The sequence below is a fragment of the Manduca sexta genome, chromosome 17 (assembly GCF_014839805.1).
Source record: "Manduca sexta isolate Smith_Timp_Sample1 chromosome 17, JHU_Msex_v1.0, whole genome shotgun sequence".
Lineage (NCBI taxonomy): Eukaryota > Metazoa > Arthropoda > Insecta > Lepidoptera > Sphingidae > Manduca > Manduca sexta.
Window position 1 is genome coordinate 2,812,100 of NC_051131.1, and position 72,089 is coordinate 2,884,188.

At 35.2% G+C, this 72,089-nt stretch overlaps 2 protein-coding genes across 2 annotated transcripts; both read left to right on the forward strand.

The window, feature by feature from the left end:
* The first annotated feature begins 3,880 nt into the window (after positions 1-3,880).
* On the forward strand, positions 3,881-4,399 carry LOC115454516. Its single transcript, XM_030183245.2, has one exon. It carries the CDS (start codon positions 3,881-3,883, stop codon positions 4,397-4,399), a length of 519 nt encoding a protein of 172 aa, XP_030039105.1.
* A 10,961-nt stretch (positions 4,400-15,360) lies between these two features.
* Positions 15,361-29,327, forward strand: LOC115443069. The gene is made up of 9 exons (XM_037439573.1): positions 15,361-15,432; positions 18,251-18,782; positions 22,451-22,559; positions 23,493-23,575; positions 25,045-25,181; positions 26,898-27,078; positions 27,451-27,602; positions 28,587-28,660; positions 29,172-29,327. Exons 1-9 carry the CDS (start codon positions 15,372-15,374, stop codon positions 29,325-29,327), a joined length of 1,485 nt encoding a protein of 494 aa, XP_037295470.1. The 5' UTR covers positions 15,361-15,371.
* Positions 29,328-72,089: the final 42,762 nt, after the last annotated feature.

The following is a 72,089-nucleotide window of genomic DNA, read 5'->3' on the forward strand; positions in this document are numbered from 1 at the left end:
CACAAGTTATTACATAATAATACCGGCTTAGTTACTAAAGAAAACAAGGGTAGACGATGGGTTTTATGTTTTAAGTTTAAAACTTAAGATCGAGTTTTGCGTGCACGTTATGAAGCCTAATAGAACGGAGTGTGTGAAGCTGAGCGTAACTCACGCTCTTATTCACTTCCGTTGCGAGATATAAGACTAAAGGAGGTTTGTTAGCGTCATCCTGTTCAAAGATCCTGTTCAAACATACTCAATACGTTCCTGATTGATTCTTTGCAAAAACCGGCGGACTCTCGTGTTTTGTGACGCAAAATGTTTGAACACAATTTATTCTCATTATTGTGTTTGTCTCAGCGAAACTGTGGGTGGTTAAGTAACCATCGTAGTCTTGATACGCGATTTCTCTCAATACGCTGTTTTAACCGACTTTAAAAAAATGAGGTTATCAAATTGGCGTGTTTTTTTTTTATGTTTGTTACCTCAGAACTCGCTGATTTATGGACGGATTTGTTCATGTATTTATTTAGCTTAACTAGCAATTTTAATTAGGCACCGACTCCAAAATTGGTATCCAGTATACACGTTATGTGAAATTATTTTTTGGTTTTGAGTGTTTTTTTTTATTATCAGCTGCTTTTGATCGGGCCTTTGCCAGCGTGAAAGTTTTCCCGAGATAAAGTCCCGCTGTATGTATTCCCGGGATAAAAATTAGCCTATGTTTTTCCCAATCTCAAGTATCTTTGTACCAATTTTCATTGAAATCTAGTAGTTTTTGAGTTTATCGTGCTCAGACGGACATATACAGGACTTCGTTCTATATGTAAGGATTTTTTGTATGGATTTAAATTCTTATATTATTATTTACACATCACGCTTTTATCCCTGACGGTGTATGCAAAGCTCCATGGCAACCACTTTCCGCCTGTGTATTCCGTTTCGTGGTATAATAGTGGCTTCTGCCTACCCCTTCAGGAATATGTAGCGTGAGTGTGTGTGTATAAAAAAAATGTTTAAAAAGATGTCCTGACGGTTATAATAAAGGCTCATAAAGATAAATAGCTTAGAAAGGTCATTATGAGCGTATTATGAAAACATTGGCTTAGTTACGAAAGAATATATTTTAACAAATTAAAATGCTTTTAAAATTCAAATAATTCTTGTGAACATGTCTTTCAAAATCTGTTGAAAAGCCGGAGTGGTTTTTCCATCTCGTTTTATTTTATTTGAAATAGCTTTTGTACGCGACTTCGTCCCACTTTTCTTATAAAAGAAATTGGAAAATTAAGGGAGCTCCACAATAGTGTACAAGTTGTAGGAAGACAAACCACAGAGAATTCTTAAGCGTCTTTATTAAGGCGTAAGCGGTTTATATTTAGAATATAATAATAAAGTGAGTAACAAAATAGATAAGTTTGTTATAAAAGCGCTTAAATAGTTATTAAATTATTAATAAACTGGACTCGTACAATATAGTTTTTATATTATAAATTTAATTATCCTTTTCATTTTTTCTAAGTACTATGGGTACTTATAAAATAGATATTGAAGCAGATTCCTGATAGGATTGTGCACTCGCATGGGCATTTAAAATTTATTAATTAACTGTTTTGCGAGCTTATAAATGAACTGCTGTAAACGACAAAAAAAAAATAGGTTACTTAGTCTGTAGTTAAAGTAATAAGGTAATATTGACGCAATCTAAATAACGTATAACATTTTACAGATTCAAATAAATTATTTAATTTAATATTACAAAGAGTTAGATCTCTTGTATGCCAAAATTAGTTTAGATGGGTACACCTAATGTTCATACTGTGTTGCAGTGTGCAATCTCTGGTGTATCATTTAAAGTTCTGATAAGACTAATTATTTCAAATGCTGACTAGCGTTGGACAAGCCAAACGAAACAAAAAAAAATCCTACCATTTATTGCAGTTTTTCAAAAAACAATATATTTTTAACACACCAATTAATTATAACTAGGTAACATGAAACTTATTTTTTGATACCACCGTTTATCCAAAACACAGTTAACACGATCAGTTCGATAACTACCCGACTAATACCGCTCAATTTACCTCAAATGATTCTCAAACAACAGCGCTAAGTGGCGAACTTTGCTCTACAATGCCTTTCGGCTTACGATCGTAATCTGCTTCGGGTTGAACAAAACAAATTTTAAATTCGGAACAACATTACAAACTTCCCGCCAATTTCAAAACAAATCGATTACTTGGCGTTTGTTTTTGCGGTTAATTTATTATGGCAACCCTACTGGGAATATAGGAGTGCTTTCCTTTTCAGTTAATAAAGTAAATTAGCTCGTTCTAGGTACGATTTATTATTTCCGTTAATTAATTCAGTAACTTGGTATTTTATATTCTCTTGATAGTAAAGGTTCGTGCAGAGCAATGGAACAGTATTTTTTTTGCGGGCACGTAAAATGAACCCACTGCACCTGATGGTTAGAAGAGTGTGGTCCAATAGAATGTCGACAGAAGAGAGATGATTACCCCTCGACAGTCGACATAATTATGCCGGCCTCAGAACCGGATATACACACGCTGATCCTAGAACGCGACACTTACGTGGGCCACTGGCGGGTTTTAAAGTTTTGTATAGGATGGTCGCTATCCGGGCGGAGGTAAAATATCCTACCACCAGCAATATGGCGATAGGCTCGCCCCCTATTACATCATGGGACAGAATACACACGGCGAAAAGTGGGTGCACCGGTAACGCCTCTACCTACCCTTTCGGCAATAAAAGCCGTGAGTGTTTATGTCTGTTGAGGTACAATTATTTCTCGTCAGTCGACACTCAATGTACCATCAGGTCCAGTAAAGTAACTTTGTCATGCCCGCATAAATAATAGCATATTCAAATAAACCTTTCTAAGGTAAAAATACGCTCACTTAAACTCCTAAGCCAGATTTACACAAGAAAAGTTTCTCGGAAGAGGGAATATAACAGAATATTTACGATTTCCAGTCCATGCTTTGGTCTTGATATGTTATTCAGCTGCAAATGTGGAAAGTTGATGTTGAATCGCATGGTACGGCGTAAACGAATTATTTTGGGTACATTATCTCTTTTGTCGTGTTTGAATATTGTTTGGATTAAATACTAGCTTTTTCCTGGGACTCTGCTCGCATTAAAAAAAATCGAAATAAATATCTTCGCGGGATAAAAAGTAGTATTATAGCTTATTATTAGTGTAATATTTAATAGTTGCTGAGATTGGTGCGTTCAAACAAAGTCTTCAGCTTGTAACGGCCATATTGCTTTGTAAGCGTAATGTATACGGAGTGTAGTCGGTCGGAAGAGAGTAGTGTAACGTGGAGTCAGGTACTGTGTACACGCGTATAAATAATTATGTAAAATGTGTTTCCTGTAATAAACTTTTATTCACATATAATTATATTATTGTGGGACACTCACATACTCCCTATAAAAGGTTACCCCTTACAATGGTGACCCCTGTGCAGTGCCGAAAATAATATAACAATAAAAAGTGTTGCGCAAATAAAATAACAGTATCCAGTCGGAGTGTGTGCATTATACGTGCTATATAGAAAAATGGCGGAAAATGAACAAAAGACGTAAAGGGTGAGGTAGATCAAATTACCATTACTTCAAGAATTGCAGAATTTTGGGAGGATCAACCTCGAACATGGTTTATCCATGTGGAATCGGTCCTTTTCAGCCGTAAGTTATCCGACGAGGCGAAATATCACCTAGTAATCGCAAAATTAGGTAAAATGTGGTTCAGGCAGCAACAGACATTTTACTCAATCCGCCGGAAGAAAATAAGTATAATGCCCTTAAGGCTAGACTTTTAGCCGTATACGAAGAGTCGGAAAGTCGCCAGCTGCAAAAGTTAATAGGAGAAATGGAACTCGGCGATCAGAAACCGTCACAACTTCTTCGACGGATGAAAGACCTAGCCAGAGACAAAATCAAGGATGACACGTTACTTCTTTTATGGCAAAATCATTTGCCGACAGCGGTTCGAGCTGTGCTTATAGTTACGGACAGCAAGGATTTGAATACGTTGGCCTCAGTAGCCGACAAAGTGATGGAGACCGTCAAACCCATCAACGTCGGAGAGGTCAGCACATCGGATACGACCTCATTAGCAGCGCAAATAGCCAGAATCAATGTCCGGCTCGATGAGATGCAGTCAAGGCCACCGAGACAAAGCAGCAGGTTTTCAGCACGCAAGACTCGAGAGCGCTACGGTAGAGAGGCGCGATCCATTTCCCGCGGGCGTCGAAATCCTACACCTCGTGGTACACCAGCTCGTGCCGACTGGATGTGTTTTTATCACTACCGGTTCAAGGAACAAGCGCGTAAGTGCGTGCCGCCGTGTGCTTGGGCCAACAAGCAGCAGAAGCATACGGAAAACTGAGCGCCGTGCAGTCAGCGGCGGACGACAGCTGCATCGGAACGCGTAATTACCGCCTTAGTATAAGAGATAGATGTAGCAACCTAAATTTTTTAGTGGATACTGGCGCGAACATTTCTGTTTTACCACGCAATGTAGTTAGTAAGAGTAACCTAAGTAAAAATAAATCAGACTATACGTTGTATGCCGCTAACGGCACGACTATAGAAACCTACGGCACTAAAACTTTAAATCTAGATTTAGGTTTAAGAAGATCCTTACGTTGGACTTTTGTTATAGCTGAGGTAAGCCAACCCATTTTAGGTGCCGATTTTTTAAAATATTACCAATTATTAGTTGATTTAAATTCCCGTAAGCTTATTGACCAATTAACGCAATTAAACGTGCTAGCTTCAATTGTAAGTTCGCCCATTAGCCAGACCATTAAAACCGTAGATATAAGTCATCCATTTTACGATTTGCTGGCGAAATATCCGGATATTACCCAACCCGCATCATTTAAAGAATCACCTAAACATTCAGTGTACCATCATATTGAGACAGTCGGATCACCCGTACATTGCCGAGCGAGACCGTTGCCACCGCATCGATACGCTAAAGTTAAAGAAGAATTTAAAATCATGCAGGAGATGGGGATTTGTAGACCGTCGAAAAGCGCGTGGGCAAGCCCATTACATGTCGTGGAAAAAAAAGATGGTAATTTACGTCTTTGTGGTGATTATAGAGCGCTTAACGCAATCACCAAACCGGATAGATACCCTATTCCGAGATTGTACGATTTTACCTACATACTTGCAGATAAAAAAGTTTTTTCTCGTATAGACATTAATAGAGCATATCATTGTATAATGGTTGCTCCAGAGGACGTAGAAAAGACCGCAATAATCACACCTTTTGGACTTTTCGAATTCCCACGCATGAGTTTTGGTTTGTGCAACGCAGCGCAATCTTTTCAACGCTTTATGAATCACTCTGTTTTGCATGGTTTAGATTTTTTGTATACGTTTATAGATGACATAGTAATAGCTAGTGAGAGTTTGGAACAACACAAAATACATTTAACAGAAGTTTTTGAACGACTTAGCAAATTCGGTATTACTATTAATTTAAAGAAATGCTCATTTGGTAAAACTAAAATTGATTTTCTTGGATACGAAGTTTGCACTGATGGTATTCGGCCACTTAAAGAAAAAGTAGATGCAATTAACTCTTTTCCCAAACCTGAAACCGTAGACCAATTAAGGCGATTTTTAGGAATGGTTAACTTTTATCGGTTACATTTACCTCACGCAGTAGAGTATCAATTAGAATTAAACAAATATTTAAAAGATTCCAAAAGAAGGATAAAAGTAAGATTATTTGGGACGATAAATCAAATGAAGCATTTATACAATGTAAGTTAAGAGTTTGCAAAGTGCGCCTGGTTTATCGTATCCGAAACCCGATATGCCACTTGCACTAATGACGGATGCATCGAGTAGTTGTGTGGGTGCAGTTTTGCAGCATCGCGAAGGCAATGTATGGAAGCCGTTAGGATATTTTTCTAAGAAAATGACACCTGCACAAGAAAAATATAGTACCTATGATAGAGAGCTTTTAGCTATATATCTCTCTATTAAGTATTTCCGGAATATGATTGAAGGACAAAAATTAGTAATTTATACCGACCATAAACCTTTGACTTTTGCCTTTATAAAAATAGGTAGTAGCAACGAGTTACCGCGTAGAGTTAGGCAATTATTATTTATCAGTGAGTTTTCTACTGACATTAAACACATTCAAGGTGACAATAATGTAGTAGCGGATGCATTATCACGGGTCGAATCCATTTCTGTTCCCATTGCATTGGATTACGCTGACATTGCTCGTGTTCAAAGAAACGACGAGCAACTGGCCAACCTGCGTAAGCAGACCGGTAAGTGGAATTTGCTAGAGATAGTATTACCGGGACATGACACTAGCATTGTTTGTGATATGACTACACTAAAGCCTAGACCATACTTACCAGAACAGTTTAGGAGATTAGCTTTTCAGTCTGTACATAACCTTAGCCATCCAGGCATTCGTACTACAGGTAAATTAATTAAACAAAGATTTTTCTGGGTCAACATGAATAAGGACATAAGTATATGGGCACGTTCTTGTAATGCATGTCAGCGTGCAAAAATACATAGACATGTTAAATCGGAATACCGCCAATTTCCATTGGCAGAACGTTTCACACACATACATGTTGACATAGTAGGGCCATTGCCGATTTCTTTGCACGATTACAGGTTTTTAGTTACAATCGTAGACCGAGCTACAGGATGGCCGGAGGCTTTTCCCGTAAAAGATATTAGCGCGGAAACCGTATCGAAAGCTATTTATGAAGGTTGGATTTCACGTTTTGGCTGTCCTTTTCAACTTACTAGCGACCAGGGCAGACAATTTGAAAGTTCGCTTTTCAAGGAACTCATGAAATATTTAGGTATATGCAAAAAACGTACCACACCTTACCATCCTCAAAGCAATGGTATGATAGAGAGGTGGCATAGATCGCTTAAAGCAGCTTTGATGGCCAGATTAGACTCGAAGACTTGGGTTGAAGAATTACCTACAGTGTTATTAGGACTCCGAGCAGCACCGCGCACCGATACTAGTGTAAGTGCTGCCGAGTTGACTTATGGACAAACCCTAAGGCTACCTGGCGATTTCTATGACAACAACACAGAGATATCTAATTATTGCGAATATGTAAACAACTTACGTTCGTTAATCCGTAATTTAAAACCAAAACCGAATACACATAAGGCTTGTCACACAGTTTTTGTGTACCCAGAATTAAGCAATTGTAGTCATGTATACATTCGTAATGATGGTGTTAAAAAATCATTACAACCACCTTACGATGGACCATTTAGAGTGCTAGAGAGAAACGATAAAGTTTTCGTAGTTCAACTTCCGAATCGCGTAATTAACGTATCAATAGATAGGTTAAAACCAGCTTTTGAGGTTGAAGTTAAAAAAAATTGCCTAGATACTAATAATAAAAATTATGTGAACAAAGAGAAGGATAATATTACTAGTAGTAGCGATAGTCAACAGCATAACGCGACTAGAGTAGCGAAGAGCGATAAAAAAACGCTCAGCTACACTACGCGTAGCGGCCGAATAAGTAAAAAGCCCGTACGTTTCAATTTGTGAGCTTGGGTAAGTATAAAGTTTCCACATCGGCAAGTCGTACATATATTTTGTATTATAATTACGATTAAACACCCGTGCAATTATATTACGCATTGAACAATTATATAATAATGGGTAAAGCTGTATCAAAGGAAGAAATTGTTATCGCCCAAAACGGGGCAACTGCTAACTTACAAGACACAACTTGGAACAATTATTTCAGTTGGTCTATCGTCGGATTTTTAGTTTTGAGCATAATCATGTATTTCGTGATCAAACGCTGTATGTCGAAGGCTAGGACCTGGTTGAATGATCATGTACGAAGTATACAAGTACAAGTATTGGAATCGGTAGAGGCAACAAGAGCTAGTTTTCGAAAAGGGAGAGACCCCAATTCAAGCAAGGTTTCTACTAAACTTGATATTGTGTAAAAGTGTCAGTGTTTTCTCTCACAGTGGTGATACTGAGATGATTCGTTAGCAATCGTACAAGTAAAATTTTAAGTTTATGAATGGGTTATACAACCCTTATATTTTTTTTTTATATACAACCAATATTTTGATTTTTTTTGATTTATGTTTTGCAACTATATTAACATTTATTGCTGTATTCAGTATGCTATTGTTATTGTAGGTATAATATTGTACTATTGTATTATGTTTAACTATCGGTATTAAAATTTGTCCTATTTTTACCCCCAAAATATTTTTTAAAAGGGGGGGGAGTGGTGTAACGGCCATATTGCTTTGTAAGCGTAATGTATACGGAGTGTAGTCGGTCGGAAGAGAGTAGTGTAACGTGGAGTCAGGTACTGTGTACACGCGTATAAATAATTATGTAAAATGTGTTTCCTGTAATAAACTTTTATTCACATATAATTATATTATTGTGGGACACTCACATACTCCCTATAAAAGGTTACCCCCCTTACAAGCTGTATTTCAGTATAGATAAATGGTTTAGAAGCAAATCTATCAAAAATCCCCGTGCTTAACCTGATCCCTATTCCTTTATTATAAAGTCGAAGCGTGTATGATTCTTTAAGAATTGGTGTTTATAGTTGGTGGAGATCGTTCTAAATCAGGTGACCTATTTCCTGTTTTTCCTTTCGCGCTATAAAAATATTATTGTCAATAATTTATGTTTTCGTCTGATTTCTTCAGAGAAGCGAGAGTTCATATTAAACTTTAGCATCTGTCTTAACACTTAAAGTGACACGGATATTTCTATACTTCCCATTGCTGCAGCACAAAGCGTTTCACACCTAGCCTTAATTCTATACTTCACTTTGTCGTACTGTAAGTAAGACATGCACTAGAAGTTTCCGACTAGGTTTCGCACTCAACGTGTTAAAATAGTAATGGTTATAGGCAACAAGTTGAGAGCACTTCTGCTAATGGTATAAAAATGTAGAATACCTATTGAAAACGAAATGGAACTATGAACAATAAATCTAGCGAAACGTTCTTTATACGCACAAATCCTTAAAGGTGCGAACATAAATTTCCGAACAAGAGTTACATAACAAATGTAAAAGGGATTCGCATAAACATTACTAAGTCACAAGAACCGTCTGCGGCTAATCCTTGAAGTTCTTACATCGAAATTCCATTAACTGTGACTCCATTTCAAATTCCATTTACCTATCGAAAACGCTGGGATGACGCGAACCGACCAAAAACACGAGCGACAAACATCGAATAAGTCCGTTCAGATGTTTGTGATGTTTTTATTTGGTATATTTTTTCGCGGCGAATAAACTAAGCCAAAATACGTTAACCAGCAATTTTTTTTCGTCGTTTTGAGACTTTAATTATCTAATGCTCAGAGATTCTACTGGCTACAAACCCTACAAACCTTAACAGTGTAGCTACTTCGCTACCTTATAAAAAAAAAAAAAAACAAAACGGTAGCAACTCATGATTAGACTTCTATACATGAGTTCTATACATGAGACCTAGACCATTTAGAATGTAGACAAAAGACAGTAGCGGTTTTATGAGGAGATATTACGCACTTAGTTGAAGCCCATTTTTTGTCACCACCTTGTTAACCAATAAAGCATCTCATCGACGAATTGTTGAAATCGGGGACCTTTTTTTGATAGGACGGCCTAAGCCGGCAAAATACTTAGTAAATTAGCTACACAGAACAATCACCACAGCAAATAGAAATACATTATAGGTGAACAGCTTAGTTGAAACACAATACTCTGTAGAACTTTGAATACAAGGCATTGCAACGCATTAGTTTCCCTTTGCTACTAACTAATTCCACCAGTTTGACTATGCAGATTGACTTTAACAGCTATGTTAATGCATCAGTAGCATTTAGATATAAGACTATTACTAGATTTATGATTTATTACAATATAATGAAATGTAATAATCCGCCGTCATTTTATGTATTCTAAAGCCCATTTTGAAGTAAAATTTTATTCTCAAGTACTACCTTTTGGCTTTGAATTGACAAAGAACACGTTGCAATAGAAAAGGAATCTAAAATGCGCTGTTTTTTTTTTTTTTTTCAAAATCCAAAAACTCTTTAAGTTACAATCAGCCAGAAGCATTTTCGGTAATAAATGAAAAAAATACAAAATATCTTATTTCTAAACAATGATAGTCCATATTTAATGAAAATAAAGTTACCGTCCATTTTGAAATGCCTAAAGCTGATACTTAAATGCCAAAACATTCTGGTAGTTCAAATAACAGAGCTATAAAACCAGCATTTTTCGCGCTGTCCACGATTTAATTTCAGTTTAGAGTCCTCGTGAGATCTGAATTCGCATAATATATTCAACTTTGTGGAATTGGCTGTAGTTTACGTGAATGTTAAATAAGAAAATATGTCTCTGTACAAAGAAAAAATTATGACTCTTCCGTTCGAGGAGTTTATTTGGGAAATATTTATATTTATACGTATTTTTGTAGTTCAACATGTGTAGCTTCAGTTTATGAATAATTTATAAATAATTTTCTAATTTCAGAATACGAAACCGTTGGTGCTAAACTAGACTATATTTATATACTATTAATTCAAAAATAAAATTCCATATAAACCTGGCTTCAAGTACCGCGAATTAAGATACTCTCTAAATTCTAAGGTGTCTAAACTAAAGCTTCACAATTAAGACCTAACAAATCTTTCCAAAATACAAAAACACGATACAACACACCGCAATGTACGGACTAACTTTGAAATTCAGAAACAACAATACGAAGCGGTAAACGAAAAATGCCCAGACATTTGTGTAACAAGGTAAGAAGGCGGAGATATTGCTTTCGAGTTTGAATGCAGGCTGCCTTACTGCATTTTCACTGATATTATAAATCGTTGACTGTTTGTTATTCGATAGCGTGGAAACACTTGGCACGAATATGATGTATTCTCGAAAGTTGGTTTATTTTCATAAATGGTTCTGTTATACCTTAGTAGATTTCTTATGAATTAAATGTTGACGCAGGGCGAATTAACTATTGTAAGAATTTCAACCTTAGTAAACCGAATTAAAAGTTTAAAATCGATAAATAACAAAACAGTGAAGAGGCTTGAAACAAAAGTAGTCAGTTTCAAAATAAAGCAACTCTAATGCGGAGTCTCCACTCATAGTGTAGTTGAAACGTCGCAATGCGGATGCAGTGACAGAGATAGTTCGACTCAAACTTTTTCTCAGCATACTTTATAACTAATTTATAAGGCACAGAAGATACTTAATTGTTACTCCAAGCGCAATAAACTAAAGTTGCTTGACATAGCAATAAAACGGCAACTTTCCTGGAAGTAGGACCCCAAAGTAAAGTTACATTCAGGCCTATCGTCGGGCAGAAGGCACGACTTAATATTAGTTGATACTAATTTATGCCGCTAACTTTGTTTACTGTTTGTTCCACGAGGAATTGAACGTAAAAATGGCTATATTTGTTTTCATACAGCTGAGAATTTAAGTATAGTTTGTTGCTGCGATGTGACTACGATGAAAACATGCTTTAAAGTTACGACGTAATTATATCCAGAACGCTTTGCTAATGGACTGTGGTGCATTGCTGCAAAGAGAAACAACGAGACTCCAGTAATGTTTGTAACATCTTACTCGTCTTAGAACACTACGTCAAAAGACGAAGGAAAGTGTTGGAAGTAAGACGAGTAGCTATACTTCAGAAAGCAAATGCGGAATGTATACAGTTGCATTCCTCGGCAGCTTATCTTTGGCAGTAGGTGCGACTATTTAATCTAGAACTAGTTTAACACAGTGATTATGAAGAAAATTCATGGCTTCTTAAAAACAATTTATCCACGCGACAAATTTGTAAGCGCACGTCACCAAAAATTACGCTCGCGCCAAAATACGCCAGCGCCAATTACGCATTCCGCGAGCACCAATTTCCGCATTTGGCACAGTTTGCTACGTGACTACTTAAAAATTTAAAACTTAGCGCCTCGGAGCACGTGGTAGATAAGGTCTCATTATGCATAGGAAGTAAATGGGATTACTAGAGGCATAATGCTTACGGGTCCGTGAGTTGCGCCCCTCTGTTTTATGAGCCAGAATTATGTTTTGAATGAGTAATTTATGCGGATTGTTGCGATTTTATTCAGACGCTTGAGGTTTACTGTTGGGATCACCGTTTTCAGAATTATTATGACTGACTACGTGTGGGTTTCTAATGACTGTAACGTTGAAGTGGCTTACATTTTTAATCCGAGATTATTTGAAAAATTCAGCGTACTCGAAAGGATTTAACTGTCAAAGGATTTAAAAAAATTACTAATATGTATAAATTGCGTAGTCTGACATTCAATCAAACATGAGTCGGTGTAAGAATTTTACTTTTTAATAATGAAACTAGCGAATCATTCACCTGATACAAGTGCGATGATTACAAACAATAATTTGACTTAAAATTGGAACTATAAACCTCTCTATGGCACCGCATTGATTTAATATCATATCAGAATTTTAGATTTAAGTCTCATTAAGCCTAGGAATCACATTGATTACAATAGACAATATCAGCTCTATACAAAACAATGGTAATATTCAATATGAAATAGTGATCGTAAAAATTATAATTATTATTCCCAATACTGAATTTAGTTATGTCGGGCAACCACTCGGAGCTTCACGCTTAGGAAAACCTGGCGCTTAAGGAACTAGCCAAGATCCCGTTCTGAGCGGCACCCCGAGCGGTTTTTTGTCAGTGGCAATGAGTGAACGAGACAAATGTACGGGGGAATAAGAAAGTTGTCCGATATGCCAGTGGTAGGATATATTTTATATCCGGCCAGATAGCGACCACCTTACACTAAGTGTTAAAATCCAGTTGTCCACGTAATGTCGCGTTCCGGGATCTGCCTGTGTATATCCGGTTCCAACATAATAGAATCGATTGCTAGGGAGTAATCATCTCTCGTCGACATTCTATTCGACCCCATCCGATCGGCATCCAAGTGCAGTGCGGTCGCGATGCCGAGCAGGCATAAAAAAAAGAGCAGTGCGGATAGCGCAACCGTACCGCGCCGCTCACCGCTAAGCCATTTTTTTTAGCGGAACCATAAATGAGGGACTTCGGTGATGACCAACTCAATACCTTTATTGCTGTGTCACAACCATCAACCATTCATCCACCACCACCACCATCAAATGTTATCTGTAAATTAAAATCGTCCTTATGCATATTGATCGAAGAAGGCATAATTTTCGCGTATATGGTACATTTTGCTAGTTTATACTAGTTATTATTCCCCATTACTGGCGCTTACGATTGTGTTATTTGCATATTTTCTTACGACTTGTTATGTTGTATAACAATGTAATTGTAAGGTAGAATGTTATTTTTATGCTGTATACACACGCAAAGCATAATACAAGGTCATTTTGACATTGCGTCACTAAATGAAATGTCATCTTTATAATAACACTTTACAAAAAGTTACTTGACCGGAGATACAAAATAAAATCAGAATAGTAAAACTGGGATTTTTAGGGAAAATATTCGTTATTCATGAGAAAGAAATTAGATTTGTTTTTGGCACAATGTTAGCAATGGTAAAGAAGAGTAGGTGTGTGTTTGCATTTATTACCGCAATGTCAAAATAACAGTTATAAATAATTATTATAATTGTTCCAGTTATATGATGATAAAATTATAAAAAAAGGAAATAAGCACATGAGTCTGTTTAAATTGCCATCAAATATGGCAATGCATAGTTATAATTTTATCAAATCAAATCGCCATCGTATCAAATAACGGACCCCTATCCTTTCCGGCCACACATATACACATAAACATTATATTTTACATAGTGATACTTATCACTCATTCCACAATAAAACACAGGAAAAAAAGTTATTATTTTATGCTTCGAAATGAATGTCATTACAATCGTACTAGCTACCTTCATTATATTTATATTTTCCTTTAACAGTTTTTATATATAATAATATAATAATATCAACCCTGTATTATAAACTTGCCCACTGCTGAGCACGGGCCTCCTTTACTACTGAGAGGGATTAGGTCTTAGTCCACCACGCTGGCCTAGTGCGGGTTGGTAGACTTCACACACCTTCGAAATTCCTATAGATAACTTCTCAGATGTGCAGGTTTCCTCACGATGTTTTCCTTCACCGTTAAAGCGAACGATAAATTCACAAAGAATACACACATGATTTTAGAAAAGTCAGAGGTGTGTGCCCATGGGATTTAAACCTGCGGACATTCGTCTTGGCAGTCTGTTCCACACCCAACTAGGCTATCGCCGCTGTTTACCAGTTTTTATGTAAGCAATTTATTCGAAGCAATCATAACTCCTTAGTAAATACTGTGAAGTGTTGTAATTGTGTGATAACGTATTATTAAAATCTAAGAGTACAGCGTCTGCGCGACGCCTTTAAAGCGTGCAAAACACAACTAAATTCGAAGATAAATAATCTAGAAGTAAATAAAAATACATCGAGCCATCTAAAGCTACATGTCACACCTTGAAATCGCATCTGAAAATAAATTTATTACGAATGACAGAATAAAATCCAATTGTTCAGAACATGTAGAGACGTCAGTTGTCACGTTTATTCCCAAAAGGGTAGGCAGACGCGTACGAATCATATTCATAATATGCTAGTAAAAATGTGTTATAGAAATGTGTTGGAGTCAAGTGTAGCGGCTTTTAAGTCAATTGGGATTTTTGAATCCGTTATCTGCGAGAAAACGTCTCGGTACACCGCATTATATACCTACTTTTGCCTTCAAGCAGTCCGCACTTTTTTATGTTTGAAAGTATTGCAGCTTATCTGTAATTCTATACTATTATATTATATAAAGCTGAAGACTGTTTAAAGCGTTAATCTCAGATTCGAATTAAAGAATTCAACTCAAAAACTATCCAATTTTGATGAAATCTGATATGGGGATAGTTTGTGTCCCTGGGAAGGACATTGGCTAATTTATATTCCGGAAAAATATAAAGCGGGAATATTATACCGGTAAATGTTATCCGGGACATTTTCACGCGGGCAGAGCCGTGAGAAAAAGCTAGTGTAATATAAAGTAGGGATCATGATAATTAATATTAGTTGATATGTATAACATGTCTATAGAATATTGTATTTAGTTATAATATCTATATTAATAACATAGAAAAAAGTTTTTAGGTTTGTAAACCTAACCTGTGTAACTACCGAACCGATTTTAAAAATTACTTTTTTATTATTAAAAAATGAGCACATAAGCTTTACAAGTTGATCTGCTGTCACTTTGCTCTAATAATGCTTTACTTATGTTTGTTCCAGAGTAATAATGTAGCAGAGATGCGCGCGCCGGCAGCCGCGGCGCTCTTGCTCGCCGCACTCACCGCACTGCCTTGCAGAGGTACATGCAATCGTACTTTGCTTTTTAATTAAATATTATTATCCTTTGTCATTTTAGCGTACTCTACAGAGAGCTTTTCTTCCATTACTGAGGGTCTTGGATAAATCTTTCTTGTGACAGTTTAATTTTGCTCTCCATTTCAGCTTTGGTGTGCCGTGTCGCCTACGCATGTCTTAACAAGTTCTGTTTTATAGAGATGTCCAGTTTTAATTAATAATGCATTATTTAGCCAAGAATTTTACTTCTATACATATTATAAAACAAAATCCCCTTTTCTATCTGTTTGTTATGGTTATTCTTAAAATCTACTCAACAGATTTTTATGAAATTTGCTATGGTGATAGTTCAAGACCTTGGGAAGGTTATAGGCTACTTTATATCCCGGGAAAAATATATAGCAGGACTTTTATCCCGGAATACTCTTTCACGTGGACGAAGTCGCGAGCAACAGCTAGTAAGTTATAAAAGAGTATTTTTGTGAAGATAGAAATACCTAAACGCAGAACCGGCTGAACGAATTTCGATGAAAATGGGCACTCTCATATGTTTTTGGATTAACATCACACTAACATGTGACTCTTCGGCTTTAGAAAAAGTCTTTTACGCGAGCAACGTTTGTTATAATTTTATACCTACAATATTAAGGTATAATATTAGTAATAATCGTATTACTTAATCTAAAAGGAACATCAACTTATTCATAAACCTTTATCACTACAATTAATCTTTTTTTTAAATGGTTTTACCGAGTTTTAGCACTTTAAAAACCGTTTATAAGCAAGTCGTTTATACATTTTATCTCGTTCAATTTCACGTAAACGTACAGTTTCATGACAATCATAAAATTACATTTATATAATTATGTTATCAACGTCAGCCTCTACGGTCCTAGTAATAAGCTCTTTATTCTTATTTTCAACGTAGTCTTTAGTGTTTAGTCGTTCTTTTTTTAAATTTACTTTTCTTGTTATAGCTGTTCATTATGTATATTGGTTATTTAAGATTTATATAATATTATATCTAGAGTATTATATCCAATGTCCATTTATATTTATGACCAAGTGTTGCTCGTGGCTTGGCCCACGAGAAAAGCTTTTCCCGCTACATAAGTATCTAAAACACTAGCGATTTATAGTGCTATAAGTAAGAAACTAGCGCCATCTATTTACATAATTAGATTTAAAAATCCATTATTTCCTATGGGAGAGAAATACCGGGATAATAATAACCTTTGTGTTAATCTAGGACATGATCTATCCGTGTGCCAAATTTCATCAAAATACATTCAACTATACCATAGTTTCGTTCTAACGATCATCCAAAAATTTTAAGAGTCTTTCGCATTTATCATATTAGTAAGAAGTAAGATAAGATCTGCTAATTAATTATATATGACATGACTTCCATCGCTACCTTGTTCATTAATCCTATAGATCTAATCAAAGGATATTTGTTTTTGTGTACCAATTTATCTATTCATTATACCAATTTCAGCCAAATAATTTTCTCTCAACATTTTATGGGACAAAAACATGAGCAAACGTTAATGAAAGGTTAAAATAGCAAAAACGATGTTCTTTTGTTTACATTTAAACCCAACCCACCATGAATCCCTCTTAAAACATATTTTAAAATTGTTTATTCTGTTTGCATTTTCTTAAAGCGTTTCGAAAGGGTCCGTTGAACGGTACATTTCAAAATATTTTCATAACGCGCTCGCAAATTTAATAACAAGTACTAGCGGGCTTTAAACTTGTGTTTCTAAATGGCATAATGTTTTAATTCAAGCAATTTTATGTAAATCTAGATTTTTCACTGTGCTGTGCATGTATAAGCGTTATATAATCATGAGAAATTGCAGCAGAGAAGCTTGCCATGATAAATATCTCTGTTTTATCACACATTAGGTTTTGTGCATGACTTTGTCGACTAGAAAGGCCTCTTTAAGAATATAAGTTTTAATATGTTCATTCAGATATATGTCTCATATATTTGGTAACCCAAATGTCATCTAAATTCCAATCACTTATCGTTTCATGCTACAAATATATATCGTATATGTTTTGTTAGTTGTCCAAATAAATAAATGTTTTAAGAAGTTTCTGAACTTACTTCTAAAACACTCAAATGTCGACATTCCGCAATTTCTCATATCATTAAATAGCATTTACGTCGTTTCATAGACAGGTCATGTAACTACGTAACAATGCTATCTACGACTGCCATCAATGATGGTCTAAGCTATAGATTAATAGTTGATCTAGTCCAATGATTCCCAATTAACCAGTTGACATTACTTATGGTGACTACATACGGTACAATATACTAAGTTTGCGCGCCAGCTAGTCAATATCTATTGTATTGTATACAATAGGAGACGTGGAAATGTTTAAATTGCTGTACTTGTTACTTGTGTAAGCATTTGAACGAGATTTGTGTACTTTCGCGTGCATTGTCGAAGCGGAAACGAATTGTATTCTCTGGTGATGCGGATTTGAATATTAACGGTTCAATAAATACATTAGGATTATAGGTGTGTAAATTTATTTCTTAAAAAATATAATCACTCAACCATTCTCCTATACCTTATTTTTTGTTACTTCTTTTTCGGGAAGTTTTATGAAGTAAAAATTTCTTTCTATACTAAAGAACTAAAACAACTTAAAATAACACCGAAAGTTCCACCAGTACGTAAACACTCACAGCCTCGTTTTGATTTCCTGTGAGTGGTTTAGCGGCATCCAATTTTCCAAGAAACTAAAACGGGTCGCACTGTGCCGCCGTTTATCGACTTTAACATTTACATTTTCATTTTCAGGCACCGACGCCGACGCCACGTCGAGTGCTTTGAATGAGACCAACAATTTTCAAAACACCGACGCCCTGCCTACTATAAACAAACTGTACCAAATGTTACACAACCAAGATTTACATAATCAAACTAAACTTGAAAACTTTAATTACTCAAGTCTTAATCCAATACATAGTTTTAACTCTTACAACAATTTCGAGAATCCCAATCCAACGGTTAAGAATCGTGTTGAATGTTGTCTGAATATTAATGATGTTGGGGCTGATGTAAATAATGGAAGTTTGTTAAACGGTGCTAACGTAATTGTGAATGAAGATAACAAGAGGAATAGAAGGCGGCGTGTCGTAAACGTTGTAAGGGTAGTGGACACCACGCCTAGTGATGCTAATGGTGAAGCGACCACTGCGACAAACATGGCAAGTGTTACGCCAGTGGTGATGGAAAGGAGGAAGAAACCAGGAGAAACCGGGTCCAGTGCACCGCTCCTTAATTATATTTTCGACACATATACCAATACACATCAGCATAGAAATGAGAAGTAAGTAATTGAGGCGTGATAGTTTTCAAAGCAAAACTTAAATTTTCTAGATATTTCTGTGTATGAATTAAAATTTCATTCGAATATTCATAATGCAGAAGCAAGAGAATGAAATCTAAATATAATATAATTATCTCTGCATGGTTGTTTAATTTGTATTGAAGGAGAAACGATACCAGAGTTCAATAACAGTTTGAAACGACTCGTAATTTATCATAATGAGGAAATTTGTACAATTTCTCCACGGGTTGCAGTTCATTACGCTAATATTGTACGATAATAACTTTGCTAGTGGTTCCCAAAGTTTTTGGGAGTGAAAAAGCAATTGCCAACAAAGTTTTTTCATAACAGAGCGATACAATGTGATGTCTCCCATAAAAGTAAACAAAGTTCTTTGCAAACTTTTAATCAGTGCTCAATGTTTATCATCAAATGGACTAGCTAACGTCCATCTTAATTTGGAATGTATTTTCTCATTTCCTTGTTCTGTATAAACATGTATTCTACATGATCTATGTTTTATTATACAGGATCATTTTGAAATTGCATTACTTAATGGAACCATATGCTTGTGCTTACCATTGGTAACATTGTGCCAAAAATCATACGTGATTAACGGATATTTTCACCAAAAATCTCAATTTCACTTTTATATTTTTTTTATCACTTTGTAGTATTGTGCGGATATGACGCGTGCTACATTTTAAATTAAAATAATATTAAAATATTAAAATTGCTATCATTAAACGACGCAATGTCATCAAAATTGAATCGCCATATTTATCTCTCCGCGACGTGCGAAGTTAGCATAATCATTCACGTAAGGGCAAGTCCCTTAATGCATATTTAGTTATTTTTAGGAAGCCAAGTTAATATATTGGGTAGGGTAGAGATATCAAGAATAGGGTAGATACTTTTTTGACCAGGATAGAAACTTCGACGTTAGAAAACGATTATTAAAATCAACTATTATTTATTGTACTTTTTTTTTATTTATTGTTTACAAAAAAATACAATAATTACACAATAATAGCATCTATCAAACCACAGAGGCTTATACTAGAGCTGATAAGAGTTTACAACAGTAACGATACATAACTATAGGTACTTAGTATAATATACAAAAACTTATAATTAGAGTATTATTGACGTATATTCTATAGACAGGAATGTCCAAATAAACGATTAGTTCAAAATCTGAACTAAACTGAAAACCAAAACGTCACTATTATAACTATTTAGTCACTTTAACAACAAATATTGACATATATATTTCATACACATCCAGGTTTACACTTATACTCGAGTTCTTATATAATATAAGGGCCACTCCGTACATAAACACACGCTATCAATGATGAAATCATACTAGGCAGGTGTACGGATTGCAGTACAGTTGACTTGAACACAACGAGTGTACGGAACGCCAGATCTATTGCGTAGTAAATATATATCCATAATAGGGGACCGGCCTATGCTTGATTTTGTACATTATTCTATGTGTAATGGCTTTAAATACGAAAAAGAAGCACTTCTGCGAAAACAGCATAAAAATTGGTTAAAAAATGAGCGAGTAATTCATATTTAAAATATTGTAATGTGCGGAAGTGGGCGCGATGTAGGGATATCGTTTCATCTCTTTCTTTCGCACGCGTCGTAATTCCCGATGACGTCACATGTGGATATTTTGGTCTCTTTTCTGTTTCTTGTTAATTACCCCTTCCACCGAAATTCAAATGCTTATAACTTGTTGATTTTTCACTGGATTTTAATAATTTCTTTGGTGTTATAATTTATATTATGTAAATATTTGATAATTGTTAAGAACAAAAATGAGTCCGGTACCCTATTATTATTGTTTTACAGTCGTTGTCTTTTCTCACGCGTTAAACTATATTATTTCAATAACTACACCACACTTCAGTGTAGATTAGCCAGCCATGTTTCTTAATGAATTGTATTGTATTACATAGACGGATACAGCACCCTTAATCCAATTCCTCCAACAAGACGGATAGTGATACTTTGCTATTGGATAATGTAATCAGCCTCAGAAGCATTGTTTGTTTCATTCAATGATTAATGGATCAATGTTTTGATATGTATAAATGTATTTACATTATTTTTTCTCGAATTTTTCTTATCAAATTTTATCGTATTTCATTTAAACAATTTTATTTCACAAGTAATATTTTACTTGTGTAATATTTTAGATCGCTGTAACATAAAATCAACAGTGAAAAATATTTCAAACAATATCTGTTTTTGTATCCATGCGAGTCCATTTTGATATTAATTTCATGTAAACATATTTCAATCAATTAGGTTTTAAGCGTATTAAATATTTTACCCGCAAAATGATTGGAGTGGTAATAAAAAATATTTGACTTTTTCGGTGGTAATGCTTTAAGGGATTATTGTCACATGTCTGCTACAAAAGCCACAACTATTGATTTATGTCTAAAAAATAACCGAAACGTTCTCAAAAATTTTGGATTAGAAAAATCCAAAGATTACAATCTTCTGAATTAATAACTGATGCATTGACTAATAATGACTATAGGTTCAAAGAATATGACAGGCATTTTGGAGGGAACAAAGAGAAAAATATTAATAGCCTTAATGATCATCCAAGCGAGTTTGAAAATTTCGAACATTGTTTAAGGTAAAGAAACTGTTCTATCAGCAAATTGAAATAATTATTTGAACAATAAAAAGCAAACAACTTTCTATATAATTTACTTTGTTAAACCAAAAGTTTAAAGTGGAGTTCAAACGATGTTTTGATTGAGGCAAATTTCCTTTAACAAAATACTTAGATTTCTATTATTGAGATGTACCAAAGAATTTTACGGTATTTGAAATAATTTGAAACAGTCGTAGCACAAACAACCGTAAACGAACCAGAACTAAAGTTTTGAAGCACTTCTAAAATTGTTGAAGGAAGTCTGCAAATTTGATTTGTGATAAACAAAATAAAAACGAATGTCTGTGAAACAACTACCGCTCATTAAGATTTTACTTAGCCAAGAAGAAATTACGAATAAAACACATAGAAGATAATAGCTCAACGAAAATATTTCAAATACAGATTTCTTGTTACAGAAATAAATTATTATGCCCTTTTTTAATCTTTTACACTTTATCAAATTAAGTAAACTAAACCACATTTATGCAAAATAATATTGGCATAAAGCTAGAGATTTCGTGTAATAATTAACTTAGTGAACAATAACCATTGCTTACTAAATCCACGTAATGTGTGGTGACACGATTGAACTGATGTCGGATTCATTGTGCACGACCATCGATATACATATTATATGTACTACGTACTACATCTGGCGTTCCGTACAGTCATTGTGCTCGACTCAACTATACTGCAATCCGTACATCTGACTTTATTATGATTTCAACATTGACAGCATGTGGTTATGTACGGAGTGGCACTCATAAAATAAGAACTCTAAGTGTTAACCTGGATGTGAATAAAAAATATTAGTCAAATAAGTAAAATTATTTGTTGTTCAAGTGAATAAATAGGTTATAACAGTGAAGTTTTGGTTGCCATTTTAGTTCAGATTTTGAACAAATAGTTTATATGGATGTTCGTGTTTATAAAATATACGTCAAAGTGCACGACTCACTTAATTTTTGTATACATTCAGAGCCGGTACCGGCAACAGTATCTATGCAGCAGCTGCACCAGAGATGGAGGCCTTGGTGGGTTCTACAGCACACCTGGACTGCAAGGTGGATGCACTTCATGATAAACTGGTAATGAGTAGGTTTCAAATTACTAGTAATTTAATTGTTGCTGGTGGTAGGATATATCCGTCCGAATAGCTACCACCGTACACAAGATGTTAAAATCCGCCATAGTGGCCCACGTAAGTGTGTCGCATTTCGGGATTAGTCTGTGGATATCCGGTTCCAACAGACCGGCGTAATTATGTCGACTGTGGTGGGAGTAATCATCTCTCGTCAGTTGACATTTTATTGGACCCCACTCGACTTATCACCAGGTGCAGTGGAGTCACTGTGCCGTGAATAAAAAATTGATTTATGGAACCCGCATTTATAATTCATAATTAAATAAACCTTTAAATCAATATAATATCCAAGTTTTCTTATGACGAATATTTATTTCTAAAGTTAACCTCTACTTCAAATACTGAGACGGAAAAAAAAATATATTTCAAGATCTATTTTATTTTAAACTTAGTTACCTATACAATAATTTGGATCCCATGTTCATAGCCATTTTCAATTTGTGCCAACGTTATTTAAACATCTTAGTCCTTGGACAAAACCATTAAACATTGTATATCTTCACGCTTGTCCGTTTTAATTTAATCCGATTTATTCATATAACATTGTGGATTTTTAGTGGTATGCGGCAACCGATATCGGTTATGGCCGAAGGCATTTCGAAATCGAAAAATGTTTCTGTTTTTAATTCATGCTGCGATTTAATAAATAAATATTGACTGTGAATATTTTTGGTTATAATATTTTTGGACTCTTTTTAACAGTGAAATAAAAAGTCCATTAATTAAATTATGGCCCGAAATATAAATGTAAAACAATTGAACGACTATATTAACTGAATTGTCATTTTTCATTTGTTTATGTCATCGATCGATTTTATCCGATCATTGAGAAAGTTCTAAATAGTTTTTATTTACTGAAACCAAATATTTCTCATAGGTGTCGTGGGTGCGACGGAAAAACGATGAACAGCCAATGGAGTTGCTCACAACTGGTACCCAGCAATACACCGCTGATTCCAGGTAAGTAGTAAATATACCTCATGCCGAATAATTTGGCATCAGTTCAAATAGTGCATCGATATTGCTACCGGTATTTTCATCTCACGATATTACGAAGAGTACTTTAATATTTCTCGAACGATGCAAAATTTACTATATAAGTAAATTAAATTTCGTGTTCCCTTAAGTAATATTTTCATCATTTAAAATTATGTCGAAAATTTACTGATTTCACACTTCCATTTATAATATGAAATTTTGGCAAACATTGTAAACTTAAGCACTATTATTTCTAAACTAAACACATTAAACTTCTTCGCACTTGAACACCAGGTGGACATAAGCCACGTTAAACGCAAAAGTATCAAAGAGTAAAAGCCAATGTTTTGGATTATACTTATACGGGGCACCCTTGAGGAACTTTGCGATGAGTTTTATCCTGTAAAGTCGATGTTATTTTCTGGAGCGATATTCTTGAAAGAAAAAACAAGACTGCGAGAGTTCAAGGCGAATGTGGAACAGGACACGAGAGCGTTTTAGGGACAAGGTTAAGATAATGTTGTTTGCGGAAAGTTGTTTCGGTGATGTAAGCTTTAAATGCATAAAGTTTTGAACAAAGAGCCGCGGTAGATTATACGGCTCGTGTTGGTCCCTTGCGTATGAATAGGCTAATTCGAAACTCTTAGCTTGGCGAGAAAATGGATTAAATGTAGAATAGTAAGTAAAGTCAAGTGTTTATTGAATATTTTAAAATTGAAGAGAACTAAGTAACAAAATGTACGTCACCTCATAGAATTAATATAGGAAACAGACCACTACTAAAACAGGTTTATTCTTAGGATACGGAGTTTAGGTTATGAGCATGTTTGGTACCTACATTTCTTGGCCTTGTTTTTTTTGTACGTTCATTAACTTGACAACAAATATCTGGTCACTGGAGACTTATTTATATAAAACAGGCGACACCTCCGACTTCGCATGGGTAACATAATTATAATTTATAGCCAGATGCCGATACTGACTACAAAATTGCCAAACAGTAAAAAATGTAGTTGATTTAATCGCTGTCAAATTCAATCAAATGCTGGATTTATCTGGGTATTGCCTAAATTTTTTATTAAAATCACTCCAGCCTTTAAGGAGTCCATAAGGAACATACATATATATATATACACACACACACACACGCACACCATCACGCATTTATCCCCGAAGGGGTATGCATAGACGCAACCAGGGCGGCACACACTTTTCGCCAAGTGTGTTCCGTCCCATGATATGATAGGGGGCGAGCCTATCGCCATATCGGGCACAAATTCCGGACTCCGGGCATCAGCCCGGATATCAGTATCAACTGAGCAGAATATCCCATATATCACTTTGCCCGACCCGGGATTTGAACCCAGGACCTCCCAGCGATGTCATACTGCGCATGCAGTACTACGCCACCAAGGCAGTATATATACACATATATTTTTTTAATTATTTAGATATTCAGCGCGCTTCATACCACCTGACATTTGGAGATTAGAAGTGAAGGAGGTCCGTCCCTCTGATGCCGCCCATTACGACTGCCAGCTGTCAGCCCATCCGCCGCGCACTGCCAGGGTCACGCTTAGGGTGCCTGGTAAGTCTACAAAAATAGGATGAGCTATATATTAATTAAATGTTTTAGTTTTGAGGATTTTCGAAGTCCATAACACTGAAGATTGTAAACGTAATGTCGGTTACGACGTCACTGGATAAAACCACTTTTATCTGTAGCAGAATTTCGGTGTTTGTAATTTTAAAGCTAAATCATCATATTTGCAAGCACACAATACGACGGCAGATGAGGGGGGTGAGAGGGATCGGCTACCGAGGAGTAAACGATCAGGACCGACGGCGTTATTTACTTGCAAACCCGTGTCGCAGGCGCACACTAGTTAATTGTACATTGTCATCCAAACAAATATATCTCTTATTTTTTGTCATATATATCACGAGTGTGGTTTTTGATCCACTGTTTCCACGTGGTCCTTCGAGCCGGATCACGACCAAGTAATGAATGGATCAAAACACATACTTCGTCTCTTTATCTTCATCATCTGCTGTCCTCTTGTGTGCTTGCACATAATTTAAACTAGAATTTCGATTGTTAACATTTTATCCTACGTTACAAGTTAATTAATCTAAAATTCGCTTACTGTTTTGAGTAATAGGAAACAAGTAACAAAAAATGAAACTTAAATTGAGATTATTACAAAGATAAATCGATAGAACTGTTTTACAAGCTACATCAATGCCATATAGATATGTAATTTTACTGAAACAATAAATTAGAAAAAACATCCTTGGTCCGTAGAATTTTAAAGTTGATAATCATTCCAGATAAATTACGTTTTCTTCGACAGCTACTATCATGAATATATTCGAAAATAGTTACTGAGATAAAAAACGCAAAAGGCATTCTCTTATTTCTGCGTAAAATTTGTATAAACTCATCCTATACCTATTACCTAAGTGGAATTATTTAATATTCTTATATTGTACAACTAGATTTTGCTCAAGGACATGAAAGAACTATTCTGGGATAAAAGTCCCGTTATATAATTTGGCGGGATGAAAAGTAGTCTATGTCCCTCCCAGGATGACGACCTATTTTCATATCAAACATCAAAATTCGTTCTGTACTTTTTGAGTTTATGGGGTTTAGACAGACGCGGCGAGGCATTTTGATTTGTAATGTAAGGATGTGTCTAAAAATTTAAATAGTTGAAATAAAATTAACATTCACGAACTAAGAATACAGTGAGATTTTAACAAAGAATTTTATTCCGAAGAGAATATCTCAGTATAAGTTTTTTCACCGGAATTAAAGATATTTTAAACTATATCTCTTTTAAACTAGATTACACTATGTACGAGTACATTGTACAGTAAGTTTTATAACCTCAACCAAATTACAATTCATTTTTCTAGTCCTGCTCATCCAGTTATACCAATTTTTATTGCAGTTGTACAATAGGGCAAGTATGCCACTCGCCTGTTGGTAATCGATACAACCACCCATAAACAGTAGCAATACCATACAGAACTTTGAACTACAAAACGTGACACAATGATTTCTTATATTTACGCTAATGTTGACACTTTATTACGTTTGTCACACTGAGACTTATCATCTTAAGTCTCAGCATGCCCAGTTATTACACTGGTTACAATTTCCTTCAAACCGAAACACAATGGTGCACGCTTTGCTGCTTTGTGGTAGAAATCGACATTATGCTGGTATCTACCCAGACGGACCCTCGCATACGACAGTCCTTCCAAAAGTATGCTGAAACACTATGACATTTCACAGAAGTGTCAGTGGCAATAGTGGATGGTGCGGGAGCGGCAGTGTCAGAGCAAGTTTGCGAGCTGGGCAGCACGGTGGCGCTGCGGTGCGAGGTGAAGGGACTGCGGATGGAGGGAGGGCCCTCGCTGCTGTGGTACAGGAAGGATGATCTGCTCAATGACGATACTACCAGAGGAGGTATCAGGTTAGTTGATCATAATTTATTTTTATGTTAGCACGCAAATTGATTCGTTCTGATGGTAAGTTTAGTAGAACTCTTATAACCAACTTGTCTAATAAGAGATGAGAAAAGTGATATTTTTAAATAATTTCATGCCTAATACACATAAAAAAGACTTTTAATCGTAAGCGCTTCCCACTGTATTCAAACACTGAAATCTACATGTAAAGAATGACACGAGAACAGCCTGGAGATAGGAAGAAATGTGATATTTTTGTTGACGTTAAAAAAAATTACTAATCTTAGTGGCTACGGGCGATTTAATTGAGGATCTGAGTGTCTGCAACAATTCTGATACCTACAAGACTTAAAAACTTCACAAATCTTTCCATGCAGCGTTCGCACTGAATTTGGCTCAAATGGAGCTAGTTCAGTGCTCCGCGTGGCTCGCGTGCGAGGAGACGATGCTGGTCGGTACACGTGCACCGTGGCTCGCGCCCCACCTCCCGCACCGCCGCCTGCGCACATCATTCTCCACGTTATCAAAGGTATATTATTTTTGCTTTAGGACTACGTCGAGGAATGATTTGTGGGGAATTTTCTGATAGGATATGCTCAGGACTGGACCCAGAAAGCTTCGCTGCAGGCAGCTGGTTGTAAAAAATAAGCCAAACCATTTCTGCATTTTGCTTTAAAAGTATGAATAAACAAGGGCGGAATACTAATGGCGTAAACTCTAGTGGAAGAAGTCCTTAGATTTAGGAGGTAAACATATTATAAGAACCAATGCGTCACTCGAACAATAGAAAATGAACAAAATTAAACAAAAAACTCATCAAAATGAAGCCCACTCAATTGTCCCCGATATTCGGCTAACGCACGTGAAAGCAATTTGATCAATTTCTCCCAATGGCCGAATTAAACGGTAATTGACGTCACTACCTGCTCGCGTATTATCGTAATTAGATAAAATTAGGGATCAAAGTGATTAATTAAATAAATTAACATGCAGCCGCGAAGACTGTTGTAGTAATTGAGATTAAAATTGAAGAAATATATATTATAATTTATTTATTAAAATTTGTTGGCTAAAATAAAGTATCCGTTTATTAGAACGAAGTAAAGTTTAGTTTTTCTGAGTTTACATCTAACAAACATTTTTACAAACTCGCACTTATAATACTATTAAGAAGTAAGATGAGATTCCAAAATAGGTAACCTGTATAATGTATATACGTGTTCTGTTAAATTATTTTTAGGTCTTTAAAATTTGTTGAAGGCGGTTTAGTTTTTTGTTAATTATGTATAGACATAAATTTTTAAAGTTAGAACACATTCTTACATATGCGTAGTTTTGCATTTACGAACAAAGGCATATCATGTGAATACAAATACTTTTATTAAAATATATATTAATAAAGTCCATTTCATATTGGGCAGTGGACATCCAGCAGTTGATGATCGTAAACTCAATTTACAATTTCATAGCTGTATGAACTAGAAGTAGTTAGCACATATTTTTCATTTCACAGGTGAGAGCCTTGCGGAGTTGCATCAAGGCGGCGAATCGGTGTGTGGTGCGTCGCGAAAATGGATTATCATTGTGGCATTGTGTGCTATTTTACAATTATTATTATAAATTTATTAATAAATTGTTCACATTTTAAACGTTTATTTCATTTTATTGCCTTTATATTAAAAGTTTAGTAAAAGCATTTATAAAATTAAATCACAATAATGCACTTTTAAATTATCTTTGCTTAATCTGAATTCGAAACATTCCCATTTTGTTAAGTGGGTGTCATTTAGTTAATTTTCCACGGTTCCATTACGATTTAGTTACGCTATTACTTATATGTCTATCTTAATATTACAAATGACAAAGTAATTTTAAAGAAGAAAGTAAGCTCCTCGTGGCAGAGCGTAAAGTCCTGCGTAAGGTTTTGGGATCAATTAAAAAAGAGGATAGGACGTTACGGATCCGGAAAAATACTGAGGTGGAAGATTTTGTGGTACAGCCCGATATTTACGGCGTGATTAAAATTGAATAGCTTTGCCATCTTGAGCGCATGGGGGAAGATCGGATAAAAAAGGTGCATATCTGAGTCGACCAACAGGTCGCCGACCGATGGGGCGATCCAGATACTACTGGAGCGATATGGTGGAAGTTGACCTGCACCAACTTCAAGCCAGTGGCTGGCGAGAGCTGGCGCAGGATAAGGACAACTGGAGAACTCTCGTTTCGGAGACCAAGACTCACTTTGGGTCGCTGAGCCAACGGAGTAAGTAGTAAGTAGTAAAAGTAACTCTATCTGTCTATATTACATTATCACGGCTTACGTTTTCTTCAAAAATACTTGTGTGTACAAACATACAATATCACGCAATTATCCCCGAAAGGGTATGGAGAGGCGCAATCAATGCACCCACTTTTTGCCAAGTGTGTTCCGTCCCATGATGTGATGGGGGCGAGCCTATCGCTATATCGGGCACAAATTCCAGACTCCAGGCTGATATTGAGCAGAAAAACCCAAATATCACTTTGCCCGACCCGGGATTCGAACCCTGGACCTCAGAGCGCTGTAGTACCGCGCATGCAGTACAACTACGCCACAGAGACCGTCAAATACAACATATTTATATAATACTAGCTTTTGCCCGCGGCTCCGCTCGCGTTATAAAGTTTTTCAGGCTAAAGTTTTCCGTTATAAAAGTAGCAGTTTCCCGGGAGCCTATGTTCTTCCCAGGGTCTCAAACTGTCTCCATACCAAATTTCATCTTAATACGTTGGGTAGTTTTTGAGTTTAACAAGTTCAGGCAGACAGATGCAGCGGAGGTCTTTGTTTTATAATATATTTTTTAGAACTTTTTAAGAGGAACAGTCCCGTCATACATCATTGTTGCATAACTCTAACCGTTTGCGCAGCGCACGCAACGGAAGCTCTCCAAAGTAATAAATTGTCCCCGTTTTTGCAACATGTTTCATTACTGCTCCGCTCCTATTGGTCATAGCGTGATGATATACAGCCTATAGTACTCCACAAATAAAGGGCTATCCAACACAGAACGATTTTTTCAGTTCAAACTGGTAGTTCCTGAGTTTAGCCATTACTGCTCCGCTCCTATTGGTCATAGCGTGATGATATATATAGCCTATAGCATTCCAGGAACAAAGGGCTATCCAACACAAAAAGAATTATTCAGTTCAAACTCCTAGTTTCTGAGATTAGCCATTACTGCTCTGCTCCTATTGGTCATAGCGTGATGATATATAGCCTATAGCACTTCACGAACAAAGGGCTATCCAAAACAAAATGATTTTTTTAGTACGAACCGATAGTTCCTGAGATTAGGCATTACTGCTCCGCTCTTATTGGGTATAGCGTGATAAATTATAGCCTATAGCACTCCACGAACATAGGGCTATCCAACGCAAAAAGAATTTTTCAGTTCGGACCGGTAGTTCCAGAGATTAACCATTACTGCTCCGCTCCTATTGGGTATAGCGTGATGATATATAGCCTATAGCACTCCACGAATAAAGGGCTATCCAACGCAAAAAGAATTTTTCAGTTCGGACCGGTAGTTCCTGAGATTAGGCATTACTGCTCCGCTCCTATTAGGTATAGCGTGATGATATATAGCCTATAGCACTCCACGAACATAGGGCTATCCAACGCAAAAACAATTTTCAGTTCGGACCGGTAGTTCCTGAGATTAGGCATTACTGCTCCGCTCCTATTGGGTATAGCGTGATGATATATAGCCTATAGCACTCCACGAACATAGGGCTATCCAACGCAAAAACAATTTTTCAGTTCGGACCGGTAGTTCCTGAGATTAGGCATTACTGCTCCGCTCCTATTGGGTATAGCGTGATGATATATAGCCTATAGCACTCCACGAACATAGGGCTATCCAACGCAAAAAGAATTTTTCTGTTTGGACCGGTAGTTCCTGAGATTAGCGCGTTCAAACAAACAAACAAACAAACTCTTCAGCTTTATATAATAGTATAGATTTCATATAATTCTCAACAGAATAATCCTTTCTTATACATAGGTTTTAGTATTTTTCCATCAGACGTAATGGTTTACATTTTTTATGAATTTAAAAAGGTTGATCAAAAATATATTCCTAGAACAACATTATATAAGAATAACAGTAAAAGGCCGCGCTAACAGTATTTTTAGAAGCGATTTACTAGAATTTTATAAAAGTATAGAAAAAAATTAAACTAAACATTTCTACAAAATGTTATTTAACTTTGGTAGTTTAAAATTTTTGACAATGGAAATATAGTGTTAATAATTTCAAAATTAAATTGCCACTTATTATAATGGACTCCGTCAATTTCTTCCTTTTTTTTTCTTTGTTGTCGCGAAGAAAGTCCCTTATTACTTTTTGATGCTACGTAAAGATAAATTACTTACATTATAATATATTTTATATCATGAGTGTGTAATTATAATATTCAGAATGCACATACTCGTATTCAAATATGTTACTCTTTAAAGGACGTATTGATTGATCTATTCCGCTTACTTTTTGTTTTGATATATTATTACCTAAACAAAACCTTATCAAATGCGACAAACTTCTTACATTTTTCCCGAAAAAAAGTAGTTAGATTTTAACAAGGATATATTATGCCCTTGATATAAATAAAAGTGTTCTGTTTGTAGAAGCATCGTCTATAGAAGTGTGGTAGTCTTTGAGCTTGGACGTCATATGCCGTATGTCAATTTATCAGGTCCATTTTTATGTAACTTACTTAAATAAAAACCTAGAGTGGTTAAACGTTGTATTTACATTGAAACGATCACCGAGCGCAAACAATAATTGTAAAATAAATTATCAAATGTTAGAATATACTTTCTTAATATACTCTCCAAGTATCGTCTACAAAAAAATAGAAAAATACGTGTTGACATATTAACGTCATAACACGTTTCATAATAAATTCAGTGTAACAGTAAGTAATTCATTAGCCGAACGAGGTTAATTTAAATAGTTTAAAACAAACATTAAACTTATTTAATGAGATCGAATCATTAAGATAAAGAATGGATCTGTGCCTGTCTATTGAAAGGCTGCTAAGTGAATATAGACTTACAGGCTAAAGTATAAAGTCGATATACATTTTTACAGAATGATCAATGTTAATCAACTATGAAATCACAAATGGATCAAATAATAACTTCGCAAAATTTTCATGCCTATGGATTTAACTAATTGCTGCTGTCACATAATAAATTCAATTTCTCATTAATTAAAAATGTTCGTTAGTTAAATCTTTTGTTCCGAAATAGGCGCGATGTACGTCACATGACGTCACGAATCCCAAACACGAAACCCGCATTTAAAACAGCAAACACAAAATTAATTTCCGAAACACTAACAGTTCATAAACCACAATTTCCTATTCCCATTCATAGATCCCATCTGCTTGTACCTATAAACACACGTCCACATGCGATTTGGCAAGTCAACACACGGACGGATATTCATTACCCGCCATTTATTAGCGCGCGCCAGTTTGGCAACACTGCATAATGGCCTTTCGAGTTATTGTCTAATTTGTGATCGTACGTCAACATAAGCCAGTTGGTATAATGTTGATATTGATTCGAGACTAGTAACGGGATTTGGGTTGGAATAAGTTCACAAGTTCAGTGTATACTTTACGATTCTATATAGGTATTGGGAAGCTACTTGTAACCTTAGTCTGCAGTTACTGAGAACTCTGAAAAAGGCTCCAATCCTTATCTGCGACTAGACAAGCAACAAATCCTTTCCAAAGAATACCGATTCCTACCTAAGATGATTCGCGAGGCTATTGATATAAAAACATCCAAATTTCAATAGTGAACACGGTGGTAGTTTGCACGAGCCTGGAATCCTGTTCTATATTTCATTCGGAACCTAAAGACCGGTCGCCAGACTTCAAGACACTGTGAGCTTATTCTGGGTAGATCGGACCGTCAACAGCTAAAATTTCCATATAATAGTAAAATAAAGGTATATATTGTAACTGACTTTATGGACGACCAACGTACTCATTCCCCCTACGACCATGAAAGCTGCAAACTTTTCGAAAGGTCGGTAGAAAATTATAATAAAAAAAAAACTATTTAATCCGAATAATAGTTTTATTTTAATGTCTAACATTCCTGTAAACTTAAATCACAATGTTTAATTAGCTTATTCTTGTTTAAATAGCAGTATGCAAGCAGTATTCCATAACATATTGCATTAATTGTAATTACTAATTTGCAAGGGGCGATAGTTGAAAGTGTAACGACCTGCCAAGACTAAAGTCTCCAAATTAAAAACCAAGGCCACGCACCTCTGACTTTTCTAGTTAAGTATATTCTTCGTTATATCACTTGCTTTAATGAACAAAACGTCGCAAGGCCTACTTGAATTCTCCGTTAGAATTTCGAAGGTGTGTGAAAATTGCTAACCCCTAATAGGCAAGCGTGGTAGACTACGGCCTAGAACCTATTTAGTAGCAGAGGAGATCCGTGCCAAGCAATGGTATATAATATGGGGCTAGTATTATTATTGATAGCGGCCGTCCAGTAGTCGAAATTAAACCGTCTAATTTAATATAACTGTAGCACATTTTACAATTTTTATTTTTCTGTACTCCACTATATAAACTTTAATCATGCGAAATCTCACAGTCTTCCATGCTAAGGGGTTTTCTCTTCATGTTTAAATGTATAGATAGGTATCAGATAAAATATCTAACGTTTTAGTTGACGAGCGTAGTGCAGTGTTATCTGGATCTTAGTAATCCAAACGTCAGGAGGGACTACTACTTATCATGATGCATATAACTTGCTATTCAATGGAATAAAAAAAGAATCTACATCAATATCTTTATTCTGAAATACATTTATATTCCAAATATTGAAAGAAACGTACACAATAGTGATTTATGAATACCGTTGATATAGCCGTAAGGGATAGACAGTTCATTGACATCGAGAACATTATTGCAAATGCAAAGCCCATTAATCTATCCATATAAGTCGAAAAGGAAATTTTGATATTTTACACTAGAACATTATAATAGATGGTTTCTGTTGGATTTCCATATTTATGAGCAGGATGTGTTAAGATACAGGGATAAGTCTGATATCACTTTCGGATTTAAATATATTTATACGTGGGAATTGTGTTTTATTTTCTTCGACAATTATTTTAAATGTTTTGAATAGGTTTCCGTAACCTATAAGTGCGAAATACTAAAATATTTATTAACTAGCTTCCGCTCGCAGCTTCGCCCGCGTGGATTTCGGACTTCAAAAATGGAGCCGGTCGCGAACGTTCGAGAATGTTCGTTTTACGAAGCTACTCGCTAGGTGATTCGCTAGCCTCTAGGTGCCAAGCAAGCCGCCTGCCTGTGCGTTCGCGACCTTATATATATACAAAAATAATCCTTATAGCATGATTCAGTATTCATACATGATGGCTTATTATTAGCGTATTTCATGTATAACTTTGGTGGTTCTATACCGATTTCTATGATTCTTTTTTATGGAATATTTAATAATGTTAACTTTTTTAATTAGGGATGACTGAGAGTGTTATAAACGTAAGAGTAGACAAATATAATGAGAAAGCTTCGAACTGCTAAGCTATCGGGAGTCACACGTGTTATTGTGAGTCAACCATAAAAGATAGATATGCTGCCGTGGGATATTTTTTACATAATTTTAAGGAGAACATTTCCGTCATACATGATTTCTGCGTAGCTTTAACTAATAAGGTTGCACACGCGAAGGAAGCTTAAAAAATGGAGTAACTTCTCCCGTTTTCCCAACATTTCCCTTCACTGCTCTGCTCCTATTAATTGTAGCGTGATGAAAAGTATACAATAACTAGCACAGGAGTATGACAAATAATTGTACCAAGTTTCGTTAAAATCCGTCGAGTAGTTTTTATTTCTATAACGGTTATACAGACAGACAGACAGACAGACAGACAAAAATTTTACTAATTGCATTTTTGGCATCAGTATCGATCCCTAATCACCCCCTGATAGTTATTTTGGAAATATATTTCATGTACAGAATTGACCTCTCTACAGATTTATTATAAGTATAGATATAGATAGATAACACTTTCACCCTTATCGAAATTTTCATAATAAATTGCCATCAGTTTGTTATTATTGTTTATCAGATTTTTTTTGTCATATGTTTTTAAACATAGCAAAGTGACCCCAATGATCCTTATGGTAAGTAGAGTGGAGTCCAGAGTGTTTCACTCACTCACTCACTTCACAACTCACCACAGACGGTAACCCCTCGCCAATCGACATACGTATATAAGTGGAGTGAAGTCGAGATAGAGTGTCGACAGATTAAGTATCTCAGAGGTAAGCCTCTCGCCAGTCGACTCAACTATGCCGGCCTGCTTGAACCATTTATACACAGGCTGATCACGCGCTACAATTATTTTAAAAATCTATTGTTGAAAACTGAATACTATTTGAATAGCAGGACGGAAAATCAAATACAGAATGTCATGCATTCATACAGTCTAATCACACAGCAAGACCAAAAGAGCGATAACGACAAACAACATATTACGTCTAAAATTAATTACTTTTACGTATAAAAAGTAAGTAATTACTGTACTTACTCTTTTTAACTAGCACTTTTATCACAAATTCTGTCTACATAGAGGCTTATCGTAACCCATTTCATAAGGTCAGTTTATACACTGTAACAGGATTATATAGGGGATTAACAATTTGGGGGACATAACAAAATTTATGAACATAATCCAGTGGGACAAGTGCCTGCTAATCTCTGAAATTATGATTTAAATCTTTCATTTTTTTATGAACGAACGAATGAACGATAAACTTTATTATACACCACGTTATACAGCAAAATAACAACAAACAGATATAAATCATCGAATCGCAAACAATATTTTATCGCAAAAAACCGATCTCTTCCAGACAACTAGCACTGATTGTGGGTGATATATGAACTGAAGAATTTATTATGTAATGAATGTTAGATACATTTATATCAAAGGCGTGGGAGTAATTCAAGTTAAGTGAACTCTGAAGTGCCTATGGCCTTAAATGAAGATAATAGGGACCCATCACCTGACTATAAACTGATTTTAATCGGCTCACACAACCTTTGAAGGCGATTTTAATAGACAATGTAATAAAGTCCATTTTTGATTAGCAAGTTTTGACAGCTCGAACAATCCATGGAATAGATAGGGTATTGAGCTTCCAGACTACGGCTTTTATAATTACATACACCATACGTATTAGTTTAATTGTTGTGTGCGGTCAGTAAGAACCTCTAGCGTCCTATAAGTTCTTTTTCTTTTACCATCCTCTATTATATCTTTAATAATAAATTAATCTATAATAAAAATCAATCCTTCGGTTATGTGTGTATACGCTGGCAGGTATGTCGTATGCGAGAGGCCCTCTAGGTCGCTACCGTAGTGTTCATTTCTATCGCCAAACAGTAAGCCTGAACACTTACGTTCCGCTTTGAAAGACATCGCAACCAGTGATTACTGTCCATTATATGACTTAACATCTCATATCTTACGGTGACAAGCCCAGTGGACCATGTAATATTTTCCAATTCAATGTATTGTATAGGGGAGGATGGATGATAAGAGACTGACAAAGGGGGTTTATAAGGCGAATGTGGATGGAAGAACCGGTAGGGGTCGACCGCACCGAACCATCGAATGTCAGATATCTGAAATTCTCAGTAAAGACCAGGTCAAAAGTACTCGGAACCGGCGGGAATGCATGAAAAGATTGATGAAGGTGCAGGAAGCGTGAGAAGTATACCAGAATCGTGCAAAGTGGCAATCCATAGTGTCTGCCTACCCCAATGGGACAGAGGCGTGATACTATGTATGCATGTATGTCAAAGTATTGTATGGTGTTGCTACTGTTTATATATGGTCATATCTATTCCATTCAGGCGAGCGGCACGCTCGTCTCGTCATTTAACTATAATCTAATGCCCTCAGAGCTTGATTAGTAATTAACTTACCAGTTGCCATGAAACAAATGTCTATCAGTTACCATCTTAGCTCCTTTGCTACCCATCAGATATAAAAGACAACGTCTGATAGTAATAAAATCCCAAACACATTACACATAATCCCATGTGTTTATTTAAAAGTTTCTGCACTAGGAAAATGGTCTTTTGTACATCTGAGTAAAGTGCAGGGTTTACGACGTCAGATAGCAATTGTATTGTCGCAAGAATGTATGTACGCGAACCACGAGCGACAATCAAAATACCGATTGTTTCAACCTTCTCATATAGGAAAGGATTCGTTTATTTACAAACGTAGAATTCGATACAGCATTTTGTAGACAGAAAATGAGTCATCAATGTACTTTCGTGAGGAAAATAAGATTACATGTAAGTAAAATACAGATGCAACTATAATATTTATGATTTGTTTAATCTAATTTTATGTTTAGGCGAATGAAATTATTGAACTATTTTATAGCAATTTCCTTTTAAAACCGCGATAAATTCCGAAAAATAGTTCTATTTATTTAGTTTATTTGCGTCCCATGGTATGATGTAGAAGAATAAAGCTATGGATAAAGTAAATTAAAATACAGCCTTTATCAACAAACAAAATGTAATCACTCGAATATATTCGATTAAATATTGTGCAGTTCTCCGAAATTTCGCTATTATGCAAGTTTTAATCAGAATGAATTCCCAACTTGATTATAATAAAATAATATCAGCCCTGTATTTTATAATGTCCTACTATTGGGCACGGGTCTCCTTTACTACTGAGAGGGATTAGGCCTTTCACTACACTGGCCTAAACCGGGTTGGCAGACTTTACATACCTTTGAAACTCTTGTAGAGAACTTCTCAGGTATGCAGGTTTCCTCACGATACTTTCCTTCACCGGTAAAGCAAGTGATAATTCACAAAGACTAAACACATAACTTTAGAAAAGTCAAAAGTGCGTGCCATTTGATTTTGAACCTTCGGACATTCGTCTCGGCAGTCTGTTCCATTCCCGACTAGAATATCGCTGCCAACTTGATTTCATACATTTAATTATATAATGTACGTCATTGTATCTCATTTTGCGTCAAACTGAACGTCTAAAGTAGCGAAGTTGCTAACTGGTAACGAAACATGTGGAGGGTTCCGTATCAAACTTTCGGATTCCGAAAATGCTGCGGACTGCTGCGCCAACTTTTCGTACCCCGATTGTTATATGCAACTTTTGTAATTACTATTTTGTATGTAACGAGATATCGTATTCATACTTTAATTTAAATAGAATTAAAATTCAATTATACATATTTCGCTCAAAATATGTTTAAGGTACTTACAATTTTAATAATCTAAGTACTCAAACGCCAAAGTTTTAAGCCTTCAGTATTAAGAGTTCGTTCATGTTTAATTCTTCATTGGATTTTATAAGCATCATGCGTTAATGATAGCGTAAATATTAACTTATGCAGTCCCTTTAGAACATTGGTTTCCAAAGTGGTGCAGATGGACCCTCAGGGGTCCACGGGAGACTTGGCGGGGTCTACGTTGACGTGACCAAAATCGGGGTGCATAATTCGTAAGCGGGGGTCCACGAAAATTTATCTGGTTTGATAGTAGGCACTGAAATGTTGGCTTGACTTCACCTAGCAATGTAGGGAAATAATTTCGGATCGTAAGAGGCACGGTCATCCCAACATAAACCTCCATGATAGCTGGGCGGTAGTTGTAAAGCGTATTAGCATAGATTATTTATAAAAAAGCTATATTACTATTCATAATGTGATTATTTGTGTAAGTTATTGTAAACAAATGCATTAAGGTAACTAAAATAGAAATTGTAAACATTTGTCTGAAATGGCGGTAGTGCTTAAATGTTTTGACGTTCGAAATGATATAAATACCGGCCTCTTGGTTGATACGGGGCATTTCATCGTGAGCCGTCGAGCAGAGCAATACTAAGAGACTGACAAGTTAAGTAAATATACTTTATTTTCTTTTAGTTTCTTTCACAATTAAATATTATTTATTAATATGATATATGATATGATGATATGATGATATGATATGATTATACATTTAATAATTTGTGAGTCGTACCTATGTTAGGGTGGATACCCTAACATAGGTACGCCTCCGCGTACGCATCCGCCCTTCCCTACTTGATTACTGACGTAACGTATTTATCACTGATATCCTGATGGTATAAAATGATTGATACATATGTTCGTTTGCTTATATAAGTGATCTGTGTATAAAAATACACAATTATTTTAAAATGTCTCTACTTAAAATCTAACAAGCGCAAGAAATTTTATTTTTAGCTTTCTCTACGAAACCTAAAAAAAATTTCACCGGAACCAGCAAAAATTTAAAGGGGATCTATGAGAAAAAAATGTAATCTCTGCTTTAGAACGTCCTGAAAAACGTGACGCGTAAGTCGATGACGTTTAATATTGATGTTTGTGATTGATTGAGAGACCCATGCGTCAGTTAAGTAAGAAAGAAAAAAACATTTATTAGCCACAGATTGGGTGGTAAACATAATTTACAGTAAATAAAACTTATTATTAAAAATTATATAAAAAGAAAAAACATGAAAATACAGTTTAGAGGAATTTTATAGTTGGGTGAGTACCTACAGACATACGTACTCAGATATTCACCCAGTGTGGTATATGTCCCACCACAACAGTGCCAATAGGATCTAAATCAGCATGAGCCAAACAGCAAGCGTTTGACAATGATTTTCATCCAGACAAAAATAAATAAATAAATCAAATACCCAGTGTGAGCGAGCAAAACTGCCATTCTGTAAGTGGGCGAAAAAAGAATAAAAATATCATAATATAAATTTAAATCGAGGAGGCTGTATGGCCCACAATTCCTTGCCTGTACCAGAAAAAAATAATTATAAATATATAATCTGTGTTAGTCTCACATTTCCCAATAAATGACACGGACTCTTGTCGTGTTTTTTTACCAGATTTTTAAATGTATTTTATACGTATAGATAACGCTTTTTGATACGTTCTTTTTGCGCACAACGCGAACATTCTATGCAAAAGTACAGTGTCAAAATTGTAACGCACTGGGCTGAATTTAAATCAAGTATAAAGTATATTCAAGATAAATCCGTCGGATTCTTTGCCCTAAATTGATATCTCCCCTTCGAGCTTTCGAAGTTAAACTCACATAATTAGAATTTCAACTTTAGCGTAATAAATCTCTGGGTTCGTTCATAAAAACAGATTACATTTTGTTCACTCACTTAATAATTTAGAGACGTGCTTAGGAGAAAAAATGCGATGTACTAGCTGTTGAAAATTCACTTACTAATAAAAATTACGAAAACTTTAAATAACTTCGACTTTTTTAGATCACAAAACCTTTTCCTTATTTCCATGCAATAGTTTTCATTCGCCCAATTTAATCTTAGCTCCATAGCGAGCTTGCATATTCAAGGTTAAAAATCTCAACTACCTGCATTTTAATTATCTCCCGCGTTTCTATTTGGTGCCTAGAAGCAAATAAAATAGCGCAAGTTCTCAAATTCCAACAGTTTGAGCCGAATGTGTAATTCGAGGGAAATCCAATTTACAATTTCCTCATGGCGGGTTAAGGACGGCAAAGTCGACTATTCTAGTTGATATGGGAATCACTAATGAAGGTACTTACTACGGTTTGTTTTTCAGAGAATTTCTGGCTACGATAATTATAGAAACTATGGAGTTCGTTGTTTAGAAGTTTCTTGGAATTCATGGATATAGTAGTGATAGCGAAGACAACAGATTTCCAATAGAGAGAGGGCAAATTATTTATTAGTAGCTTTTGTTTGCTACTTCATCCGTGTGATAGTTTTTCGAGAATAAGTATCTCGCTATATATTATAAGGATAAAAAGTAGCCTATGCCCCACTCTGACTATCTCGATACGAAATTACATCAAAATTTGTTTGTAGTTTTTCAGTCTATCGCATTTAAACCGACAGACGGACGAAGACTTTGTTTTATAATATGTGTTTTTATACAATAAATGCTTATTTCAGTGATAAAAGAAAAACAGCTTATACCGAATCCTCCATAAGAATTTAAATACAAAGTAAAGTGACCCATTCTTTTATTTTCAAAATTTAATTCTTGTTTTTTCCGTTTTAACATTGCAATTTTGCTAAACATGACCATCTCAAAAGGTTTTATTTGAGGCGCGAACATATTAACAGACTAGTTTATCAAATTATTATGTACATACATTCTTCAATACTTGAAAACCATTTAAATCTTCAAAATACACCAATCAAATGCACCAGTAGCAGATTTAAAATTTAACCTGGGGGCAATCCTTATTCGATAAATGGAGAAAGAATTAATTTTCTAAAGATTTACGCGAAAAGGAGTTTTATTTTACTTATGTAATACGACTATATTCAAAGGCGGAACTGTCCCCCATCTCCCTAGATTAGCGCCTGCTCTGCTCTGTTCAATTCAAATCAATTATAATGATTTCACAATATTACTGCTGTGGGGCTCACAATTAAATTCAAATTTAAAGGTAGGTTGGTTTGCGGCTTTGATGCTTTATTATAATTTCGCATTATTACTGTTATATAATTTGAAACTAATGGTGTCTAACAGTTATATTCGTGTCTAATTTGGTACTGGTTCCGTATTATTGAATTTGCATAATGTGTATTTGTGTTCATAATAACATGTAGTCGTTTTAATAAATTTTATCTATTCACCATACTACCGTGCTAAACACAAAAGCCGTATGTCAGGGAAACCTTATTTCGAGGTAATCGAAGTTTTGTATGTAAAACTGAGATAGAAAAACTCTTTCAAGGTTTTTTAACAAGTTCTAGACATGGTACCGTTGTTTAAGTAAGTTCATTAGATGGGTATTTCTTTAAGCTATCTGACGACATAAAAATCAAGATTTTGATTTTATGAGATACGGCTTTTGAGCTTAAGAATACTCAAATGTAAACAAAATCATTTATCAACTAACTTCTAAGATGGGTTCAAGGCTACTATTAAACTGCATACAATTGTAACACATGAAAATATTGCTCTTCAGATTCCCTCTCAGTAGTAGAGGAGGCCCGTGCCCAACAGTGGGACAGTATATACAGGGCTAATATTATTATTCCTGCGGGAAATCACGGCATAAAGGCCGGTCCATTTGGAGGCTTGCGTGGGGACATGGATCCAACACGTAGAAGCCCCTTTAAGATACATTACTCTAGTTGGGGTTTATACACCTTACGAGTACTCTCTCTGTCTGTACTTATGGAGGAAATACAGCCAAAAACAGCGCTTGCAAGGTGCAGGGACTATTGCAGAAAAGGTGGGAATTATACTGGGTCTATGGATGGGATCTAGCTGGACTGGTTGCTGGGCTATTGATTGAGACAACGGGACGCCTGCCAAGTAAAATGACTCAATCTTATGTATTCAAGGCAGACGGTGACTTACCCCCCACTAGATGGGCATCCCATAAGTGGCGTAAGCCAAGGACGCAACACCGGTGTGGGTGGCTTAAGGGTGTCGAGAGGTGTGCACCGATTTCACCATCGCGGGTCGCAATCGCGTCCCGGAGCGGGCTTCCTCGCTATTGCGCAGATTGAGCACTTCCACCCTAGAGCTGAGGTTCTTAGCTCTTGCGACTTCCACCCCTAGCCGGCCAGTTAAGGCAAGCCAAGCAAGTTATTATTATTATTATTAAAATATTGCTCTTCAGATTATGTTGTGCATATTACTAAATAATGTCGGGCTATCAATAATCTTGAAACAAGGAAATTACCCTCGATGGAGGTAAAAAGTCGTTATTGCTACCATCACTAGGGGCGGAATGAAATGATTATGTTGGTTTCACAAGTCTTACGGCCCAATGTCGACAGTCGGGTATAATATCATCCTAGCGAGCATTGGACACAATCCATAACTCTATGTACACGTTAAACCAGCATACCACCTAAAAACCTTATGGTTTTCTTCGGCGCTTATGGTACGGCCCCGGAATATTTTGTTGTACTAAGATAGCACCCCAAATCGCCCTTCTGTCTTCTGATAATTATATCTATATATAAATAATATCTGTTGCATTTTTCGTTTATATTTCATAACTAGCTGACCCGACAGAAGTTGTTCTGTCTAATTATGAATTTGAAGTGCGCACTCTATCAATCGCTGACAATTATTTCAAACAACTTACAGTTATGTAAAATTAAATTATTGTCGTTAAGTTTTCTTAAATTTTCCAATTTTCCGCGCAATTTTTTGATTTTTTTCTTTCATAAGAACCTTCTCCTGAAAATAACAAACACAACAAAAAAAATTAGTGCAATCGGTCCAGCCGTTCACGCGTGATGGCGTGACCAAGGGAAATAGGGTTTCATTTTTATATATATAGATTTGTCGTGTTTCCATAATATCGATTCCATAAAAACCTGAACTATCTTTTAACACAGAATTAATAAGCTGTATAACCTAGTTTTAGTAAAGCGTACGTAAACAGTGTAACTTGTAACAATACAGTTCCTAAAGTATTCATTAAAAACTATTAAAACAGCCCGAGCAATACATCCCAGAAGCAAGGGTAGCACCCAGTGGGCAAACTAATCTAACTTTTGTTTGCAAAGTGACTGCGGCATCGAACCGCGCCACTGTTTTATAGCGATTCAATTAATGTTTAACCAAGGTAATTAACCTATTGAACCGAATTTTGATAATGATTAGAAAGCGTCCCGTCACGTCTTTAGTTATGCTGAAAATGTATGGAGTAGTGGGTGTGGAATACTTAGTACAAAATTCAAATTTGAGCAAAGTGATATTGCGTTTTTCTTCTTAATATATCACGTCATAGGACGGAACATACTGCGAAAAGTAGATGCTCTGATTACACCTCTGCCTACCGTTTCAGAGATAGTCGTGGTGAGTATTTGTTTATTAATTGGCTTGCGGCTCCGTCTGTATAATAAAACAACCAATGTGCTTTTTCACACACAGTAAGCATCCATCATTTTAACCCTACATCTGACCTATTTCTTTGCCAAACATTGAAATTTATTTAAAGGTTGCGTTTACTTTAACTGACATCCAAATATCTTCACAAACATACGCATTTATAATATGAAGATTATAAGCGTTGGTATAACTGCTCTGCACATTGAGGCAACCTTGGGTGAAACTTAGGGCCGGTTCATCAAGTCTCTGGGGGGGCGTTAAGGACTTATACTTGTGACCTGGGAAAGAATGTTGCCAGAAAAAAAGGCGCCAAAAAATATTAGCTCGGAGCCTCCGAATAGCTAACGTAATGTTCGTCGAATATTAATATAATGTAACCAAATACAAAACTTACACTGTCCGTTATCATCATCATTAGCCCTGTATTATATACTGTCCCACTGTTGGGCACGGGCGTCCTCTACTACTGAGAGGGATAAGGCCTTAGTCCACCACGCTGGCCTAGTGCAGATTGATAGACTTCACACACCCTCGAAATTCCTATACAGAACTTCTCAGGTATACCAGGTTCCTTACGATGTTTTCCTTCATCGTTAAAGCAAGCGATAATTCACAAAGAATACACATATTTTTTTAGAAACAAATGGTATATGTCCGTTATACTCCCAAATAAATGATAATCAAATATATGTGCTGCTTTTACTGACAAATTACATTTACATGATGATTGCGAAACACATCCTTAATTTCCAGTGACGAATAGTCCATATAACCGATTGCTGCCGGCTTCGATTTACGTAGAATTTATGTAGATTCTAATTATCATCAGAACCCTTTGCAGACGGTATTTACGCGTATTGGTACCTACATGTTCAGGTCAGGTTCCCGTTTGAAAATTTTATCTTGCGCCATTGTTCTATTAAATACTTTCCTCCAATTTTTAGGAGAGATATCCTGTTACGTTAAGACCATTCGTTTTGTTAGTCATTTGGGACCTTTGACAGATGGCGTCGATTAATGGGATTGTAAAGAATCCAATGAACAACGGACAACACACATAATTTCAAAATAATAAATTAAGAACTGATTATGTTATACTGCATTTGTGCCGTAGTTGTATAATGGTAGGAATGCAGTGTTGAGGTCTCAGGCGCGATCCCCGGCTAATTAATTCAATGAGAATGAATGTTATTTTTAATAAAAAAAATTAATAGACGGCGCTGGCTTCGTACACGTAGCTTCATAAATCGTTAGTGTTTTAGTGATTTGTGTAGCGGAAAATTCTATTGACACGATCGAAGCCGCAAGCAACACCTAGTCTAGAATAATTTACTTATTGGACCAAAATTTAATCTGAGATATACCAAAAAAATATATAAATATATAAAGATCTAACTTAAAGTAGTTAGGAAGCACATTAGGAGGTTATAGATGAGACAAATGCACCACTACATCGAAATTTGTATTTAAACTTTCACAGAACAAAAGTCAATGCATCACGTTTTAAAAGAAATAAATGAGCAAAGTTCCTTCAAGATCAGTCAACTGATCCGTTAAAGTTTTCTTTTCCTTTCTTTTATTTTTGGAAGAAGGATCTGATAATGTAAACAGGGTTCAAAACGCCTTGAATGAGTAGAAAATATAAATCTGTTACATAGAATTTGTTTAAAATGAATTTAGCTTTTAAATAATCAAATTCTGAGGGGATAGTGTAATATAACAACTTTAAAGTACAGATATAAATCCGACTTATTAAAATTATCACTTTAAGCCCATTTTGGAATTAAGTAAAATACCAAACACAATCAAAGAATGTGTCAAGAATCACTTACTTTTTACAAAAAATATTTAATCTATTTTGTACGAGCCTTATATTATATATAGGTATATAGGTATAGGTATAGGTATATTGAAGATTCAATACTTACTACCTTCCCCCGCCACTCTCCCTTCCCCTTTCTCCACCGGGCCTCTGCAGTCGGTAAGGCGAGGATCCCAGTATCACATTCCGATTCCCCCGGTATGGTTGCAGTGACGTATACTAAAAAAAAATTAATTATCCAGTAGTTAAGAAAGGAGCACAAACGCCTATATGGTGATTTTGAATCTCACGAGCGTTTAATTCTCTATGTTCTGTGACAAGAGAACTGAGAGCAGAAACGCTTTTGAATTTTCGCCCAGGTGATCATTTTGCGATGTCCACAAATTCATTTTGTGGCGAGAATTGTCTGCCTGCCTAGTCGAATCCGTAAAAAGTTTATTTCGGTTGTTCAATCTTCATAACAGAGGCTTTTGATGTTATGCCGAAACAAAGTCGGATTGAAGTGTTTATTGTAATTTATAAACAAGAAATAATGAGAAATTATCTTTATCCCAATGCTATTAAGTAATCAAATTATATACACACAAAGCAACAAAAAAATTATAATATACATAAAAGAAAGAACGCTTAGCATAAATACGTAAATTAATAGGAACATATTTGATGGTCTCATTACAGTTGACATGTACACATTGGTAATAAAATATCTTTGTCATATTACAAATATTTCTAGACAGCAAGCTTTACCATTAGGCTAGCAATTTGCCTGTCTTAAAAATAATAAAAAAAAAAGATTTCATCATCAAGCGTTAATTTGTATGTAGGTAGTTATTTTTTTTAAATCTGTCTGTACCGCACTGTCTATCTGAGCGAAGTCGAGCGAAGAGTAATTTTTCTCATCTACTTCTCCCCTGTGCAACCACAACCGAACGGCCCGAACACTTCACGTTCAGTTACAGCCGCTAATTTAATTTTTACATCGAGTCCAATTGGCGCGAACACCATATAAACATCTGATGAAATGTTGTTTTTACATAAACAACGATTGATATCTCTACGGATAAAATGACGGACGGTCATAATTTATTGGCAAAACAACGAATATTAAAAACACTGATGTAGAGGATAAATATTTAAAATGTAATTCATTAATATGTGTTTACGATACTAAAGCACGCAACTTCGCCAAAATGGGAGTTTTCACGGAATTCTTTATAGACGTCTTACTAACATGATTCTAAGATAGAAATTAACGTGCATAAAACATTTATTTTTATTCGTGTGCTTTCATCGAAATCCCTTTAGTGGTGTACATAGACTTCTTAGAAACATGAAAAAGTCTTCCCAAAGTAAATTTATTATGTAATAGAATTAGAAACTGGCAGAACTGTAAAAGAGGTTAACCGGTCAGGTTCCCAACCCGTCCAGTTTATCACAAACCACGGCAACCTCTATTACGTTTAAATATTAAATTGGTACCTAGGAAGCGTGCGGTGGCTGCTAATCGCTCCGAATTAACAAGGCTCTGTAAAGGATCGATTGCCACACGGTACCAATTAATGCCTAGATAGTGCCTTTGTTACGTAGTTCTATCTTACTAATGATGCCAGTCTTGTTCCTCTTATAGAGAATTATGATTGCCTCGGTGAAGTAGTTGTACGAGAACGACTACCGCGTTGGGTCAAAAAATAATTGTGACTGTTTTTCTATCTTGAAAATTGGTCAGTCACATCTCGGAGTCAGGAAAGAGGTGGGATACCCACGAACTTCGGAATGCACGTGAATCTGTTGGACCTACGCCTGACGACCGTCACACCAGACTGAAAGTGAAGGAACAGAGAGTGCACCTGTGTATTGCGCACACACTTGTGCACTTAATATTTCTTGCGTACTTGGCTGATCTCTGTTGAGATTGGCCGCCGTGGTCGAAATTCGACTAGGAAGGAATCAATCATACTGAATTTTGACATTAAGTTACTAAATGACTTCTTGAAATGAAACTTTACTACAAACTTCTTGAACCGTAGATGTAGTATAAAAAAGCATATTATAGTTTTTAATATAAATAAAAATAAAGTATAAATAAAAATAAATAAAATTTCCTTTTTTAGGAGCTTCTATTGTAAGTAGGTGAAACGATTAAATTATAAGAAAAGTCCACAGCATTTGCAAATTGTTTTCAAATAAAAACAATAAGAAAGAAAAAACTTATTAAAGCGATATTATCTATAAAGAGGAGTATTTATAGATTTCTTTTTGTCTGTAACACTCGATTGTATCTATTAAAGACATTTTAAAATCTTCAAATAACAATTTTCTTAAAACACCCAAGACCTTTTCACATAACCAGACCCTGCAAAGTATTTACATCCAGACAAAATATGAGGGTATCTCAGACCTAAAACCCTGCATTAGACCGTCTGTCTGTATGACATTCAAAAACTAACCTTTGTAGGCCTTTCGTACAACAAATACAAACACCAACAAATGTTATAATTAGAATTAAATTCAACCCAACATTCCCTTTGAAACTAATTAGATTTTTACGAGCTTTTGTTAGGTACGCGTGGGTAATACTACTGACCTTTCCTGTATAATAAAAGAATATATTAGTCCAGCATTATACTATCCCATTGCTGGGACAAGCATTTTTTTTATCGCTTTGAATGACGAGACGAGTTAGGCGTTCGCCTGATGGTGAGCGATATGACCGCCCGTAAACAGTAGAAATACCATCCAACACCTTGAATTACAAAGTATTGTTTGGTACTCCACTGCGCTCACCATCCTGAAACATGAGATGTTAAGTCTTATTACGTCTAGTGGCTAAACACTGCTGCTTAGCGGCAGAAATAGACATTGCGTTGGTACCTATCCAGGCGGGCTCTCACATAGGAGTGACAAACCATCAATAAGCCTTTTCCATAAAAAATGGATTACCTTCACAATGATGGTTGTTACTTGGTAATTAACGTAACTTCTTTTTATACAAACTTTGTAAGTAGTAAAATTTCTGGCTGCCTCGTTGACGTAGTTGTATTACGTTACGACTGGAGTGAGGTCTTGGGTTCAATCCCCGGGGTGGATAAAGTGATATTGGGTTTTTCTACTCAGTATCACATCATGGAACGGAATGCGGAAGTGTGGACGTGCAAGTGGGTTCACTTATTGCGCCTCTGCCTACCCATTCGGGGATAAAAAACGTGAGGGTGTGTGTACAGAATTCCTCTCCCTTTCTTCATGATGAAAGCGATAAAATTCACCAAAAATACTTAATTTTGTATCCAAAGGTTTAGGATAGATCCGAATTAAATACCTATATCTAAACAATTTGTTTCACTCCCCGCTGTACTGTTGATGTTTTTCTCATTTTCCATGATAGTGCCCTTAGTGTATTATATGTGTGTCGTAAATATAATGTTACGCACCGCTACCCTAGTCGGAGACATCGGGTCTTTCCGGAAATGTTCGGCTAGGCTGGCAGCCTGTCAGAGAAGAAGCGATGTCAAGCCACGACTGTTTTAGTATTCTCTTTGGTTACACGTATTTAAAAATTGTCTAAAATTTTATTATGTAGTTATTACTATAATAGAAATGAATACGGAAGGCATCCTTATTAATAACTTATCATGAGCTATTTTGCTTAATTAGTTTTAAAGTTCTAGTGGAAGTTATTAAGCTGTTGATCGGAAAGTTCTAAAATCTATAATATTAGTAATTGGTAAAAGAACAAGTAAAAATAGTAGAGCCTAAATAATATTTTATTACCATTAAAAAAATAAAGACTCATTCATAAAAACACATTCTTAAGTCTTCCTCGCAAAATGATTACTAAAACTACATTTGAACACTGACTTAAATAATATTTCCTTAAGTGTTAACGAAGTATAAACATTGCTAAAGAAGCGACGAACTGAATGATTTCAGTAAGAAGTTACATACATCAAAATTCTTTGAACATTTCACTCGAAGTAAAATTAAAATAAACTCTATCGAAATAAAACAAACTATTCAAACTTCGCAGACGAGAAAGAATCTTTTATCCTTTGTTTATCTGAGATTTCTTTAACGTGGAAATTTCAATTCCGTCAGCAACGAAACATATGAATATAGTTCAGGTGTCCGTTTGTTAATTGTAATTGTTGTTAGTGTATTCATAAGTCTTGTCTATTTCTACCGCCAAGCAGCAGTGTTTAGCCATTGTTATATTCTGGTTTGAAGGGCATTGTAGCCAGAGTAACTACTGGACATAATAAGACTTAACATGTCATGTCTCAGGATGGGAAGCGCAGTGTAATACCAAATAATACTTTGTAATTCAAGGTGTTGTATGGTGTTTCTTTTGTTTATAGTCGATCGTATCGTTTACCATCAGGCGAACGGTAAGCACGTCTCGTCATTCAAAGCAATGAAAAAAACAAAACCGTCTAATTATAAATTTGGTTTAAAAAAATTCACTTTACTGACACGTGTAGTCTCTTATTATCTATTATCAATACTGAATGTGCTATAAAATCCACGCTAGACCACTTGACGTTAACCCACGTCAAATTAAATTGACGACGCGTATGGACGTCAGGTTCAGGCCTCTTGAGACGTGTGATTAAGGTAAACAATGTGTTGGGTGCACAGCTCTTAAAGATCTTAAACGGTGCTAGAGGTCCATAAATACCCGGTAAAAGCTGATATATTAGACTATTTACTCTTACTCTTTGAGATTCTATTCCTTATTCGAACCGCGATACTAGAAAAGCTAGGTCTTTAAATTATTTTACATGGGTACGCTTTACTATTGCGTCAGAAGGTAAGAGAGCTAACGAGTCATCTGATGGTAAGTAGTCATCGACGCCTGTGGACGTCTTCAATGCCAAGGACACAATCAACCTTTTGCCCACCGTAAAAAAACTTCAAAAAAACCATTTTACTACCTTTTATTGTGATATTTTAAGGAAGGCAATCTAGACCTTATATAAATTAGTACTTAAGTATTATTAATTAATACTAGTATTGTGCCTTTTGTTAAATAAAAAATAAAATAAAGACATAAATCTCTATGGAACGGCTTAAGGCAACTAACGTAATCTTAAGCCTGCGGGGATGTAAAGACATCCTTTCCTCCCTTTCTAGATTGTACGGATAACAAACGTAAGAAGCTACTAAAAGATTTTGAGCGAACCCTTCGGGAGTTCGATTTGTATTTTTTTTTTGTATTAATTGATGAATTATATATGCATTATAATTTTGACGTGTAGTAGTGTTTAGTATCTATATCTTGTATAGTATGTAATAGAATAAAGTTACGTATTTCAACTACTTTTCGACATGTTGACTGCCCCGGTGGCGTAGTTGTATTACGTAAGCGGTACTAGACCACCGCGCTGAAGTTCTGGGTTGCAACCCCAGGTTGAGTTAATTATTGTGACTGGGTTTTTCTATCTAAAAAATTTTAAAGTCGCAACTTGGAGTTAGGAAGTTGGCAAAGGAACTTGATAGTGTATTTCATCCCATGATATAGAATATAGTTGTAAGTTTATGTTATTATAGTTCCGCCAGTCGAATTGGGTGTAACCTGTAATGGCTGTGTGTTGATATATAAATAAATAAATGATATAATTGGGGCGACTTTATTGCCATAGCGGGCACAAATTCCCGACTCTGAATACTGCAGAAAAACCTAATATAAGTCGACCTGTGACTCGAAAGAAACTCAAAGCGGTTGCGTGCCGCGCCATACATCTAAGCCATCAATGCAATCAAATACAACCATGTAAATGTGTCATACATTATCATCATCTGCATCAGCAGCAGTAGGATGTCTACTAACACTACTGAACATGCTGTCATACATTATCATCATTAGCCCCAGTATGTCCACTGTTGAACATAGGCCTTCCCCAAAGATTTCCAGATCGACCTATTGAAAGCGGCTCGCATCCAGCAACCTTCATACCATTAAGCAGATATAAAAATATCTAATGATATCACGCCATCCTCGCTCGACTTCACTACATAGTATATAGAACAAAGTCGCTTTCTCTGTCCCTATGTATGCTTAAATCTTTGAAACTACGCAACGGATTTTGATGCGTTTTTGTTTAATAGATAGAGTGATTCAAGAGGAAGGTTTATATGTATAATAACATCCATTAAATATTGGAGAAATACTGTTATTTTGTTATGTTATACCCGTGCGAAGCCAGAGCGGGCCGCTATGTTTTTATATACAACGTTCACAGTTTTTCTGTAGTGTATTTAGTATCAGCAGTGCACCCGTGCGAAGCCGGGGCGGGTCGCTAGTAATTTTATAAATCCTATATTTACATGGCGAGCCAACAATAGGATCTGCGTTAAGCAGGTGTTTAAATGAAGGGTCAAATGGTTTTGGGTATCAATTATAAACATTTTTTTATTATAAGCCGACGAGTATGGTACAAAAAGGGATTTTCAACAATTAGTACGAAACACGTATAGGTTTGGAAAGGAAAATGTTTTAGAGATCTGTATTTAACGAGGTAAACAAATATGCTGTGAAACATACATATTTGAATTAATTTAATCACTGACCAGAAAATATCATATAAAGTAGGAATAATTGATTATGATATCGACGCTTGGTAGAGTAATTGACTTACACTACTTACTGGCGACATTTTTGTTCGAAAAATTGTAACTAGGTTAAAAAACATAGAAAAAATGCAAATTTTAAATATGTATGAAACTTAGTGTTGCAAAAAATGACGCTTAAGACAATTAGCCTTTCACCCCTCGATAAAAACTTAAATGTACAGTCAGCCACAAAAGTACCTGTACAAATGCAAAACTTCAAAAAGATTCTATATCGAAATAAAACTTTACAGCTCTCGGGGTCACGGGACGTACTTCGAAACGTCGAAAGAAATTTACAATATACAAAAGTGCGATAAAATCACAAATAAATTTTTATTTCGATGTGATTCGCGTAAACATAATAAGTCACGAAGCTTCTACATATTGACTTCAATAGATTTGTTCGTTTTTCTTTATTTAAAATAATGTTAACCCTTTAAAGTTTATTTTTGTAAAGAAAAACGATTGTTGACACGGACACAAAAGTATAAAGGCGATTTGAAATTTCGAATTAGTTCAGTTTGTTTTGTGGCTGACTACGTAATTCAATATTACTCCTATATTCATATAAGTTTTATAAAAAAAAAAAACACAAATTATCATTGAATAGAATCAGAAATGTTAAACTTTTCAAGTACATAAAGGATTCAACTAAAACCAACGTCAACAAGTCTTGCAAATCCATACAAATTTTTTTTATACCGCTACTTCGAAATGACCCCACATCTGATTGTAGGCGAAGTAGGATGCAAATATTGTGTCAACTGCCGAGAGATGTTTGTCCCTCGCCAGTCGACATAATTATGCCGGCTTGTTTAAAACCGGATATACACAGGCTTATCCCAAACGAAACACTTACATAGACCTCTATGACAGTATACAACCTTGTGTACGATCACTAACCGAGAAGATACAATACACATATATAATACACCAGCTTTATTTTAATTTATTTTTATCTTTATTGTTTTAAAGTACAATTTCCTTAACACAACACACTAATCGAAAAAACCCATTTACCAACTCTTTGTATATTAACTATTAAAACTTTGTATGAAACTATAAAGTGTAGCCTATAACTAAACAAAGTTATTTAATTATTTAAGTTTATGGATAGAATGTTCATGAAACTAAATGTTAAAGATAGCGATGGCTATAAAAAGCATTATTACTTTTTTTTCCTTTAATATGATTTTTCATAGACTAGCTTGCCGTTCGCCTGATGGTAAGCGATACGTCCGCCCAGACAGTGGAAACACCATCCAACACCTTGAATTACAAAGTTATATTTGGTGTTTCATTGCGCTCGCCATCTTGAGATATGATGTCTAAGTCTTATATGTCCAGTAGTTACACTGGCTACAATGTCCTTCAAACCGGGACAAGACAAGAAAAAATGATTTCTTATGTTTACGCGAATGTTAGACATTGAAATTAAACTAAATTTCCGGATTCTATTCTATATTCTGAGGTGTTGTTCATCCGCATCAGTCCCCCGTGACCATGAAGGCTGCAAAGTCTTCGAAACGTCGGGAGAAAAATAAAAAACAAAAAACCGCGATAGAATCCGGAAAATTAGTTTAATTTCAAGACAAGAAAAAGTTTTTTCCTAGATAAATATTTTCCCGGAATAAAAATAACCTATCGCACTTAGGAGTAATGTAGCTTCCTTAAAGCTATCTGAATGTAGAATATATTTTATATCCGCCCGCAACCAACCAACAAGGTGTTACAACCCGCCATAATAGCTCATGTGTTTCATCCGAAGCAGGCTATGTATAAGTCCAACAGGCCGGCATAATTGTGTCAACTGCCGAGGGTTAATCATCTCTCGTCAGTCAACATTCTATTGGACCCCAATCCACTTACTATCGGGTGCAGTGGAGACAATATGCTGTGTTCTTATATAAAAAAAAATCGTGTCAGTAGTTCCTGAGATTAACGCATCCACAGAAACAAATAAACTTCAACTTTATATATTAGTATATATTTGTATTCCTATTAGTAATCAAGGTACTTTTACGCGTCAGGAAATACTGAAATATGTGTGTGAATTACCTATGTGTGTTTATGCCAATCTAGTGTAACAATTTTGGAATTTATTTATGATTGCAAGTTATAAAATTATTTAATTATATTCTGATAAACAGCCAAACGGAAACCATAATGTTAAATCAACAATTATTTTATTATATCATTAATTAATATACATTTCCTAAAATAAAACATTATTTTTGCATTCTAATCGTACATTCTGAAGTTGAACGCATGTATGTATATTTCTTAGAATCAAACCATGTTTTCATACAAAATTCCAATGAGAATTCCATAGTTGGATAAATTTTAACAAACTTCATTAAGAGATAAACAAGCGTTTTCCAACAAAACTCAATTTCACACGCATGCACAAAGGCCGTCAACTTGGGAACAATGCTTTGATAAATCACTCCTATTAATTGGGTTTTAAAGTGCCTTTTCGAATAACATCGTAAAACAACTTAACTGCAGACCTAGGTATGATTAACAGCCATTTACAATAAACGATCGCAATCTCAATCTTCAATCCGAATGAACCAATCTAAATAACTCATTTGTAAACAATGATTTCTTATGTTTACGCGAATGTTAGGCATTAAAATACTGTTTTTCGGATTTTATCGCGGTTATAGTCGCGGTTTTTTGTCCCCACGTGACCACTAAGGTTGCAAAATCTTCGAAACGTCGGGAGAAAATAGTTTAATTTTAATGTCATTTGTAAACATATAAAAAAACACTTTGTTCTGATGGGTCCATTTTGAGATAGATCGAAAAAAGCAATCAGGATTGGTTATTGAAAATGTCGGTAAACAAATTTAATTAAAACATTCGTTGTTATTATTTGCTTAAAGATCAAATTTCTAGTCACTTGTGCATGGTTTGTATATTTTCAGAAATTAAACAGTATAGTTAGTTATAGACCAGATACCTGGACTAGGGCTCCAAAATATTACCAATTTGGTAATAGTTCTTTGTCATATTTGAACTATCCTTGTGACTATACAGCGTCCTTAGATATTAATACAAAAATAACATATTTACAGAAAATAAGCTAATTTTCGCATTAAAACGTGCAAATCACGATATGGAAAAAAATAAGATTTGATATTCATCATTTCAACCGGGAATCGTCCACTGCTGGACATAGGCCTCCCCCATCGAGCGCCACAGGGACCGGTTCTGGGCCGCCCTCATCCATCAGACTCCGGCGACCCGCAACAGGTCGTCGGTTCATCTCGTGGGGGGCCTGCCTACGCTGCGTCTCCCGCAATACGTTCTCCCAATTTCATATTAATGTTTTGTTATTTACTTATAGATTGAATGATAAGCACCATCGTATGAGCGCAATATTTTTGTATGATAATCTCCCCAATGTCAGCTTTATACAATCTTAGTACATTTTATTCATCGGTATACGTAAAAAACTAATTCGAAAAGTTATACTTATTTTTTTACGTTCATATTATGCATTCTCAACTCAACAAGGAAAAATGATTCGCGATTTAACTTTGCAAGAACCTTTAACGTCCGTTGGAAAGTTTTCTATTTTAGTTCCACAATGTCAACTTTGGAAACTGTAACGATAGTTTTAAATTACATAATTATAACTTAGTGTACTTTAGAAACTTGCGACCAATATTTATTCTAATCCATCAGTTAAATTTCTTACAAAATCAATTAGACGAGAAAATTCATAAATCCGTTTCATTAAAAAGTTACAAAATTCTTAGAAGTAGGTACCGTAATCCCCATGAAACTAATTAATTTTATAATAATACATAAAAAAGGCTTATTACTTTTGGTCGTCTCGATCAATTATTAACGATATCTTTTGAGCATATTTTTTACATTTATTATGACGTATTGACGTATATTTTATAGACACGAACGTCCATATTAACTATTTGTTCCAAATCTGAACTAAAATGGCAACCAAAACGTCACTGTGATAAAAAAAAAATATTCATTTGAACAACAAATAATTTTACTAATTTGACTAATATTTTTTATTCAAATACAAGTTTACACTTAGACTCGAGTTCTTATATCATGAGCGCCACTGCTTACACAACTACAAGCTGTCAATATTTACCACACTAAAGTCAGTTTGAATGGATATCAGTTCAAATCAGTTGAACACAATGAATGTTCGGAACGCCAAATCTAGTATGTAGTACATATTATATCGATGTAACGAACATTTTCATAAAAATTTTCATTTTACTTCTCTGGTTTTTTAACATTTTCTAGTTATGTGCGAATTTCTGATATATGTTTCTGATTGTGTGATGTTGTCGCTGCGAAGAATTCTCTTAAAGTAGTAATAGTGGCATTAGGTCGCGTAAAATTGAAATTAAGTAATTTTTATTGATATTTATTTTGTTAGAAATTTCCACTTTCTAATTTTATATCTACGGGTCGCGTAACTTGCAAAGAGTTTTTTCTATCTCTATAAAAACTTATTTGAAAATAGACTTTAATTTAATGCCAGGACTCAGGTATTGTTATAGTCATAATATTAAAATATAACATACAAATTGTAATAATAATATTATAAACCAGAGTTCAATGCGGCAAATTTTCCGTTACACCGAACGCAATTTCGGTAATTGTAGTTAACCAATAATTATTCACCAAGCATAATCCTTAAATTAATACTGTATCGTTGTAAATTGGGCATTTATAGTCGTACAATACCTAATATTATAAATATATTGTTATGATGAACAAGTTTTACATGTTTCATTGTTTTTCCTTTGGTTTGCAGCCAAATCTTTTAAACTTACCATAACATCTGTCAAATGCTTTCTCTTAAGAATACTTAAAACAGTTTAACATGTTATTTATAATGTGAAAATATGCACACACACACTCTCACTTATTATCCCTGAAGAAGTAGGCAGTGGCGTTAGAGGTGCACTCACTTCTTGGAGTGTGTATTCCGTCCCATGATGTGATAGAGGGCGAGCCTATTGCAAATGGGTCACAAATGTCAGGCTTCAAACTAATGCTAAGGAGATGTCTCAGTTGATATGTTAAAGCAAGGTATTCGACGGATTTTGACAGCAAAATTTTGTCTATTAAACGGCACCGACTCAGCTGAAAGCAGGCGCTTAAATAACAGCTCAAGTTTATTTTATTAAATAGTTCAATACATTAAATGACTACTTGAGATCTTACTCAAAGCTGAGATCAGTTCAAAAACATATGAAAGCATGTTTCTACGTACATTTTTTTCCAGATTAGCTAGTTACTGAGAAATCTTAACCAAGTTCTGGTATACAGCATTTACGTTAGCAATATATTTTAAAGGAAATATTACATTTCATGCCGCGTTTATCTATTTGCTCTGCTGCACAAACGTTTTCTCAGGGGAATTAGTGCGTGACGATTTCGGGTAAACGTTAGTCTGGAATTGCGAGAATGAGTCGTGTTGCAGCCGACCTAATGCTACACAATGTATTGTAGTACAATACACATGTTTACAAAGATTTCATTCCGGGAACGAACTTCCTGCAATAAAAGGCATGTGCAGTTTGTTAGTAAAATTTAGAATATATTGCTAGGAAAAATATTTTTGTAATCATATTTGTAACACTTTTTGCTACAAGGAGCGTTTGACAGACTAAGGCGGTTAGTCATTGACACTCGTACCAGTTGATCGGTATCTTTGTGAAAGTATTCTGTAAAGTCAGTGATAGTTCTTATTTTAATAAGCATAGTTGTGTCGTTTGTCGAGAAGTAATCATCTCTCGTCAGCCGACATTCTATTGGACCCAACTCCACTTACCATCAGGTGTAGTGAGATCACTTTGCTCTGCCCATATACTGTAGTCGACACCATTATGCCTGATGGAACCAAAAAGCGGCGATAGCCTAGTTGGGTGTGGAACGAACTGCCAAGACGAATGTCCGAAGGTTCAAATCCCAAGGGCACACACCTCTGACTTTTTTAAAATCATGTGGGTATTCTTTGTGAATTTATCGTTCGCTTTAACGGTGAAGGAAAAAATCGTGAGGAAACCTGCACATCTGAGAAGTTCTCTATAGGAATTTCGAAGGTGTGTGAAGTCTACCAATCCGCACTAAGCCAGCGTGGTAGACTAAGGCCTAATCCCTCTCAGTAGTAGAGGAGGCCCGTGCTCAGCAGTGGGCAAGTAAAAAATACAGGGCTGATATTATTATTAACCGGATATACAAAGGCTGATCCTGAAACGCGACACACTTACGTACGCCACTATGACGGGTTTTAACACCTTGTGTACGGTGGTCGCTATTCGGGCGGATATAAAATATATCCCATAACCAGCAAAATTACATATCTGCATACCTCGTCAGAAATAAAGGTTAATATGTAAGCTATATTCATATTATTGCATTAAAAATATTACATTATGAGGTTAATTAGCCAACTTCAAGACACTGTTTATAAATTCTCTTTCATGTTCACAAGTTGCTTAACAAAATAATTTTACGAACTGGAGCTGTTGTCACATCTTTTGGAATAATGAAATTTGGTACGACGAGAAATTATTGACCCCGAGTGAACTCTTAGAAGCTAAAAACTTCGCTTTCTGGCGTTTTCGATATGAACTGACAGTATTAAGTACTTAGCTACAATTTTGGGTGGTAAGTAACGTAATTCCTTTAGACCGATGTCTTGTCGAATTAATGTCAATTATGAAGAATTTAAAAATTGATTTGAAAAATGTCTTTCCATACAGGTTTAAGAAAAAAAAACACAATGCCTTAGGGTGGAGCGAATTTTTTCTGGTAATTGTGATCTAATATTAAAAAATGAATGCCTTTTTAACTCAAAATTAACCATGTATAATATTTCATTTGATTTACAGTATTAGCCTCCGCAATGCTTTAAATTTTTTTTAAAGTGCCTTTTAGACGAAACTTTGTTGACATGCAAACATATAACATTTTAATAAAACGACTTTTTTAATGTCAAATAATTATTGTAATTGATATATTATAGTGATAAATAAAACAACGTATGCAACATGATTTATCGTAATATAATGACTCACAAGAGCGCGAGGGCTCGGGAAAAAAAATCGTCATGCATTTTTTAAAAACGTTGGTGTAAGTTTAAAACATAAAAATATATTAAACTATTTTTCGGATTTTTGTCTTGAAGTCTGGCAGCCAGTCTTTTGGATTGCCAGACTTCAAGACACTGTGAGCTCATTTGCGTAAACCGGACAACCAACAGCTAAAATGTAAAAAAGTTGTATAATTGTAAAATGTAGGTAGATATTGTAACTTTGACTTTGCGGATGAACAACACCTCAGTCCCTCCCGTGACCACGAAGGCTGCAAAGTCTTCGAAACGTCGGGAGAAACCTAAAACATTAAAACCGCGATAAAATCCGAAAAATAGTTTAATTTTAACGTCTAACATTCGCGTCAACATAAGAAATCATTATAAAGAAATATTTTCATTATAACAATCTTGCATTTGACATCTTTATGAGGAAAACTTCCAAAACACGAGGCGGAAATGACAAATTATTTCAACTAACACAAAGTTACTGCAGTGGCTTAGAACGGAGGCTTAACCTGCTCTCTTGGGCATGTAAGGGACTTAAGGTTTTACCCACTAAGACCGCTCTCCATGCAAAACTAGCACTTAGAATTAGGAGGTAAAGTTCATAGTACTATCCGGGGAGTAATCGCAGCAATTATTTCTAACAAAGATATTATGTCAGAAAAAAAACATCATATTGGCGGTTGAAATACTAATTGACTTAACCGCCATTTTTTTGCGACATCAATTTTTATACATATTTAAAAACAGCACATTTTTGTAACGTAGTTAAAAATTTTCAAAAAAAATTGTCGCTTATATATATTAACTACCCTTTCAACCGTCAATATGAGAATACTTATTACCAAACATATTCTTATGATTAGCACGGGGTATAAGAATTTGTCTGTATGACTTGCATGTTTCCATTATGTCTTTTGGTTTATTTATTACTTAGTCTTAATAATTACTCCCTGGCCCCTATGTTAAACTATGTAGGACATGTATTAATTATTAGATAAGGAACGCTAAAGTTAACAAACTAGATTAAATTTTCGCTAGTCTTGCGAAAAATATAACTTACATGTAATTTTAGACTCAAATTCAGACGAAATATGATTTGCTTTATCGTTCTTAAACTATCTATATTTATTATTTTTAAGACAATACAAATGGTCGACTATAAAATTTACATAAAGTTCATACGTTAAATTGCAGTATTTTTTTTGCACATCATACTTTGTACTTATTATAGTTCCATTATTCATTCTGCAAAATATAAAAACAAAAACGAAAAAGTTAATCCAGTAAGCATTTGAATAATGGTAGTGTGTTAGTAATCTTCTTTTTAAAATCCGTCGAAAATTGCTCGGCGGCCATTTTCAGTTGATATGCGAAATGGCACGCTTTTGTGGTGATTGCACTGCGCCACAGTATAACAGAGTACAGAGCATAAGGCAATATTTAATAATTTATGTTTACGCGAAAGTTAGACATTGAAATAAAACTTCTACTTTGCAGCCTTCATGGTATTTATACTCTCCGCCGTGACTACGAAGGCTGTCTTCGAAACATCGGGAGGAAATTATAATCTGAAAAACGCGATAAAAAACCAAAAAAATAGTTTTTATTTCAATGTTAATATTTAACATTTTAAAATATTATGACAAAGCTACAATAATAATTTTAGATAGTACCGAAGTTCTCCTAATTAGAATGGATTGGTATTGTATTTAATTTATTGGAGTAGTATAAAATGCCGTAATCGTGAATGTTGTATTGTGTGCGCGGTATGACTACCGCTCTGGGGTCTCGGGTTCGAATCCTGGGTTGTGTAAAAATATTTTCTGCTCAAAATCAGCTCGGTATACAGAATTTGTGCCCGAAATGACGATAGATTCGCCCCGTATCAGATTCTAGGACAAAATGCACTTTATGAAAGTGAATGCACTAGTTACGCCTCTATTTACCCTGTCGGGAAAAAAAAGCGCTAGCGCGATTATCGTTATTGTATGGTGTTTTTAAATACTGATTTTTTTTGTTAGAAAAAGCTGAAGAGTATCTTTTACGCCCGAATACTCAAACGCTACTTAAATATTTAAGCAAACCTAATACATATCAGTGACGCCTATTACGCTCATATGTTAATATTATATACATATATGTTATACATTACGTATTACCTCCATATCAAAATAATAAGAAATAGATACAGACTATGATTATTCGCTCTAGAGATTTAAGGCACTCTTTAATGGAAATGTGTGGGTGGGTTGTTACCTCTTCGTAAATAGAAAACAAAACAAATGAAAGGCTTATAAGTATTGTTCCTAGGATTTCCAAGTATTGCGCGCTCGCAAAACAATAATTTCATTAAATATAATATATATTTATATAGAATATAAATAAATATTTATATTTAATTTAGTTCTTTGTTTGTTCTTGATTTCATATTTTTGTTTGAATAGAAGTGTTATTACGTACCAGATTTTCAAATTAGGATTCTGTTTTTTAATTATTTTGAAACATACTTAATAGTGTATAATTAAATAGCTATTTACACGAAATTACTTACTATCTTCTTCTTTAAAGACTAACCTAAGTTACATTAAATATCAAAGAAAAGCATCACAGTTTCTCGCTTAGGCATTCTGAACGAGGCCTTGTTTGTAACAATGATATGCGGCAAAATGTTATCTCATCTGCTGTCAGCCATATTGTATTCAAACGTGCGTCGCGAAATGTCAACGGTGGAAAGTAACGGGGACCGAAAATTTCAAAAAAAGGCGAATGTTTGCCGCGTGTTCTAACATATTTTTATAAGCAAATGTGGCTTGGAGCGGAATCAAGGGAATAGAAATTCAGTCAAGGTATATGATCAAACAGTACTGTTTTTGTAACTACGAAACCGCTGAAGTACTGAATTTTGTATTTTCTATTTTAATAAATATACAATTTTCTAGAGATTGGAATTTGCGCCCCAAAAAGTTTTAGGCTTGTTAGATAAACTGGGCCAATTTCAAATACCCAGTCAAATACGATATTTATAATATCATCCCTATAATATATACTATCCCATTGCTGGACACGGGCCTACTCTACTACTCAGAGGAATTAGGCCTTAGTCCACCAAGCTGGCCTAATGGTACGCCTCCGAGGCAGTCAATATAAATTAATTGCATAATTATTGCACTAATCAAATCAATGGTGTTGTACTCGTATACATACTTATTCCGCTGAATATAATAACTTAGTGTTAGTGAGCGGCTTTATCAAACCCTATTTAAAACAGTTATATTTCATTCGCAATCTAATGCCAAATATCTAGGTTTACAAAAGGCATTCATAAATTTCCAGTACACATAAACGTATTGTTCCGCTGCCTCGTCTGTTCTCGCGTGTTTAACTTTATGGTTCATTTTAGTGATCTCATTAATGTAATCAAATATCTCACTTTAATTTTGCATTTCAAATAAAACAAGTGTTTTTTTATTATAGGATCTCGCAGTTATTACCGGGAGAAATTGCGAATTGGATATTGGAATCCATCGGTTTTGCGACTCCAGGACCCTGGAAGGAAGTTTGGAGGGGATATCTGGGGAAAGGAAGTGTATGGGAAGGAAAAGGAACCTTGTTCGGATTGGTAGAGGGGAGAAGACCAGGAAATGTTCACAAGCCTTCATAGGCCTTAATGTGTAGTTACAACCAGAAGGTATACACTGGACTGTGTACCTCGGGCCGCGACAAATGTCCTTCCATGCATGGGCTTGCATTCGGTATGAAGACCGACCGCACAAGAATTGCATCGGAGAGAATCTCTAGTGTTGATATGTTTGTTTGTATCTGTCTATTATAATAATAGGTTAATGAACGTATATGGGTTCGTGTAGAATGCCGTAGGAATTTTGATGCTGCTGTCAAGAAACTGTTTAAGTTACAGTTTAAGACACGTACAAGTTTAACACCTTATGTGCGGTGAGCGCAGACGGATAACTCAAACAAATTTATTGATATAAAAACGTAAATATGTCAATTTTCTATTGTCCTAGATCCACGCAGTTATATATGATGTCGTCGGGAACGACGAAACGTCGGGAGAAAAATAAAAAACAAAAAACCGCGATAGAATCCGGAAAATTAGTTTAATTTCAATAAATATGATGTTTTTGTTAATTATTAAAATTATTTATTATATGTAGTTGGCTAGCCTTTATTCCTATTTTAAAATGCAACTATTAATCGAATAATGAAGTCATGCCCCTATTTACCATAAACCAATTATCGTTTAGCTATATAAATAACTAATAAGATACTTAGTCTCTGGTAGCTTCATTTCCGATCCCATACAATTAAGATGCCTTCACTTCGTCAATAGAAAAATTGTGAAATCTTTGCACTGAAGCCGTCGAAAGATTAATTAGTTCCCCCACAGACGGTATAGCTCTTTGAGAGTGCTATTTGCACTGCTGTGTGCATCCCTGCATTGATTTTAACAAAGACGCCAACTTAACTCTTCTAGTTCGGTTTAATTAATCGTTATATTTAGTTAAAATTTAACTAGTAGTCACGAAAGAACATTGGTTGGACCATGAGAAATAATATGACCCATCGACCGACAGCGCTAAGCTCCAGACGACTACAGGTGGACGAAAAACTGACTAAATTTAAGTTATTAAGGTTATAATTACAATAATATTTCTCATAGAAATGACAATCTTTGTAGATTGGCAGAAATCGCAAAGCGATAAGACCGCCTCTTGTATCTACGTCTCCTTTTATTTTGTTATGTCTGTGTTATATTATATTATTATAACTTATTAAATTGTCAATTATAACTGAATGTTTTTAACAGACCGTTGTTAATTAAGTCAAGAAATGAGTTCCGAATTTAAAAGTTTTTGTTACGCCGCGCAACAAGTTCGGAACCACACAGAATATACGAGAGTACGCTTTTGCAGGATTTTGTTTCGACTTCAACGTATATATTCGGTTTCGAGCCGGTGAACTGCGTTGAGGATAATTATTACTAGCCAGTCGATATTGTATTTGCACTCCATACTACTTGCTATTATCACAAATTAATAAGGTGCGGCAAAAGCCTTTTAGTCGACTTCACAAAAGGAGGTTATCAATTCGACGTGATGTTTTGCGTTCTTATTAATATTGCTAGGTAAGCTTGATAAATCCATGAATAAATGCGCGGCAATGTTTAATTTTAATTAGGCACCTACTGCAAATTAATAACCTGTATATATGACCTATAATGGTCATGGAAATATTAAATTAATTTTAATTTTTTTGTGTCTTTTTGAAGGCGTTTTTTTTTGTCAATAGATTCTTTTATCCGTTTACGACACATTAATGTTGGTTTTAACTCACATTAGTTCAGATTGTTCGAGGTTTTAATAAGTTTTAATTCGTCGTACCTAACATAATCATAGATCTACAACACATTATGAGTATAAGGCATTAGTATTATAATATAACATATTATAATACTATATAATAATACCTATATCTTTATGATATTTTTTTTACTAACTGTACCCCAAACTACTGACGTAGCCAGCCTTGATTTCAGGGGGCGTGATATCCCAAATTTTGATGCAGAGAGGCAAAGCTTAAATATTATGTAGGAATTACAATAATTCAACAAAGTACATACAAAAGACTGTACTTGTGTAAAATCTAGAGAAGTGCCCAACTACCTTCACCTACGCCTGCACTACCAACTCTCATTATATCTACAATATATTTCTACGTCAATATAGATTGGCACAGCACATTATTTTTATACTACTACGCAGCAAGCATTTCTTGCAAGTACTGCTTTTTATACTCCTGTGTGCGTGGGTGTTTACATGTACTTTACGATTTCTGCTTCCCCAAGTTAATCGTTATACCCGCCTACTCGTGAATCTGTGAGAAAATACCCTGTTTGGAGCGAATGTATTGTTAGAAAAGTATTTGTTACCGTTTATTTTAGATATAGAAATTTTGTCTTTATTGCTAACTAAAATTGAATTCTGTTCTAATAATACTAATGTATTTGAATGTTCATTTAGGTGGTGGTGATGTCATTGAGCCATCATGAAGTCGTCATAAAGTCATAAATAATTACATACACCCACGCCTTTTATCTCCGTAGGGGAGGGCAGAGGTGCAACCAGGACACCCACTTTTTGCCATGTATGTTACGTCCCATGATGTGATAGGGGGCGAACCTGTCGCTATATCAGGCACAAATACCAAACTCTGGTCTGATACTGACCAGAAAAAAACGCAATATCAATTTACCTAACATGGGATTAGAACCCGGAATCTGACAGCGTCGTCGTACTACGCAAGCAATACTGCACGACCCGTTGTTATCACATGAAACTTGTTTGTCTTCTGTTTGAACGCACTAATCTCTAGAATTTCGTGTCCAATTCTCATTTTTAACCGACTTCAAAAAAAGAGGAGGTTATCAATTCGACGTGATTTTTTTTTTCAAGGAACCTAGGTTTCTATTAAAGCTATATCATAACACGAGTAAGCCCGCAAGCAAAACCTAGTAACTAAAATAATATTAACAAAAAGTTTGATCAAAATGAATACGTAACGTTAACTTTCTAAATATCCAAAGTTATTCAATGTTGTAAAGTACTAAAAGCTTTATCGAATCACTTATTACCATAACTTCAGAGATGAATTTGTTTTTTACTTATTATTCTATTAACTAAAGTATTCAAAAGTCCATTACGCACATTATAAATTTTATATTTTTAAAATATTGTCGCGTTTATATATAATTTTGTGCCTGCGGCTTCGTTAATATGATTAACTTTTAAGACGATTTAAAACCATAGCGAGACATAAAGATGGAAACGCTATAATTTAGAATGTAGTCGGTAATATCTAGAATTACACAACCTAATTCTTAAAATTTACTTACTTATCATACACGCACACACACGCACACACTTGCACTTTCTACCCCCTTTGGATCAAAATTTATTTTTTAAACCAAATTTAAGCTGGATTTAAGAAATAACTCTCAACTGAGGCGGAGGTTTTAAATCAAAGAGTTCTAAGATTATGTTATAGAGCTAACTAACTATACTGTTTAATGCCTTTGTATAGAGGGGACATTGAGAAAATTGTCATACAAAAAATTTGCACATACATGATGGTTAATCAGTCTACCGCGAAATAACAAAACATCAATTTAAAATACTTCATATTTCTCCCATATCGTGATTTGTACGTTTTTAATGCCCATACTAGCATATTTTCTGTAAATATATTATATTTGTTTTAATATCTAAGGACGCTATGACATCTTCTCACACGGATATTTTAAATAAGACAGCTACTTATTGCCAAAAATTTGGCCCTAATGTCCGGTATAGAACTAACTATATAGTTTAAGGTCTTTGTTTTAAATAGACACAGCTGTCTACATCCGTCCCATATTGTAACTTAAGATATAATTTGAGCTGACTTTAATATAGGTTTATTAAATATCGAGCATCTTAAGGTGTTGATCTTAATTTGACAGCAACTCAGTTAGTATCAGTTAGTCCTACTAATATTATAAATGCGAAAGTTTGTGAGGATGGATGTATTTTCCTCTTTCACGAAAAAACTACTGAACGGATTTGGATGAAACTATACAGTAATATTGGTTATACATCAGAATAACACATAGGCTACAATTTATAATGATTTTGCGTAATTTGGTCATAATATAACGATACATATCAAGTAAGTCAAAAAAAAATCTATCTTGGCGTACGCTGCCTAAACCGATGGTGTTAGACAAAGATGATATACCTTAGGATTGTTTGTCTTAATAGTTCTACTTTCTATCCCGGGAAAATATAGAGCGGGACTTTTATCCCGGAAACCTCGTTCACGCGCGCGAAGCTGCGAGCAAAAGCTAGTTTTATATATTTGTAATTGCTATAAGTTGACTTTCATCCCTAGTTTATATTCAAATAGAAATGCGAGTAAATACTAGTGCGAACAAATATTCAATAATATCTTACCCTGAAACCTCGACCTTTTCGCGAACGTAGATTGTAGGAGACATTTATGACTTAAATTATGATCTACCGAAAGTACTAGAAAGCCATTTAGCCTAATAAAATGCTCCATAGATGTAAAACTCGACTATGTACGATGAAATCTACAAACATATCGGTAAAATATAGTTTCCCTTTCGGTAATAGTCCACAAATAACTATATTACTTAGTAGCTTTTGCTCGCTCCTGCATTCGTGTTTAAATTCGTTCCTTGGGTAAAAAGAACCTTAAGTGCTTAAAGATAATGTAGCTTATAATAGTGTATTAATTTTTCAAAATTGTACACACAGTTTACAGTCTTTTTTTCATATTGAATGATGAATAATACCTCCTAGCCGAATTTCGGCCACGGCGGCCAATGTGGACCGAGTTCAATCAGGTACTCAAGAGATATAATAAATGCACTAGTGTGTGGGCAACACAGGTGCACTCCTGTTCCTCCACATTTATAGTCCGGTGAGATGGCTACAATTGAATAATTTTTAAGGTAGAAAAACCCAGTCACAATTGTTTTGGCCCGACCTGCGATTCGAATCCAGGACCTCAGCGCTAAAGTAGTACTCCGAGGCAGTCAAACCATACTATCAGTAATCAAACATTCCGTAAAATTTCTAATTACAAAGCAAAGACCCAAATTTTATATTGAACATCCTTTCATTACACAAAACCATCTAATAGCAAAATGTAAAATAATTTATCAACATTAAACGCTGAATATTGAATATTCACAAGTGTAATAAATCAGACAGTCACTACGGAAAGTGTTTAGCTCCATTAATCTTTAACGAAAATCTTATGTAGTAAATTCCCGGGAGGCGATTAACAAGATCGGAAATCTTTACTACTCGAATAAGGTGCCTTGAACATTCGAGTGTTTAAAAGCCAGAGTATTATACGGCTGTTTGTTAGTGCTCTTCCTTTGTCTTATTATTAGAATGGAATAGTTTTTTTATTGATATTTAGTATTGATGATTTTTGACATGCATTTGAACGGATTGTATTATTTGAATTAAGAATTTGTAATGTATCTAAGGTTTTTTTTATTGCTTTGAATGACGAGACGAGCTTGCCGCTCACCTGATGGTAAGTTATACGACCGCCCATAAGCAGTAGCACCAACAGATCTTTAAATTACAAAATGCATGGGACTTAACTGCGCTCGTCTTCCTGCGATATTAATTGTTAAGTCTCATAATGCCCAGTAGTTACACTGGATACAATGTTCTTCTAAGGTAAACACTATAGTGCATGTACTTTTACTGTTTGGGGGTAAATATAATGATAGCGGTGGTATCTAGTCCACCTCGCATACGAGAGACCTACCACCAATAATTGATTTTCCTGGTTCTTACATTTGCATCGGTGCGGGTATCAAACAACGGTACGAGAGACAGGGCCGGATCTACCTAAGGGCTGCTTGGGCTGCAGCCCAGGACCCTTACTAAAAACAATAGGCGTTAATTTGAATTTAAAAAATGGTTGTTTGTATAGTCGGTTTACGGACGATATTTTAACGTAATAATGTCATAAAAAAAGATTGATGAAAAATTGCATACTTCTATGAATTGAGTTAAGGGGGTAAATACGCGTAAAAGGATGTTTTCATGCTGATTTTCATAATTTTTTTTAAGGTATAAAAAATGAATATTATTTATTGAAAGAATATATAATAATAATATATTATTCTAGAAACAGTTTTTTGACATGGCTATTAGTTGAGTACTTAGATAGCCCCTAAGTAGTTTCAGCCCAGGGCCCCACAAATTCTAGATCCGCCCCTGACAAGAGACCTACCACCAGTTATTTGTTGGTATATATGTATGCCTATATGCGGGTATCAAACCCAGTTGCTCATTGCCTAGCCGACTCAATACTCACTACGCCACAGAGGCAAAAAACTTTTACTTAGTTAATAAGTTATAAAGGCAATTCGTACGTACGCAATTTTACTTTGGAATACAGTAAGGGGAAATATACACCGTTTAGACAAGTTTAAAGACATAAACATTTATTTCGCACGGCGGTGAAGCAAGCCAGGTACTTCCCTCGGGCGGCATTCGATTCTAACTTATGCAAAAAGTTTTCAACTCAGGTGTGGTCAGGACAAACCCATAGTTTAGCTGTTAAAGTATGTTTTCTTGTATGTAACTATCGGGAATTAGAGAACTCTTTCAGAAAATGAGTAAGCAATGTCAATTATCTGCGAATTAGGGTTATCTTTTAGAAAAGATGCGATATTAGTGAAAATTTTCAGTAATCACGAAAGATAAATAAAAGGGTAACAATAAACTATAGTATTTTCTACTTTTTACCGTCATGAAAATTTTTGCATAAGTAAAAATTAACACAGCACCTTGTAAGCCAGCGATTTACTGAACATGTTGCTGTTATACACCCACACGCCTAATAAAGGCGACCAGTAATAAAAGGATATTAAGGTAATCTGTATTCCGCCCAATAGTTGCTCGGAATTGCATAAACTAAACGCCAGTACTAATTACGGCTGATTATGCAATGTTTCGTAATCACAAGGAAACATGCTACAAGAAGCAATTTTCTTAAAACGAACTAGAGGTTTTTAGGAAAAAACACGATTGATATTTTGAAGTTAATTTGATTATTTTTGTGTACTTTCATCTTTGGTTTCGTAATCTATATTTACAGGCATTAAAGGGGCAATTTGTGAGTTTGGATGTAATGTTACTAACATTGGTGTTTCTACGAATGTTCCTCGGTCGGGAGAGGAGGGGGCTGCTGGTGGAACGAACAAAGGAAGGTCGCAGAATTCAACGAAAAGCCTGCGTCACGCAAGGACTTTGTAAACGCAAGGCTTTTTCTGGAATCGGCATAGGCCCTCGTCAAAAACAATCAACGTCTTTTCGTTTGTAGGTTGGCTACCTCCTACCCTTGTCCCGTCCTAGCCACTTTATAAATATAACTGAAAAATATTTGATCGTAGAATACTTAGAAACTATATTATTTCTTAGTCCTATAAACTATTTTTAACTCAATAAGGACTTTCTGGAAATATGGCCACGAGGAAAGTTATGTTTTTCGGAGTTAAAGCATAGGATTTCTGTGTTGACTGGCCATGAGATGGTAATGGCCAATTAAGTGCCGAAGGCAATTCTAATGCACTCAGTCTTCATACCGAATGCACACCCATGCACGGGGGGACATTTGTTGCGGCCCTAGGCACGCAATCCAGTGTGCATACCTCATGGTTTTAACTACACATTGAGGCCTATGAGAACTTGCCAACATTTCCTGGTCTTCTCCCCTCCGCTCATCCTATCATTCCTTTTCTTTCCCCCAAACTTCTCTTCCCCAGATATTCCCTCCCAATTTTCGTCCAGGACCCTGCATTCGCTAAGCTGTGGCACTCCAGTATTCAATTCGCAGATTTCCCGTACCGTTGATTGCGGGGTCCGATAATAATAAAAAACTCAGAATTAACTTAACCCGATAATCATCGCCAATTCCTCTTTCGTTAAAGAATATTACTTATAAAATAAACTTGGTTAATAATTATTTCCCCCGATAGTGTAGGTGGTCTATGTAGGACGCTCTCGTGGGTTACCAAAGATAATTTATCTAGTACATATTTTTAATAGCTTTTGTTCGGAGTTTGTTATAAAATGTTACCCGCACGCCCCGACAACTTTAAATTTTCTACTTCGCTGACCGAGAGCGAAATATATAATCCGTGTGATATTTTATCGTGTTTCTGATATTTTGAAATTATATGTTTCGAAATTAAATTCCTGTTTTGTTGAAATTTGATGCTGGATTTTAATTTGAATGTGTTTTGGTTCGGGAAATATAATATTAGTAACAAATGATGACAATAATTTATATACATAAGTAGGGATGTATTGAACATCGCGCCTTTTTTCTAGGGGTAGGTAGAAGTGTAATACACCGACATTTCGCTATGTGTTCGGTATGGGCAAAAATTGTTTTTAACAACTTTATGAATCGTATATTTTTATATTATTGTAAAATGGATATTGTACTTTGACTTTTCCAACGACCCTGACCATGAAGGGTATTCAAAACTAAGTGAAATAAAAACCAAATAACCGCGATTAAATCCGGAAACTAGTTTTACTTCGATGTCTAACATTCGCGTAAACATAAGAAATTAGTTGACCCGACAGACGTTGTCCCGTCTTAACTATTAATTTGCAGCGCGCATTCTGTCAATCGCTGAAATTAACTTTTCTTAAATTTTCAACATTCCGCTCAACTTCCTTAATTTTTCTCTCATAAGATCCTTCTCCTGACAATAACAAACACAACAAAAAAATATAAATCGGTACAGCCGTCCACGCGTGATGGCGTGACTAAGGGAAATAGGGATTCATTTTTATATATATAGATATAACTATAAGGTCGCATAAAATAAAGGTTGATAATTTTTTAACGTCACTTTCATAGACTAATGGCAG

Coding starts and splice junctions, on each gene's coding strand:
- LOC115454516 (XM_030183245.2), top strand. CDS start 3,881: ATGGAACTCGGCGATCAGAAACCGTCACAACTTCTTCGACGGATGAAA.
- LOC115443069 (XM_037439573.1), top strand. CDS start 15,372: ATGCGCGCGCCGGCAGCCGCGGCGCTCTTGCTCGCCGCACTCACCGCA. Junction 27,079..27,450: donor ACTACCAGAGGAGGTATCAG/GTTAGTTGATCA, acceptor CTTTCCATGCAG/CGTTCGCACTGAATTTGGCT. Junction 27,603..28,586: donor CATTCTCCACGTTATCAAAG/GTATATTATTTT, acceptor TTCATTTCACAG/GTGAGAGCCTTGCGGAGTTG.